The 72,089-nt window shown below is 40.1% G+C and overlaps 1 protein-coding gene across 1 annotated transcript; it reads left to right on the forward strand.

The window, feature by feature from the left end:
* Nucleotides 1-548: 548 nt before the first annotated feature.
* On the forward strand, nt 549-52,653 carry THBS2 (thrombospondin 2). The gene is made up of 22 exons (XM_078383171.1): nt 549-792; nt 3,503-3,574; nt 4,796-5,352; nt 9,666-9,750; nt 14,031-14,227; nt 15,559-15,702; nt 17,725-17,821; nt 18,506-18,676; nt 19,058-19,234; nt 20,955-21,128; nt 22,339-22,466; nt 22,583-22,735; nt 24,965-25,183; nt 25,842-25,949; nt 27,667-27,826; nt 30,034-30,152; nt 33,983-34,217; nt 38,637-38,864; nt 41,259-41,530; nt 44,021-44,118; nt 47,362-47,501; nt 52,448-52,653. The coding sequence occupies exons 2-22, from the start codon at nt 3,508-3,510 to the stop codon at nt 52,453-52,455; spliced, it is 3,537 nt and encodes a 1,178-aa protein (XP_078239297.1). The 5' UTR covers nt 549-792; nt 3,503-3,507; the 3' UTR covers nt 52,456-52,653.
* Nucleotides 52,654-72,089: the final 19,436 nt, after the last annotated feature.

Genomic DNA, 72,089 nt, shown 5'->3' on the forward strand with positions numbered 1-72,089 from the left:
ATGCAACTGCGTGGCAAGTACGCGGCAAAACCCTTTCTCTACCACCTTTGCTTCGTTCCTGACTTTTTTTTTTTAAAGTTATAGCCCCTCCGCCGCCCCACCCCAGCCGTGTGTCCCACGCGACACATGGCTTCCAGGAACCGAGGGGGCCAGGAGTTTTATACAAGCGGCGAGGGAGCGGCGAAAAGAGCGCGCGCGGCCCGCGGGGTGTGGGGGGAGCATGGCTGGGTTGCCACGGGCTCGCTTTCTCCTCAGCCCGGCTCCTCCTCTCCTCCCCTCAACCGGGAGCTGCCAAAACCCTGGGGTTGGGGGTGAGGGAAGGGGAGCGTGAGGCTGGTCGGAGGTGGCGGGCGCTGCGGGTGGGGGCCCGGCGGGAGGAGGGAGGGAGGGAGAAGGAGGCATTTTGCGGTCCAGGCTGTGGCCGGATTTGGGATGGCCTTCCAGGTAGCCGGGAGAGAGCGAGCAAATTGTCAGCTCGGCGCTGGGTATTATGTCATTGCCGCGGAGGAATGGATTCAAGAGCGTTTCCTCCGCTGGCTGATTGACAGCCCCGGCGTAGCCAAGGCGCCTATATAAAACAGGCGCGCGAACCGCTGGGAAGCCACTTGAAGGGGAACCCAGGCGGCAGCGAAGCGGAGGAAGGGCGTCCACACCCCGGGCGTGGAGGGAGCTCGGTCGGTCCCACGCTCGACTTCCGCGGAAGCTGGACGTTTTTTTGTTTCTTCATTGAAACTCGTCATCTTTTTTTAAATTATTTTTCCCCAGAGGATCGGCGGGCAACGTTGACGGCAGGTAAAGGGTGGCGTGAGGGCGGAGGAAGAAAAAGCCTGGAAGCTGAAGGCTTGACAGGCGAGCAGCTCTGGAAGGGAGACACCAAGACACGTGCAGCAGCACGCTGGGTCGTGCGGAAGGCAGAGACCCAGAGAGGTTCTCCACCGGGGAAAGCCTGAGCCGTTGAGATCAGTGGCAGAACTTGGCCAAGTTACTTTTTTGGACTACGGTTCCCAGAATCCGCAGTGTCCATCCTGTCTGAAGATGCAGTATCTGGGTGCTGAAAAGTAACTTGTCGGAGCTCTGAGTGGGGCTGATCACTTAAGCCCCTTTAATTTCCGTGGGCGACTGTGCAACTAACATATACAGTAGTTAGTTACCTGTCTACACCGACGTCAGTCAAGCTCCGTGCAGTTGGACGTGCTCCCAGACGTGTGTGTGTATATATAGAATTGCAAGCGTAATCAGAATCCATCCCCACATCTCTTTTCATTAATAAGTCGCTCCTCTGGGAGAGGTGTGCTTAACAGAAGATTTTCTTATTCTTCTCCACATTCGTTCTCATAGAAGACCTTTGCAAGGATGGCTTAAAAGAGAAGCAATCCCTGTCTGATCAGTTGAATTTACTTAATGGGTTGTAAGCAAGGAAGGGTGTTTGAGGAGCTGGTGTATGTCAGGCATTGGATTCCCCAGTGTGCTTCTTGGGAGAAGAGTCAAATTGTGTAGCCTTGGGAAAGCTGAACAGTCCCAGACCATCCTCAGAAGAAGGGTCTGGTAAACCTCTTCTCAGTACTTTATACTGTACCTAAAAAATCCTGGCAAGGGTCTTCTTAAGTCAGATGCAACTCTGCAGCACATAATTATTATTCCACAAAACTAGAAGAGTGCTCCATATGTATGTCTAGTTAGGAATTAGTTCTCATGTGTTCAGCAACTTGAAATGGGATTTCGGTCCGGAAGGAAACTGTAACTTTCTAGAGTACCCAGGGTGCAGGATGCAGCAGCATCACCTCAGGGCAATAGATAGGGATCTTTTCCTGCACCAGCTCCTGTGGAAAGAATGGGTTTGGTGCAGAAACTCCCATCGTTCATTGTAAGGAGAAGACTTTCCTTTTTTCTACATCATTCATACAGATTTTCAGGAGTTTATATTCACTAATCTTCTTGCACTGGCTACTTTCCTAATGATGAATCAGTGGCTTGCGGAGGTAAAACTTCTCATCACAGTGTGGTGGAACAATAAACCCTGTACAGTCCAGACATACTTAGATATGTTTAATTGTTTATTAATAGAGTACCTAAGCATGCATTTACAGCAAGTAGTGTAAGCACTGGGACTAAACAGTGCTTTGGGTTACTTGTAAGTTGTGGCCAAACTGATGTTAAAGTACTACTAAATGCCTAGTCCTCTTCATCTGGTTATTGTCACAATTTTATTTTTGGCAATACATTTTAAACGAGGAAGTCACATCATGTAAAATGACTAAATGATCACAGTGTCATTGGTGGAAATATCACATAGACAATTGATTGGTTTTGATCTGGTGTTTAGAAATATGCAGCAGATAATATACATGATACAATCAATGAAAGAGATTTTTGTCCAGTACTATAGATGCCAAAGTCAATTTAATTGAGTTTAGTGAGATTACATCAGCTAGCACATTCCGGATTGTGTAGGTAAATGTGAGATTTTGCCTGGATCTTGGATTTAGATTATTTTTAATCAATACAAACCTCTCAAATATGTACATTATCAAGACAATGATAGTGATACATTATCAATGTATAAAATTTATGTTAAAAATCAGCAAAAAAACCCATATAACTAGCTGTACTCTGTTGCAAATAACTAGCTGTACTCTGTTGCAAATTTGCAACCAGTTCCTATGCAAGGTTACTCAGAAGTAAGCCACACTGAGTTGAGTGAGGCTTGCTCTAACATATCAATAATTTTGCAGCTTTAGACTCAGAAGGAGATGATGGATCATCTCATCCTGTAGTAACAAGAAGTATAAAGAAGCAGGCTCCTCTCTGTCAGTGGGTATTTGTATCTCTCTGTGTGTCACACACACACACACACACACACACACACACACACACACACACACACACACACAGAGAGAGAGAGAGAGAGAGAGAGAGAGAGAGAGAGAGAGAGAGAGAGCAACTGAGACTGAGAAACTGGGATTTGCTGTTGTAGCACAGCATATAAGTTAAATTACATATGAATCCCTGCTGGAAATATCATTATCTTCCAAGAATGTAGCTCTATAGCTGGCCAAAAGTGGATTTAAGAGATGCAATAACCAGTACAGTGTCTGAGCAGCCAGACGTCTCATGGAAAACTTTTGAAGACAATTTTGGATATACCATATATATTTCCTTGAATTTATTAGGAAGGATATTAAACACTTGAGCAGCCTCTCTTCTACAACCTCCAGTATTACAAGTGAACACTCATTAATATCATGGCAATAGATCCAGAACCAAGAATAACACATGGATTATTGTCACACACAAATACAGAAACATGGTTAGAAGGAAGAATAAATGCTATAGTTGGGGCAAATAAATGGATTTCTAAAAAATGCCATATTTAAAGTAAACAATCAATAGAACGTGCCACAAAGGAGCATAATTAGCTTGGGATGTAACAGTTTGTTATGTAAGTTTATGGGGCATATGTTTAAAATAGGCAAATAATCCACACATCTTTGTTTGTTTGTAGACATTATGTTACACAAGTATTGGCTGTTGTGGTTCGTGAGCTTATCTATGTGGATTTCATCAGAGGCTCAAGGTAGGTCAATAAATATCTGTATCATTCAAGCCAAAGATTTTTTTTCCAAGTAGGCAGAAACTGTAACCTGATTTCTGAAAGACATTAGCCTGCAATCTTGCACAGGCCCACTTGGCTTGGTCTCAATAATAATTGTGTAAATACTTTGTTTCCTTGAATGTCTGAAATATGAAACTAGTTGGATAGACAACACAGCCTTTAAAAAGTGTATCAAGGAACAGAAAATGAATGGCAATGACCAAAATTTTTTTTATGTCCCTCAATTGGCCAAGTGCCAAGTTTCTATATAATACTAGGGTTTGCCAGATTCATTCCTGCTGCAGAGATCTCTTTCTTCTTAAACAGCACTTAACTGTTTCAAATATACCTACAATTTTGTCCTTTTTGCAGACAGTTAAGATTCTGTGAGATTATTTCTTGTTTATAATCCTGTCCTTCAAAGAAAAATACATACATGCAATTCTCCTTAGCTTAAGTAAATTCTGTATTGGTGAGTACTTCCATATGATTCACTGGTTCAGTGTTGTTTATTTCTTTATTTTAAATACTTACAGTATGGCTTTCTCCTTAAAAAGATCCTAAGGCAGCTTACCAAAACACCAAAACACATTCAAAGCAGTAAGGTACAATAATCCATTTAAGATGCTAGTTACATTGCAGTTTTCAAGAAAAATGATAATACAGTGGTGCCTCGCTTAACGAGCGCACCGTATAACGATTAAATCGCATAGCGATCCGTTTTTTCGGATCGCTAATGCGATCGCACAACATTGTTCCAATAGGGAAAAATTCGCTTTGCGAAGACCGATAAGCGACCCCCGCCGATCAGCTGTTCGGCAGCCAAAATGGCCGCCGGAAGCCGGGAAATGGCCTAAAATGGCCGCGCGCAGCGTTTTCGCGCCCTTGTTAAGCGAGGCAAGGGCGCGAAAATGGCTGCCGGCCATCCTGAAGCTTCGCTGAACGGTGAGTATTTGGCCTATTTGGAACGCATTAAACGATGTTTAATGCGTTCCAATGGAAATCGCTGCCCCGTTCAGCGATGCTTCAGCATAGCGAAGGTTAATCTGGAACGGATTAACCTCGCTATGCGAGGCACCACTGTACATATAAATTAATGCCAAAGCTATGCTTTGGCAAAAAAGACACTGGAGACTGAAGATGCAAAATCCATGCTGTATATTTCTTTGTTAATCATGTTACTATGTGCTGGTGGCTTTGCAGATGATGACAGAGGAGAAGAGACCGCTTTTGATTTACTGCAAATCAGCAACATAAACAGGAAGACCATTGGAGCAAAACTGTTTCGGGGTAACATCTCTGGTATCCCAGCATACCGCTTCATCCGGTTTGATCACATACCTCCGATTAACTCTGAGAAATTACAGCAGATCATTAAACTGATCCAACAAAATGAGGGTTTCATTCTTACAGCCACCTGGAGGCAGGACAGGGACTCCAGGGGCACCATCATTGCATTGGAAGGTCCTGGTGCCTCTCAGCGGCAGTTCGAGATCATTTCCAATGGCCGAGAAAATACACTTGAGCTTTCCTATTGGGTAGATGGCTCCCAGAAGGGATATCCTTTGGAGGACGTGGACCTAGCTGACCTACAATGGAAGAACATCACAATACAAGTAACAGGAGAAAACTACAGTCTCTATGTTGGCTGTGACCTCATAGACAGCTTAACCCTGGAGGATCCATTTTATGAAAACCTGAAAGCGGAGAAAAGTAGAATGTATGTGATAAAAGGATCTACAAGAGAGAACCATTTCCGGGTAGGTAACTGGCAAGAGGTATAGCCTATGAGGTGGCACAGAATACTATCCTGGTCCTCTCTACTTTCAAATGTGTTTTTAACTGAGCTAGTACTTCCAGGTAAGGATGAATAAGATTATGAAATCCCAATCATTCTGACTTGGTTCAAAGTCCCATTGAACACAGTTGGACTTATATTACAGTGAGTATTCTTAAAGTTATAAATTCTTAAGCCCAAATGAGATATGACCTTGAATTGCTGACAGTGAAAGTGGGGTTCTGATCTTACTGAATCCCAAATCAGGCTATTCTGAGTGATCTGGGAGGTGCCCAGCTCAAAGCTTAATTAGCCCTTCAGACTCAGAGGTCATAGAGATCCAGTCAGCATGCTTGTAAAACTTAATAAATGCTTCCCTAAATTTTCCACTTAAGGGAATCAACAGGGTAAGGAGAAGGCAGAGGAAAAACAGAGGGTTTGGTTTTGTGAATGGCTGCTGTAGCTTCTCGTTACAATATATGACTTTCTTAGGGTATTTCATAGCCAGTATTTTGGGTGCAAAAAGTAACATATTTGAGGAGTATTTCAGTGCTTCATACAGTTTTTGTTTAGTGTTCTTCTAACCAAAATGTTAACATAATTTTGGGAAATGGTGGGTGAGAAATGGCCGATCTTCTAACTCTCCTGTCTCTACAAGTCTGTGTTTCACTTTCATCGTCTGTCTCCTTGCTCTTTCTGCAACTTTGGTGCCAATCGAGCAAAGGTCAAACAAGTCTTAAACCATTCTTCATTCATACTAACTGAATTTTGTACACCTCCTATATCCATGAGATTTTGATACTGTTTCTACGGATCTTCTGTTTCTGTAAACTACCAAAAGCCCACAGAGAAAATATTCCCTTCTCGACATTAATTGTACTTCTGACAAACCATGTTTCACCAGTACTTCTAAAATTGCGCAGTTTTAACTAGAGATCCCACTTTGTGCCTTCAATTTGATCAGGCTAATCCCCTCATACGACTCTACTGTGCTTGAATATTCCATCCAGTTCTGACCAAGCAGAAATAAATGTACCACCATTTGTTGACTTCCAGTGGTAGTCAATGGTCGACATGAAGATTCTGAATTGAACTGAATCGAACAGCCTCCCAATTGGTCTGTCCAAATTAGGCTGTTTTTAAAAACTTTTGAATTGGGATCTGAACCACATCTTGTGGTTAGTAAATACACTACTAAAAGAATTAACCACAGAATGCAACATGCAGTGTTTCCAGTGTAAGTAAAATGTTTTTCACACAAGCAGTTGAGTCTACTGAGATAAGTAATGCTGTTGGTGAAGACTGTATGGCAGCTCAAAGTTCATTAATGGCTGCTGGCCATGCATTGGAATGCATCAGGGAAATTGCAGGAAGAGAAAAGGCACTCAAATAAGTCTGATTTAACATGTCCTTTAATACGGCAGTCCCAACCTTTTTGGGACTGCGAACCAGCTAAGCCTCCGAGGAGCTCCCCTGCAGGTGTGTGCGTGTGCACTCTCTGGCGCATGTGTGAAGTGGTGGGGGAGCACCTGCCCATCAGCCAGAACTGGCATAGGTGCTCCCCCATCCCTTTGCACATGCAAAGGGACACCTGCCTGCTTGCCCGCGCCCCTGCCCGCCCCTTTGCACGGGCACTCGGGCACATGCATGAAGGGATGGGGGAGTGCTCATGCCAGCGCTGGCACATGTGCGAATGTATGCAAAGCACCTTTGGGGAGGGGAGTGCGTGCAGGGGCCCCAGGAGGTCTGTCTTTGCGGCCTGGTCCAGCTCAGGCCACAGACCGGCACAGGCCACAGACCTCTGCTTTAATATAACCAGAATATCCTTTCACATAATCAGGTATGGTATGTTGGGATTACTACAGTACTTTGATTATTGTGTCAACATAGGTAAAAATTGTCTACATGCTACAGTGCTTTCCTATGATAGTTTTTTTTTAAAAAAAATGAAGTAATGGCCCAGCTCCTGTTGTGATTTTCTGTTGCTGTAACATGAATGGTGTAACTTTTAGAGGTGAACTGCATCTTGTCAAAAAAGTACTGTAGACATTATCTGTTGTGTGACAAACTGCACATTTCAGTAGACAATAGATAGTGTCTAAAGTGATTTATTAACATGAGGCAAGTCACCTCTAAAAGTAGCAATTTGCTTCCCACAGTGACACCAGCTGCCAGGACTTGGGCTAGTATGTTCTTCAGAAGCCTACTGATGCATTTATTATTAATTATTTATAGTAGAAAATAAATCTGACACCTTGAGAGGAATTACATGATTGAAGAGCTACTACAAAGAAAGTCCTGCATTGTGTACTAATCAGCCTAGCCCTTTGAAATGATGTGATATGCAACAGAACTGCTGTTAAAGGTCTCAAATTTCACACATTCTTGAATGGAAGAAGGTGGTTTTTCAGGTGTCCTGGCCCAAAGTGCATAATTTCATAAGTCAGAACTACCAACCAGAATTGAGCTTGTAAGTAAATTGAAAACAAAATGCAATTGGGTTGAGGCCACATTTTGCAACAGGACAGCTTCTTTCATATCAGCCCACGGTAGTATGTATACAACCTTCTAAATGAATGATGTGCTTAAGTTTAGAGAGGGAAGCACTATGTCGGAATCTGTGTGCTTCATCAGCCCTAATTTCAAATATTCCTCTTAATATTGAGGTAGATTTGTTTTAGTACAAAAGTATACACCCGCCCACCAAGGGAAGAATAACAATTTATTACCATTACAACTTAGTTCTGAAATTACACAACTGAAAAATAAACCCAGTTTTGTTCAATGGGGCATAAGGCCAAGGACGTTTGTACAGGAGGCTAGCAGTCTTGAATGTCTCTTTGGTTCCAGACATCTCTGAGGCTGTTGGATAGAGAAAAAAATTTGTAAGGTTTCAGATAAAGTTCTGAAAAAGAAGGAAGTATGTTCTTGGAGTCCGCCTCCTGGCTTCTCCCAGCCACTGAGAAGGCTTGTATTAGATATGGGAAAAAATAAGTTACTGTTTGTAATTCCTGATATATCTCAGGAATTGCATTGGCTTGGGAATTCTGAGAGTTTTCATCCTAAAATGGATTTTTTTTCAATCTGTGGTTTCCACAGTGGCTTCCTTTTCAGAATCAGAACTTTAGTCACAGGGAGAAACAAAGAGGTGTGTTGGGGGTGTGGCAGTAGGCAAAGCATGATGTAGCATGCTTTCAACATGTAAGAGTGCTTAAGCCAGCAACAGGAAAGATTTGAATGATTTTCTTCTCTATTCTTTTTGGAAGCCATAAAATATTCTACAGAGACAGAGTGGGGAAGAAAAATGGCTTCCTGAATACTTGAATCCCATTAGACAAGAGCCTGGCAAGGCTTTAAATAGATTGGAGGATGCAGTTTGGAAGCTCTCTGCCTTTTGTGGTACATCTATCTTGAGCATTCGTCATACTTGTAAACTGTGCGCATGTGCATCTGTGTGCTATAAATAGGGAGATGATACAATAACAAAGGAGAAATGATGGCTCAATTCTCTCCCAGTTGTAGCATGCCAATATTTTGAAGTAACATGCACAGGCCACATGTGTGTTTTGCTTTTGGGTAAGCACATCTCCTTTGTAGCACCCTAGCACAAGAGTAGGAATCTATGACACTCCAGGACAAAGTCCAGAAAAGTTATTTTTTGAGGAGCTTCCCATTCTTTGCTTCTATTATTGTTGGAGTGCAGCTTCCATCATTGCAGATTATTGACCACGATGTTTGGGGCTGGTGAGAGCTGGAGTCAGACAACACAAAGAAGTCCGGGAGTTACTCCAACCCTGTTGCAACATGATGAAAAAACAGAGGAAACTACCCTGAGGGTGAATTTATTTCTCACTGATAATTCTTGCGTAACTTTCCCAGCCAAGCTGTCCCATACTGGTGAAAAAGCAGCATAACATCGTCAGTCCACGTAGTCCTTGATTATTACCAGAAAAAAAGAAAGAATGAATGAAAGCTGGCAAATCTACATTTGGGGGATATAGGCTGGAATTCTTGACTGAGAACATTTGATGTGGCTCCATGTCTCACTGAAGTGAAAGTTGGAATATTTGACAGTGTTCTATTAAAAGACCTATCAATGATCTTCTGCCTTGTCTGTTCCTGAACCAAATGTATTAAATAGAAAACACTGGCTGTAGGAACAATTTATAATTCAGTAAATTCTCTGTGTTAGTTTCAGTCAGTGCAGGAAAATTACAGGGAAGAAAAGGCAGACCAGTGTCCTTCTAGTAGCATCACTGTAAAATCATATGATGGACTTTTCTGTATTGCTTGTAGGGTCTTATTCAAAATATTCAGCTGGTTCTTGGAACATCAATAGAAGATGTCTTACACAACAAAGGATGCCAGAGGAGTCAATCAGGTGAGGGGGGAAAAGTTATATTCAGCATGCTTCTTTGAGTATTTATGTATGCAGTCTTCTTTCTCCTTATATACTAATAGGTGCTGCTCGGAAAAGTGACTGAAAAGAGAAATTGGTGGGAATGTGAATGCTCCTAACCACCACTGACAATTATGAATAACTGGAATGTGAATTTTAGCAGGCAGTCTATAATATACACAATTGGCTACACTCGCCTGGATATTCTTTATTGAAACTAATAAAATTGAGCAGAAACAAAGGGGAGGCACTTCTGTTCCATTCAACATTGGTCTTTTTTCTCTCCATTATTTATCAGCTGAAGTTGCTCTCCATAATAAAAGGTAAAAGTTCCCCTTGACAATTTTTGTCCAGTCGTGTTCGACTCTAGGGGTGGTGCTCATCCCCGTTTCCAAGCCATAGAGCCAATGTTTTGTCCGAAGACAATCTTCTGTGGTCACATGGCCAGTGCAACTTAGACACGGAATGCTGTTACCTTCCCACTAAGGTGGTCCCTATTTATCTACTTGCATTTGCATGCTTTCGAACTGCTAGGTTGGCGGGAGCTGAGACAAAGTGACGGGAGCTCACTCCGTTGCGTGGATTTGATCTTACGACTGCTTGGTCTTCTGACCCTGCAGCACAGGCTTCTGCAGTTTAGCCCGCAGCACCACCACGCTCTCCATAATAAACCATAGTAAAAGAAAGTCAAAGGTGTGCCACATTGTGTGCATGTGTGTCATTGTTTTAGGTCAGTGGTTCTTAACGTGGGCGATAATGCCCCCCAGGGGGTGATTTCATTTTTCAGGGGGGCAGTAGAACAAAAAGGGGCGGTGTGGGGGCGCTGGAGCAGAAGGGGGGCAGTAGGGGGGGCGCTGGAGCAAGCTAAACCTGTGAAGATGGCTGCAGCCTTTTTACAGTGTGCATGAATATATATTTTCCTCCAATCTTAATTTAGTTTCAGAGTTTATGTCTTGAAAGTTTTAGTTCCTGCATTGCTGTTTGTTTTTATGCCCTTTTTTATATTTCTTTTTGCGTCTTAAAATTCGCTTGCAACTACGTAAATCATTAAATGTTACTTTTTGGGGGCATTTCATTTTCTTGGAATTGAATTTTGTTTTCAGGGGTCATTGGATTTAAGTGTCATAAATAAATAAATAAATAAATAAATAAATAAATAAATAAATAAATAAATAAATAAATAAATAAAAGATATCATCACCGTGGGGAGGGGGGCAATGATAACTTCCTCAATGGCTCAAGGGGGCGTTTCTTTCAAAAAGGTTAAGAACCACTGTTTTAGGTGATCTGTACCTTGGAAGAAGATAAGGTTAAATAATACTTATCCTGAGAAATATTGACAGGGATGTATTTCAAATGTAATATAGAAACTGTTAAATGTAGTAATAATAGTTATAATAATAATAATCCCTATAAAAAGACTTGGTCCACAGCATACCTGCTTTTCCCTACTTCCAGCACTAAAAGGTATACTAACAATAGGCATATGCATCTGTCTGTCATACAAGTCTGGTATATAAAATATAGATCTAAATGTAAATGTAAAGATAGCAGAACAAGGAATACTGATAAATGATATCCAAATAATTAAAGTGTACAGTGCAATTTTTCAGGGATGGTCACAAACACTGTCAATTATGATTAGCTCCTCCCAGTAGGAGCAGAGTGGAAAATCTGATCCACTCCTTGGAATATGTAAATCCAGGCTCTGTGATTCTTATTTAAAAGAGGAGGGCATGCATTTATAGATGAACTTTCCAAAGTTAGGAGCTTCATGAGGCAGTAACTTTGATTGATTGATTGATTGATTGATTGATTGATTGATTGATTGATTGATTGATTGATTGATTGATTTGATTTGATTTGATTTGATTTGATTTGTATCCCGCCCATCTGATCAAATAGACCACTCTGAGCTTTGCAGTTTTGTTGTTTGGATCAAGAGATAAACAGGTCTTACTCTGAAAATAAATCATATAGTTACATAAATGCTGAGTGAATACAGTGACTCCATTGTGCCAGTTAAATCTTATTTTTCATCTTTACTCCCCCATCAGGATGTATGCACACCTGTAGCTTAAAAAAAGAAAGAAAAGAAGAGCAGATTTTTCTTTACTTGTGTCTGGTAGTTCTGATCTGGATCAGACTCATACCTGCTACTACAAATTAGAAGAAGAAAGGCTCATATGCATATTTAACACAGCATGCACTTTAGCCCTCAATCAAAAGGGCTAGAATTTTTTTCTATGAAATATTCCTTCTCTCCACTTGTAGCAGAGTAATTCCTCCAGAAGTATTGATAACTACATCAGAAATGGTAGAACGTATTGAAAGATTATTGTCACCGACACCTGATTGTTAGTTGTTGTTGTTGATATTTAACAGAAGACAGGAGGGCCTGGCGTGCTCTGGTCCATGGGGTCACGAAGAGTCGGACACGACTAAACGACTAAACACACACATTTACAGATACAGATCCTCCCTTTGCTCTCATTTGATCATGTTTACTAGTTTGATGTACTGCTCTAGAATTGCTCCTAATTTATACAAATATATTTAAGAGCAAAGTTGTGGTGCTCTCCATAGTCTTCCTTTTGTCCCTGGAGAAATGTATTCATAAGATGTTTTAATGACAGCCTCTAGTGCATGAGTGGGGAATCTTCCAATTTTCGGTTGGATTCAACTTAACCCTAAGATTTATTTACAATTAAATGCATGCTGTTTCAATTTGCACTGCCTTCAATCATAGGGCTGATGCCTCAGAGAACAATACTATTTTGCAATCATTGGGAGGGAAATTCTAGCTGAATTTTCCCTGCCAGTTTTCTAGCTTATGTCAAGAAATACAACTAGAGTGTCTGGTTTTGTTGTCTGTAAAGACTTTTTTAGCATAAGAACAGGCAGCAGCACTCTGCTAGAAGCAAGTACATTTTGATACAAGCACAATGTTGTCTGCAAGTGCCATCCACTGGAGAAATGTCCCAGTTTAGATTGATCTCTGCTTTTTGTTTCTTTCAAAGAGCAGAAAAAGTACTTTAAAAATCATTATTAGCATCATATTTTTGGATCATCTCTTTAATTTCAGGAAGCAGAGTAGAGCTTGGACATATTCTCTGGAAAATCCCTCACAGTTCTATTCTGTGTCTGTTTACTCAGAATTGAATCCCACTCCCTCCCAGCCAAGCCTTAATTCTGTGACTTCTTATTACTATTAATTGATGTTGTTTTTGTGTCCCCACTTCCTTGAAAGATCCCAGCCAATCAGGGATCACTTAGGATGCAATTTATTGTGGCACAATCTGAGGTACACTTTTAGGATGAAGTTTTCTCCTCCCCTTACAGTCTCTGCCAAATCTACTCCAACTCTCTAGAGCAGGTATTGGCAAAGCCAAAATAAAAATAAAGACAAAAAAATGTTCTGACACCTTAAAGACCAACTGCTATATTTTAACATGAGCTTTCATGGACAATTCCACTTCCTCAAACGTGTCCAAAAAAGCTCACACTAAAATACAGCAGTTGGTTTTGTCTTCCTTACTTATTATTTTTGCCTGATATGCTAGCCCAGACTGACATGGCTACCTCTTCTAAAACTGATTCAAGAATATCTTCTGTGTAAGCAACTGGTGATCTATTATGTTTGGAGTGGTCTCATCAATGTCTTTGGATGACAACAGTTTCATAAAAGTGTGCATATAATTATTCTTCTTACAAATGTTGTAGCTTCCTAAAGAAGCTGATAGTCACAGTGTTTATCCTATCAGCATTGTATTTAAATATATATAAATGCAAATGTATTATATCTATATAATATGTATTATATAAATAAAAACAGATTTCCTGAAGTTTTGTAAACAGATTTATATAATTCTCAAGGGCTTGAATATTTATAAAACTTCAGGAGATCCATTTGCTTTAGAGATACGTGAAACATGCAATGATTTTTTGTGATTTATAAGAATGCATATGTTGTATAATGTGTTCTTAAAGGATTTTTCTTCTGTCATTGGCCCCAAAGTAGGAAATGAGGCTATTTTAGAACTGGGATTCAGACTGCAAAAGGGAATAGCTGTAATTTGAAGGATATGAAAATCTTGTCCTTCCATGTTTTTTCTTGGATATAATTTGACATGAGACTGTTCTTAAAGAGATAGGATTGCAATCCACCTACAGTAACAATATATAATTTGAACAAAAAACTATAATCAGTGAAAAGCTATTGGGTTTACATAATGGCTCTTGCTTCACTCTCTTCCTGCTAGCTGAAGTGAATACTATCAATGAGAGCACAGAGATCCTTCACCTAAACCCATCAGTTATGACAGAGTATGTTGGGGATAATGTTGAGAAAAAAGCAGAATTTTGTGATCGTTCTTGTGAAGAGCTGGGATCTATGTTTACTGAACTCACTGGACTACGCATTGTTGTCAATGGTTTAACTGAACAGTTAGAAAAAGTGGTGAGTATACCCAGTCTGTTTAACTGTAAATGTTTCATCATACATATAGTACTTTCCAGCCTTGGGTTCAGATTGTTGTACTAAGGCAGTGTAAATGAGATCATTTTATCATTTAGAAAGCATCCCAAATGCTTTCTTCAAATGTTCTAAGAAAAGCCAAGAATAATGGAATAGAAACCTTGTAAGTAATATATCTCATTCATGACTGAACTATTACCTGACATAGCAGAGGTGGAGTGTCATTAAAAGATTGTGATTTAATTTTTTGCAGTAGGTAATACTTCTGTGCAGGATGCTAGGTGGCCAGACACACCTTCTTCCCTTTCATTCCTTTTCATCTGTTTTTCTGACCCTCTGTCTGTTGAGTATGCTGCATTCTCGTTGGGCTGTACTTGGATTATTCCTGACTCCTCCTTCATTTTTCTTGTCAAGATTTTCTTATATTTCTCTGAACTTTAGGGTTCCCTCCAAGATTGTTCATTTTTTTTCTTATGCATGACGGTGTCATTGCAGCCAGACTCAAGAACTGAATTAGATTTTGTGTAGGATTACAATTTTTTAAGCTCAGGGTAGGTGCCATTTGGAGTTTATACCTTACCTGCCAAAGTGCCTTGAGGTGGCATTGTACCATCTTGGGCCTTTGAAGCCTGCCAAATGCTCCCTTATGCAATTGATTCTCAATAACCAATACAGGAAAATTCCAATCTAAAACAAAAGGAGCCAAGGAGATCTTCTGTTGAGGGAGTTGGGTGGAATGATCTTTCAAACTGGAATGTCATTGGAGGCTGGAGTAGATAAGTAGGCAGCTTTGAGAGAGAAAGAGTGAAGAGAGGGCACAATGGATGGGGGCTAGATTTATCCTTTGCGCAAATGATAGCATAATCAAAATGTTTCTTTGCCTGCTTCCTTCTGTGCCATACATGACATTCACACATTGGGAATGGATCTCAGATAATCTGTTGTGTCTGAGTAATGAAGTCATCTTTCAGTTTAAGGAAGCTTAATCTGACTGGAAGAAAACCTTTTTCAGTAGAATTTGTTGTGAGCTTTGGAAGTTTGGCAAGCACTAATTATAGCATCAGTTGAAAAGTTTGAGCCCAGGGAAGTAATAGAGTCACTGAATTGTTGTTTCTTCTTCTTCTTCTTCTTCTTCTTCTTCTTCTTCTTCTTCTTCTTCTTCTTCTTCTTCTTCTTCTTCTTCTTCTTCTTCTTCTTCTTCTTCTTCTTCTTCTTCTTCTTCTTCTTCAGGTTTTTATGCTGGGAAGTGACTGTTCATCAGTTAAAACAGTAAAATTGCTCAGTGGTTCTCTCTTGACCTTTTCATTGCACAGACTGAGGTGAATGAGAAAATTGTGTCAGAACTGCTTGGCCCCAACAAAACACTCAAGAACCAGTCGGCGTGCTGGCAGGATGGCCGTGAATTTGCAAATAATTCGCGTTGGGTTGTGGATAGCTGCACAAAATGTCACTGCCAGGTGAGGCATGAATAAAAGTATGTCTGCATTTTTATATCATACACTTTTCTCCCACCCCTATTCACATAATTCATTGTTTTCCTTCTCTGCTATTTGTAAGGCCTCGTTGGACAGCCACTTTGCTTTCTTGCATTTCCTTTTCTTTGGGATGGTTTTTGTTGCTGCCTCCTGTGCAATGTTACGAGCCTATATCCAAAGTTCTCCAGGCACTCTGTCCACCAAATCAGGTTCCTTAAATCTGTTCTTCACTTCCACTGTGTATTCATAAGGGATTTGGTTTAGGTTATACTGTATCTGACTATCCCAGTGGTTTTTCCTACTCTCTTCAGTTTAAGCTTGAATTTTGCTATGAGAAGCTGATGATCAGAGCCACAATCAGCTCCAGGTCTTGTTATTACTGTTTGTATAGAGCTTCTCCATCTTTGGCTTCAGAGAATATAATCAGTCTGATTTCGGTATTGCCCATCTGGTGATTTCCATGTGTAGAGTCGCCTCTTGTGTTGTTGGAAAAGAGTGCTTGTGATGACCAGCTTGTTCTCTTGACAAAACTCTATTAGCCTTTGCCCTGCTTTGTTTTGAACTCCAAGGCCAAATTTACCTGTTGTTTCTTTTATCTATTGACTCCCTACTTTAGCATTCCAATCCCCTAGAATGAGAAGAACATCTTTCTTTGGTGTCAGTTCTAGAAGGTGTTGTAAGTCTTCATAAAATTGGTCAATTTCAGTCTCCTCAGCATTGGTGGTTGGTGCATAAACTTGGATTATTGTGATGTTAAAAGGTCTGCCTTGGATTCGTATTGAAATCATTCTATCATTTTTGAGATTATATCCCATTACAGCTTTTCCCATTCTTTTGTTGACTATGAGGGCTACTCCATTCCTTCTACGGGATTCTTGGCCACTGGACTAGATATGATAATAGTCTGAATTGAATTCGCCCATTCCTGTCACTTTAGTTCACTGACACCCAGGATGTCGATGTTTATTCTTGCCATCTCCTGTTTGACCACCTCCAGCTTCCCAAGGTTCATAGATCTTACGTACATTCCAGATTCCTATGCAGTATTTTTCTTTGCAGCATTGGACTTTCCTTTCACTTCCAGGCATGTCCACAGCTGAGTGTCCTTTCAGCTTTGTCCCAACAACTTCATTAGATCTGGAGTTACTTGTACTTGTCCTCCACTCTTCCCCATTAACATGATGGATGCCTTCTGCCCTGAGGGGCCCATCTTTCAGCATCATATCTTTTAGCCTTTTTTCTGTTCATGGGGTATTCTTGGCAAAGATACTGGAGTGGCTTGCCAATTCCTACTCTAGGTGGATCGCATTTAGCTGGAACTGTCCACTATGACCTGTCCATCATAGCATAGCCCATAGCTTCTCTGAGTTACTCAAGCCCCTTCACCACGACAAGGCAGCAATCCATGAAGACGTGATCTTTTAGAGATGGCCATAAATATTTGCTGTGATCCAAAGCACACTTATCAGTTCCATTATAAGAGTGACAATAACTGCTGCCATCTCTGCTAATGGAATAGGCTTTAAGCCAACCTCTTTCCCTGGTTAAATGCTACAGATTGTATCATACACAGGCTGGGGCCACACCATTTCCCTCAGTCCCCAAATGACAATGTTGATGCCTTTAATCCTTTCCTTTCAAATTTTTCAAAGTGGACACATTGCAAAGTCACGTTCCAATCATGTCCACTTTCTTTACTGACCGAGAACACTTTTAGACCAGTGAAGGTAACAGATATAATTGGAACTTTGCTTTGGAGTCATCATGCTGACTAAGGAGTTCTGCAGGTTGTAATCCAAAAAAGTAACTTTTCTGAGCTGCAGTTAGCTCCACAGTGTGCCTCTTGTGATGTGTCTTTGTCCCTAAAAAACAGTTTACTTAATCCCAGCATAATTCCTGCAATGACCACCCCATTTCTTTTAGGAGAATGTTCTACTGAATGATGGGACGTCTAGCTTGTCCAAACTTTGAACATTGGGTGTGTTTTGTTTCATTTGCATATAGAACTCCAAAACAGTGTGCAATAAAATTACATGCCCACCTGTGCATTGTGTCAGCCCGTCTTTTATTGATGGCGAGTGCTGTCCTGTCTGCTCTCACTGTAAGTATGACCTACTTGGACAGTGTATTTTTAAAACTTGCATGCAAGGCCATAGAGAGATAACTTGAAGCTTGGGTCATATGACAACCTCTTCCTTTACTTCTCATGCTGTTGACAGATAACATAGCATATTTAAGTATGTAGTGTGTCAAAAATATCAAGTGTATTATATAGTTTAGTATGTTGAATTTAATGATGGATTAATGAATAACGTTAATTTTAGTTTTTTAAGTAGGCAGCCATAGTTTCTGTAACAGAACACCAAAAATATTTTACAATCTTAGGAAATTACAGATCTTTGGAGTAGCTTTAATCATCCATGATTACTGATATTTATAGAAGAAATGAGAAAGTATTCTCATTTTTCTAATTTAAATAAGTTACATGATCCATGGTGGATGGGGGAGTCTTGGGTTGCAATCCAGAAAAGTTATATTTTCTATGATCTCATGTTATGCAAGGTAATAGCAACAAACATGACTAGGCTGTGTCCAGTACTGTGTACTGCATATTGGCATAAGAACAACTGCCTCTTTTTCAGGGAGCTGATAACACAATAGATAGTTTTTGGATTGTCCATACTTTTGGCTTGCTAAATGAATTGCAAAATTTAAAAGACTTTCACTTACAAATACTTGACACAGCAGAGTCCTTAATCCCCTTTGTAATTCTTTTGCTTTGTAGCTGATGATAGTGAAGAAGGCTGGTCTCCCTGGTCAGAGTGGACAGAATGCTCTGTCACATGCGGATCTGGCACCCAGCAGCGTGGACGCTCATGTGATGTCACCAGTAACACTTGCCGAGGCCCTTCCATTCAAACCAGAACCTGCTCCCTTGGCAAATGTGACAACCGCAGTAAGTGCTGTGTCTTTGCTTTCTTTTGCAATGCCTCCTTTACTATGGATCCTACCTTACATGCAAAAGAACTGTTTCCAGATTTTGGAGAACTGGGAGATAACAATACTGCTCTGTGTGACTCACATGGGAATCCTTGTGATTGCATGTCAAAATTCTGTCTTGCTAATTGCCGTTCAAAGGAGTAGTGAGACATGATCGTGTCTCACTGCTCCTTTGTGTAGAAACGGCTGACTAGATGATTGCACAGACTGAGAGACAGATGTAGCATCTATGACAATTTGGAATAAATGATTTAGTTATACTCACATTACTAGATGTCAAAGGGGATCTTCTGTTAGAGCCTTTGAGCTGACTTGTATTTTTATTTCCCCTGGTCAGTACGTCAGGATGGTGGTTGGAGCCACTGGTCTCCTTGGTCTTCCTGTTCAGTGACCTGTGGAGTGGGCAACATAACTCGTATACGTCTCTGCAACTCCCCCATACCACAGATGGGTGGGAAAGGCTGCAAAGGAAGCGGGCGTGAAACCAAAGAATGTGAAGGATCTCCTTGTCCAAGTAAGTTTGCTTGTCTGAACCTCCATTGTAAAATTAACCAGTAGCTTGGATATCAACATTTGTCAGGCTGAAAAGACTTTTTAGCACATCACTTCTGGTGCTCTGCCCCAAATAGCTGCTAAACTATTCCTTACTGATTTGTTATTTATTTATTTAATCAGCTGATCTTTTTTTAACCACATCTGAAATGAAAGCAGAGGCCAAAATCCTATTGCATAACATACATTCATAAGTTTGTTCCGTACAAATAAATGAAGACCATGTGTAACTGCACCAAGGATTGCGAGCTACCTGGAGAACTGAGGTGGAGAACAAACTGAAACGTATAAATTTGCTTATGTTATGCAACAGGATTTTGGCCAATGTGCTTCAAACTGGGATGAGAGAATTGAGAGATCCTTTTATTGAAGGGAAATCTGCTTGTGCAGCTCAGGATTTTTACCTAGAAGAGTAACCATTACAGTATTGGTTTGGAAAAAAGAGCTCATCTATAAAGCTGGCTTGTGATGCTGATAATTTCCTCCTACAAAAAATGGAGGAACAGACTAAAAAGCAAAAAAGCAAAGTGTGCTGCTTATATACCACGCCATTGTGCTTCAAGCACTCTCTGGGTGGTTTACAAGTTAATTATGCAGGCTACACATTGCCCCCTCAGCAAACTGGGTACTCATTTTACCAACCTCAGAAGGATAGAAGACTGAGTCAACCTTGAACCGACTACCTGGGATTGAACCCCAGGTCGTGAGCGCAGTTTTTGACTGCAGTACAGCAGTTTAACCACTGTGCCACGAGGCTCAGAAATAAATAGCTATCCTTGACTTGATTTTAGCTAATATATTTGGTGGAAGAAGTAGCAGTAAGGGATGCTTTGGGTGAAAGTGACCATGTTCTACTTGAGTTTTTGGTTTCAAAGGAAACAAAAGCAGAGTGTAGCTGCATGTGTATGCTGGATTTAAGGAAAGCCAATTTTAAGGAACTTAGAACAATAATAAGGAAAACCCCCGTGGCAGGAGTTTCTTAAAAAGGAAATTCTAAAGGCAGAATTATGAACAATTCCAGCAAGAAAAAAAAGAGGAAACAGCAAAAAAGAGAGGTGAAAATGACTTTACAAAAAACTTAGAGTGGATCTCAAAATAAATACAGAAGTGGAAGGAAGGCCAGTCCACAAAGGAAGAATACAGACAAGTAGAAAATAATTCCAGGTATGTTGTTGGGAAGGCAAAAGCTGAGAATGAGCTGAAAGTAGCAAGAGACACTAAAAGGAGCAACAACAAAACTGTTCTTCAGGTGCATGTGTAGCAAAAGACATAGAAAAGAAATAGTGGCTTGGCTACTCAATAGGGATGGAGAAATGGTAACAGATGACAAAGAAAAGGAAGAAGTGCATAGAAACTAGCAGAGAGCCAATTAAGATGTTCCAAGACTGAGAATATGTTCATATCTGCTGGCACCTGTAGTAAGTGTGGCTGCTACATTTTGTACCTGCTGAATTTCCATTCTTATTTCAATTGCAACCCTACATAGAGAGTGTTCCAGTGGTCTATTTTAGAGATTAAAATGCATGAACCACTGCTGCTTTCATTTCTTTTCCAGCTGGGCAATCAACTGAAGTTGATAAAATTAGTGGAACAATTTCAGCACCATCCTCTGGTAGCTGATGTATTGACTTGATTGTTCCATTTTGTTTGAGCTAATTTTTCTTGTTTTCTGGCTTATCTAGTCAATGGTCGATGGAGCCCTTGGTCTCCATGGTCTGCTTGCACAGTTACATGTGGTGGAGGAATACGTGAAAGATCTCGTCTCTGTAACAGTCCAGAGCCTCAATATGGCGGAAAGCCGTGTGCAGGAGATGTTTTACAGCGGGATATGTGCAACAAGCAGGACTGTCCAATTGGTGAGTATGGGATATCAAATATTGCCAGTCTTCATGTGAGATGTAGTATACCTAGCCTTTCTTCAAGATCAGCCTAATATTTTTGGAGAAGCCATAGCTTTGTGATAGCTCACACAGAAGGGCCCTTTTCTGTTTCCTGCCACTAGAAGCAAGAAACTATGCAGAGACATGGAGGAGAACCTTCTCTGCCCTGGCACTCTGGTTGTGGAACACCGTGCCTTAGGAAGCCGGATTGGCACTGATTTCACATCAGTTTTTATACCAAGAAAAAATCGGGCTCCACACTGAAATCTTTGGACAGAAGGCTCTTGGCTTGAGCAGTTTGCGGAGTTCAAAATTATACAATTGTATGCAGTCTCAGAGGGCTGTAAATCAGTGGTTCTTAACCTTAGGTTACTCAGGTGTTTTTGAACTGCAACTCCCAGAAACCCCAGCCAGCACAGCTGGTGGTGAAGACTTCTGGGAGTTGCAGTCCAAAAACACCTGAGTAACCAAAGGTTAAGAACCACTGCTGTAAATAGTTTAAATTGCTGCATGTGGTTTTAAATGTTTTCAGATTGCTTCTTGTTTACTCCCTGCCCTGAGGTCTTTTGAGGTGGAGTATAAAAATCAAATCAAATTCAAATTGAAATAGAAATGACATGATTTGCCTGTGAAAGGTCCAAGACAGAGTGCTTGGCATTTTTAAGAAACTCCTGCCATGGAGAACTGCTGCTACCAGATTCAAGTGGTCACTTCTAAGCTAGGATTCATAGTATCTAACTTTCACTGCTGTGGCTTTATAGTGGAGCTGGCCTGTTGTCAAACAGGTATGAGGTATAAACCCCAAATCCTCTTTGTGTTTTTTTTCCACTTGTACAATGGCCTGTTGCATGCACGGTTGTTGTCTTTTTGGCCAGTTTCACAAGCAGGTAATCAGTACCTCCTTGCAGACCTATCACCACTGTTGATTTCAATGTGGTCATCTCCAGTATGTTTAACGGCAAGCCAGAATGCCACAAAGCTACAATTGCTGATAGGATTCTGCCTGTTGTCTTGTATTGGTTAATACAGCCAATTGTTTATGTCTCCAAAGAATATTGGAAAGAAAATGTCCACATGTAAATGCTACAGTCTATTGTTCCCCCTTCGCTTTTTCCTTTTGCATTATCCCGTTGAGGAGAATAGTTTAGTCCTGCCCCAAATTATGGCATCTTTTATCTTTTGGCAGATGGATGTTTGTCAAATCCTTGCTTTCCGGGAGCAGATTGCAACAGCTACCCTGATGGGTCTTGGTCTTGTGGTGCATGCCCTGCTGGTTATCTTGGAAATGGAACATTCTGTGAGGACCTTGATGAGGTAGACACAGCTTCCTTTTGCATGGAACTGGTTCTTCAGTCTCTCCCATGGAAATACTTGTCCCTCCCAATGAGATAACTCAGTAATTTGTTTGTCTTTGTCTTTTGCTTTGGCAGTGTACAGTTGTGCCAGATGTTTGCTTTAGGTTGAATCAGAACCACCGTTGTGTAAACACAAATCCAGGGTTCCATTGTTTGCCTTGCCCTCCACGCTACAAAGGAACTCAGCCTTATGGGGTGGGATTAGAAGCTGCCCAGACAGAAAAACAAGTAAGTGTATTGACACCTGTAGCCTATAGTGGACATCTGGAACAAAAATGAGGCACAGAAGGGAGTGGAGATATTGGTCCTGGAGATTATAGAACTATGAGACTGAAAAGTGTAAAATTACATATTTAGAGTATGTGACATTACAAATCAAACTGAACTGGTTTAGAATTTTATGTCAGTAATTTCTTTAAATAACAACAAAAATTACATGAAATATTAATACTCACAAATGAATTAGGACCAAATTAAAAGGGCCATGAACAGAGCCAGTCCTCCCATTAGGCAGAGTATGGCAGTGTCTTTAGGCAGCAGGTATTGGGAGGTGGCAATTGGTGATGCTGGACAGAAGGACAAAGCTGTATGTCAGCAGTTTGCCTTGCATCTGAGGGCCATTTGGCTTATCCTGCATGTCTTAACCTAGCTAGCTGCCCTCAGAGGCTGTAGAGGATGCTGCCCTTGAAACCACTGGTCCAGTTGGCATTCATATGTAGAAGGATGTGCATACTGTGTCCTTTGTTTGGCAAAATGACTTCATTGCCTGCCTACAAGCTACAAGGTGCCTAGTGGAAAAACATTAAGTTTAGCCTTAGAGACACAGATTCTTGTTTAATAGGATCTCCTCAGTGCACTCTTGGAAGAACCAGTGTAACAAATATAATGGATATATTTTGTGAAATTATTTGACACAGCCATGTGTCTGCCTGCGTTCTTTTTCCCATTTCTTACTGGAATAGCAAACACATTCATTAATATTAAAACTTCTTGCAAAGTTGTCAGTCTGAAAAAGGAAGCACCAGTTGACACTTGTTGAAAGGAAATCACAGACCATTAGGTTGCCTCTCTGTTTTTACAACAATGGCATCTCACTTCTTGGTTAGGTGCTACATCCTTCAGTTGCTGCAAAGGAAAAGGGTGGGATTAGATGTTTCTGCCTCATAGTAAGTTTATATTAGTTAATGATATCCAGAAGTCTGCAGATGTGAGAGAGAAATTTTGTGAAGCCAAGATTTTAAATCAAAGCTTATTAAATCTGGGACCAACTGGAAGATATGCAGTCCAGAGCTCAGCAATTTTACAGGAAGTTGACATTTCCATTTATCTACCCATTTGATTTGTCAGAGATTTTGGATAATCATGTGCCATTTCAATAAAAAACAGTATCATGTTGACCTACCCCTGTGCCAGCCCTTTGAAAAGTGGGATTCTGCAGCTGGAAAGACACATTGTCTTTTCTTCCTCTTTTTATTCACATGTCAACTAAATTAAATGAAAAGTTTATTTTGAATTATTTAGTACTGTGTGGAAATGATTCATTGGTTGCCTAAAATTTTCCCTGTTATTTTCACATCCACAGACAGAAATGTATAGAGGTAGGAGAAGTTAGTTTTTATGGCTACCATTTCCACAATACCCCAGTCAACGTGGCCATAAACTAGTTCTTGAGTGTTCTGGGAACTGCAGTTCAAAAAGTAGCTTTTTCTATCTTCGCAGCTGTAGTTTAACTATGTAGCTTTTCCTAGTCCCCAAAGTCTATTGCCCTGTTCTTTTTTGTTTTTATATTACAATGAGAGAAAATTCAAAAAATCACCAAAAATTAAGGACGACTCAGAACAACATCAAATTAAGTTTGCATAGGGTTCAGGAGGTGGGCTAACGATTGCAAGCATTTAAAACCTGTTCCAAACATTGTAAGGCACTTTTACAGGAGTGAAAAAGGACTTCGCAAAGCCATTGAAATGTATTGAGTTGGCTTCAATACATTCCAATGGAGGAAACATTGTTTCACTCAACGATGTTTCCTATGGGTTTTTTCACTTAAAGACGGCAATCTGTTCCAACTGGAACGGATTAACCGGTTTTCAATGCATTCCTATGGGAAATGGTGTTTCACAGAACGATGTTTCACACAACGTTGATTTTTTTGGAACCAATTAACATCGTTGTGTGAGGCACCACTGTATTTGTTTTCAAACATTGTAAATTGTTATGATACTGTATAGAAGAAATCTATGAAATCTAGACATACCAATCAACTAAATTTCCTTGCAACTCTTAATATAATTTTTAAAATTAGGGGAGATGGGATTTATTGAAAGCATTCTCCTTCCCAATTTAACTGTAGTCCTGTGTTATAGTTTAATTATTCTAATGATTAATCTTGTACCACACCTACAATCCTGTATGTTTCCAATTAAGCATGGTTTGAATGACTTATGATCTCCTTTTCAGGTATGTGAACCTGCCAACCCTTGCAAAGACAAAACACATAACTGCCACAGGTCAGCAGAGTGCATCTACTTGGGGCATTTCAGTGATCCCATGTACAAGTGTGAGTGTAGGACTGGCTATGCTGGTGATGGGTTCATTTGTGGTGAAGATTCTGATCTGGATGGATGGCCCAATAATAACCTGGTCTGTGCTTCCAATGCTACTTATCATTGCATAAAGGTAAGTAAGAGGGGTATAGAATTTATTTAGTTAGTTAGTTACTTATTTAAAATATTTTTATACCATGTTTCTCCTTAAAAAGAACCCAAGGTTGCTATTTACATTTTAATGGAGATTATTAGAAGACTGTATTAGTAGCAACTTGGTGGCACGTAGGAGTAGGAGTAATGATAAAAGTAGTAGTAGTTGTTCAGCAGCAGTAGTAGTTATTATAAATAACTATAATTAGTTATCATTTTAGTCTAAAAGTATAGTGTAATTTAACCAAAGCTTGCTTTCTGTTACCACCTTAACAGGCATGAGAATTTATTGAATACAAATATGTTGTAGCTGTTTATATATTCATGTATTTTATGATGTAACCCGCCTAGAGTGGTCATAATTGACTAGATAGGTGGGATATAAATACAATAAATAAATAAATAAATAAATAAATAAATAAATAAATAAATAAATAAATAAATAAATAAAAAAATAAAAAAATAAATAAATAAATAAATTTTAATTTCCCTAGGAATATTGTTAGAATTTCTATTTTGAATTGCTTGGTGGTTTATTTTGTAGTCTGCTGGGGAACAAACTTTAATTAATGTTCATATACTTAATATGCAAAATGGAGGCATGTATCAGTCATGACACTTTCTTTTTGTATTTACAGGACAACTGTCCTCTTCTGCCTAATTCTGGACAAGAAGACTTTGATAAGGATGGAAAAGGTGATGCCTGTGATGAAGATGATGACAATGATGGTGTGGAAGATGATAAAGTAAGCTCTATTTTATCTTCATTAAGCCACCATCTTTTTATTTTCAGAAAAAAATCAAAATGGCCATCACCTTGAAGTTGTTAATATCTTTCCAATGTCCTGATTAGTGCCTGACCACCTTATCTATCTCCTGAGAAATCTATGTGCGGCACAGGAAGCAATAGTTAGAACTGGCTATGGAACAACTGATTGGTTCAAAATTGGGAAAGGAGTACGACAAGGCTGTATATTGTCTCCCTGCTTATTCAACGTATATGCAGATTACATCATGCAAAAGGCTGATGGAGGAATACCAAGCCAAAATTAAGACTTCCGGAAGGAATACCAACTGCAGATATGCAGATGATACCACTCTGATGGCAGAAAGTGAGGAGAAATTAAATAACTTCTTAATGAGGGTGAAAGAGGAGAGCACAAAAAATGGTCTGAAGCTCAACATTAAAGAAAACGAAGATCATGGCTACTGGCTCCATCACCTCCTGGCAAATAGAAAGGGAAGATATGCAAGCAGTAACAGATTTTACTTTCTTGGGCTCCATGATCACTGCAGATGGGGACAGCAGCCACAAAATTAAAAGACGCCTCCTTCTTGGGAGGAAAGCAATGACAAACCTTGACAGCATCTTAAAAAGCAGAGATATCACCTTGTCAACAAAAGTATGCATAGTCAAAGCTATGGTTTTCCCAGTAGTCATCCAAAGAATTGATGCTTTTGAATTGTGGTGCTGGAGGAGACTCTTGAGAGTCCCCTGGACTGCAAGGAGAACAAACCTATTCATTTTGAAGGAAATCAACCCTGAGTGCTCACTGGAAGGACAGATCCTGAAGCTGAGGCTCCAATACTTTGGCCATCTCATGAGAAGAGAAGACTCCCTGGAAAAGACCCTGATGTTGGGAAAGAGTGAAGAGAAGAGGAGAAGGGGACGACGGAGGATGAGATGGTTGGACAGTGCCACTGAAGCTACCAACATGAATTTGACCCAACTCCTGGAGGCAGTGGAAGACAGGAAGGCCTGGCGTTCTCTGGTCCATGGACACGACTTAACGACTAAACAACAAATGTCCTGATTTGTCTGAGCTGCATAGAAGGACATCACTGCTGTAAACTGTATAGCTTCAACTGCTGCACTGTTATTTAGTAGAACTGAGCAACACTCTTTTAATTTTTTTACTACATTTCCCAAATTTTTCCAGCCAGCATGACTTTTGTCTCTGTTGATTGGGGAATCCGAGGAGCTGCAGTCTAAAGAGTAACTTCTCTGAGCTGTGCATATACAGATGTTCCTAACTTTATATGCTCTGCATTGCAAGCCAACAAAGTGTTCAGAGAACAAAGTCTCATCTAATTTTACAGCTGCTTTATTAACTTGCACTGTTTAGTATCCACCTGGGGAAATATTTGAAGCTGAAATAATTTACTCTCAGGTAGTCCCCATTATATTTAACTGTCCAGGATGTGTGGGTTTTATATTGTGTTGTTGGAATATAAAAATTATTATTTGTTCATATTTACTTCCTACCTGCAAAAATCACAGAGAAATGTTGTCGATAAATGATAAGTGACTTGAGCCATGAGCTGCAGGCTCTTCCTCATACCATTGGGAATATTTGTTCTTAATTATATTTAATGTATGCAAAGGGAAGATTTTTACTGGAAAGATAGTAGTCTCTGAGCTGTGCCAATGCATTTTCTCTTTAATATTCTTTATCTTTCTAGGACAACTGTCCCCTTCTTTTTAATCCCCGTCAATTTGATTATGACAAGGATGAGGTTGGTGATCGATGTGATAATTGTCCTTACGTGCATAATCCTGCTCAGATTGACACTGATAATAATGGAGAAGGTGACGCGTGTGCGGTGGATATTGACGGAGATGGTACACTTTCATTTATTCTCATTTTCTTCTGCTTTTATTCCTCTTTGTAAAACTGGTCCTGAATAAGCTACTGCTCCCTGTCAAGCTTTCTTCCTCATGAGCAATTCTGGCCCCACCCATGCTAGGTCCTGCTTTAAAACATCCATACATTGATGGCCTTTGTTCCCAATCCAGCAAGTGGTACAAACAACAAGTCTGTTCACACATGTCAATTGTTTGCAGAATTTAGTATTCTGGAAACAGATTGAAACTTGACCAGTCTAACATATTTTTTTCAGGCTCATTTCCATGAAGCACATTTTATGACCACTGCTCCCTCTTGCTATACATCGACATCTCAACAATCTGTATTAAATCCTTCTAAGGTGCTAAGTACTTAAATGTATGTATTTCTAAGGAAGGTAGAAGCACAGAGTTAAATAATTTCTATTAACATGAATGGGATATAAAAATAGGACTGTGCTTTTAATTTTGTATGCTTGCCTTGTATGCTTGCCTTAGGTGGCTAACAAATAGCAAAATAAAACTTCCAAATCATCGTAAAATAATATTGGCTTAGAAAATAATATGATCAATAATATGATAAATTCCATTCATTTTAACCATAAAACCAGTCAACCCATTGTACACCTCCCAATGGGCAAAAGCTCATAACTTGGAGAAGCACTTTTTAAGAATGCCCTGTTCATTTGATATGTTAGTTTAATGAAGAATATAAATATTATGGTCTAGCAATAGCCATGTATGTATATAATTTACTGCATTTATCTAGGCCACCCAAATATGTGTTCTCTGGGCAGCTCAGAAGAAGTAAAAGAGTATAATACCATGAAATATTCATGCATAATATCCCTACATGGAGAACTACACTTGATGTGCCAGCTAAATCAAATGTCTTCACCCAAAATGCTTGCCAAAATGCCTTGGGAGAAGAGGAAAAAAGTATTCTGGATGGTGGAATAACAAAGATCCCAAATTACATTTCTGGCTCTGGGAGAGAGGAAAGAACCCAATAGTGATATTTAAGGTTATTAAACTGGCAAAATAGACCTGAACAGTAGCCCAGTGCTCAAAAATCTACCAACCCAAACATCTTTGGTGTTTTTGCAGTGACTCTAGCATTGTGGGTTTTGGCAGGATTTAGAAGCAGAAGCCTCTATATCCCAAAAATGTTGCTGGAATATTTCCTGGCAGTTCAATCCTTAGTTTTCAGTACTAAGGGAAATATGATTCAATAAATACGTGAAATGTTAGATCTGTCTATCAGGAGAATCTTTAAACTTTTGAAGGTTTTCCATAGCATAACATTTATATCAACACTCAAGGTTATTTTTAAAGGCATTTACATTTAATATTTTCTAAATCAATAAGGCAGCTAGACAATTAAATTGTTATCATGTTTCATTCTAATTTAATAATAAAAATTAAATGCATATCTTTAAAAAAACTAATACACGCACACATTATTGATCCAAAGATAATTGAAATCAGAAACTGGACACCATATAACTCAGGTCAGTTCAGGAGATTTTGTAATGCATTTCAAAAAGAATGGCTTATATCTTGAATGTGCAGAAGGCAGAGGAAGTACTGGTAGGTCTGATTGTTATTTGCAGTATCACCATGTTTTTGGATTCTCAATAGTTTAGTAATATCAACAACCAACATGGGCGTAGATAGATAATAAATTTGCCACAAAATAACAGGCAAATGTTCTTGACCTGCAATTTTTGCTATATGTTCATGCAGCTGTTTTTGTGGTAAGGAATCCAGCAGAAAATAAGAGATAAACTGGGACAACTCACTTTGATGTGTCATCCTAAAGGCATTTAACCAATGTGAAGCTAGACAGACAGCCCGCCGACTATCTAGTATTTGTAACCTCTGAAATGTGGATTCAGTTATGGGAAGACTTGTCCTGCCAAGCCTTCCTAACTTAACAGGCACAGGAAAACACAACAGTACTGTATGTTCAAGACGTTCTGTGTGCTTCATGCCACTGCCTTGATGAGGCCCAGATTTCAGTCCCAAAATGGCCATGAGACTCAGTGGCTCTCCTTCCCTGATTTTCCTTATTGGAATTCCATGATAATAAAACTGAAATATGCCCTGCTTATAACTAGTTCTAGTTCTTGAAAACTGAATGTTGTTCCATGTAATATGAATGTATGATTTTATTTGCACTGTTTTCATTTTAATTCTGGCAGATGTTTTCAATGCACGAGATAACTGTCCATATGTCTACAACACTGAACAGACAGACACAGATGGGGATGGAGTTGGCGATCACTGTGATAACTGCCCATTAGTACACAATCCTGACCAGGTAAATGGCCTGGTGCTTCTTTATTGGGGTTGAATAAAACCACTTAGGAATGACTTTAAAAAATTCTGTCTTTATTCACTGTAGAGATGCCATAGATTACTATGCAGTTCAGGATTTGTGGAGAAACAGTACTTTTGCTCACTATCAAGGATGCTTCAACAGTGCATGATGCTCTTTGAAAGGCACAAATGCATAACTGTTTGTCAGGGGAAGACTATTCCATTGTTGGGAAGATAATATCTAACTCATTCCACTCACTGCATGCAAATGAAGGCTTCTTTTTTAGGAACTATTCCCACTTGAGAGTGTGTTCACTTGTACATGTTTGCCATTCAATAATTTCTGCCTGAAGTGATGACCAGTATGAATGAAAAAGCTATCATACATCTAGCACCACAGATGGAAATTACACATTGCTGTGCTTTCCACTTTTCATTTTGAGCTGAGATATGTCTCTTTTTTTTGGTGAGATACTTGCACGTGTGAATTATCTCTGAGTGGTTAAGACTAACAAGATTAGATAGCCATGTTTCTGATAAGAGTTCTACTTTGTACTTTCTTTGGTCACTAGTTTCAGTGATGTCGAAGGAGAAATGGCATTTGGTATTTTATAACTAGAGATTTGAAAATTGGTTTGTGCTTTCTGTTTGGTCAGCATCATGAAGAGGGGGTTAGGAATGGGTGACAAAAAGTCCAAATGGAATTTCCTGTGGCAGAAATGATATAATAATAATAAACCAAGCCATCAGAAATATTTATTTAATTTATTTATAGATGAGCTTTCTTCCATCGTGAAATTCAAAATGGGCTACATATGTTCCCATGCAATTTCCCATCTATCCATTGACTAGACCCAGATGTTCAGTCAAATGGTTGCTTCATTTGCCCTTGAGTCAGATCCTACCATCTTTGGTACTGTAAAATCTGTTGAGGCAAAATTCATGAGACAGAGTATCCTATCCTGCTTAATTGTAGGGACACCCTTTGGAGACAAACAAGGGAGGCTCATTTTATAGTTATTCAGGGAACTAAAATATTCATCGCAAAAAGTGAATGATGCAGTTTGCTTTCCATAGAGTTCATATAAACAGATTCTTAGCATTGGTGTGTGTGTGTGCGCGTAATGGGAGTTGGGTTAACATTCATGCTATATTTCTATGCATATAAGTGGCACAAAGTGTGGGAGAGCATATGTGTGTGCCTGCATGAATATGTGCTTTTTTATTTGGCCCACCAGGCATTTTAAAATTAGGAACATAAGTTCTAGAACACATGGGGCTTTCCAGCCTTCCATTATAACAGTACTGTGTTTTATGTATTCATAATTCAATCTGGCAAATATTATATATCACCTAGTTTACATAGAATTTTAGTAATATGATGCATGATTGCATTAAAAGCAAATATTAATGGCAAACTATATTGTTTCATGTTAATTAAATGCCCAAGTTGTTGTGTTTTTTAAGCCCAGTTCCCCCATTTTTGAAAGTTGCAGCATGAAATACTTGCCTTTGATTTGCGTGAATAGTTTGGAATTCAAAATTTGCACAAAATCATTGCTGTTTCCTTCTCTGTGGTTATGAAAATACTAGACACCATGGAAATCAATAGCAGTAGCTCATATTTTAAGAATGTTGCCTGGCCAAAGATGTTTTTCACAAGCTAGCTCCTGATTTTCTTATCTGCCAAATGTTATAAAGGGACTTAAGACTGGAAAGGACTTAAGACTGGAAAGGGGATCTGTTGGGACCAGGACATTTCTCTTCATTAAAATGGCAACATCATATTTTCACCTTCCCATTGTCTCAACTGCTTCTGTAGAGCAAATGCTGGATGTTTACATTATAACCAGGAGCTGCACTAAAGCTTCACTGCCTGAGTTAGGCTATATTTAGAAACTTTTTGTTGGAAATAATAGTAGAAATGAAAGATGTTTGAAAATGTCTAGCTATCTTTAGTTTGATTTTTTGGGGTTAGCCAGCCTTTGTTTTTTCCAGGAACTAGAACAATAATCAGTGTAAGCCAGTAGCCCACTTTGTACGTTCTCTCTTCACATGGTTGCCATTGTGTGAGAGGAATAGAAGAGGGTTGCATTCATTAGCTCCTCCCCTTCATTCAGATACCTATTTCCTGTGTTGAGGGTAGAGAGGAAGTGTAAGCCAAGTAGTGTGCACTATGCAAGGAGTCTCTCCATGTGCTTCAGAACCCTGTGAAACCAATCCAGGTGTTTCCTTGTCTAGATAAGGCTCCCCATTTCAGGCATGTGGAAAGTGCTGGAGGTGGGTGACAAGGACTTGACAATGGGGTTCAATGACATAAAAAGTCAATAAGAGTAGTATTTCCAAAACTTCCCTGAAGATGTAGAGGCACACTTCACAACTCTAGGTTTGCTTTTAGGCTAGAGATGGGTAAACAGTAGCCCATGAGCCACAAGTGCTCCCTCCTTTACCTACATGTGGGCTCCCAGCCCACAACATCCACCATATTAATATATGTTCATTTGTGCCCTTTAAGGGAACTAAGGGGCAATTTTGCCATGTTTGGGGCCTCTGGGAGCCCCTTTCTTTGGTATGTGCTATCAAGTTGCACCCTACTTATAGCAACTTTTATAGGGCTTTCAAGATGTGTGAGATATTTAAAGAGTGGTCTTACCAGTTCCACATCTCCAGTGTGTTTTCCATGTCCTTATGGGGATTTCAATGAACGTCTCTTGAGTACTAGTCTTCCATTTTACTACATATACTATGCAGGCAGTCCTCAGAACTCCCTGCCCAAAAAAAGAAAAGATTTTCGACCACTAGGGGAATTAGGGGAATTTGTCAGGATATAAGTGTCTATGTTTGTGGCAGTGAATTCTTGATATTTATTATTAGGGAGAGGATTTCTGTGACATGTCATATTTTTTTCTGCAACCTAACTTTGAGCTTATGGGTGGGTTTGAACATGTTTATGTTCAAACATAATGTTTAATCTAGTGAGGTGTTTATGAGTAATCATAAACAGGTTTGAACTTGCTTATAGGTTCAATTGTAGGTTGCAGAGAAAATGTGAAATGTCATAGAAATTTGTTGTATCTAAATAAATAAATATAATATTTTATTAAATTAATAAACTGTATTGTTAAATAAAAATAATTTTAAAAGTTAATTAGTTCCTTAGGCCACGTCCATTCTCATTTCAGCCTTGCCCCATGGCAGCTCCTGAGCTGCCAGCCAATCTGAAACATGGCTTTGAGCCCCAACAAAGTCACCCACCACCTGCTTTAGCCTATGTCAGGGTAATAATAGCTTTAACATGCTTCCCCATTTTGTATCTCTGATTCCAGTCTTCCTCCTGCTTGTAAGGAAGTTAGTTGAGAACAGCAATCCATCAGGAGAAGTACAGATCACTTCCTCTTAAATGCTTGATTCACTTGCTTTTTGGGCATGGAATGATATCTGATACAGAGCTAAGTAGGAACTAATAGAACAAAGGCATGATGGACAGCCTTCTCTGTGGCTGGCCACAGGAGTGCTTGTCATTTTCCCAATTGATATATTTCTTGCAGCATGCTAATCAGTTTCTCATAGCACTGTAGTTGCACCAGTTGTATTTATTTTAAAAGTAGATGTCGGACACTGAAACTTCATCTTTTCATGAATGAAACATAATTAAGCAATTGAAGTAAGCACCATGATTCAAAATCTAATTTTCACGGTCTTATTCTTCTTATACGTGTTTCAAATAACGTCCTGATTTCTAAAATATCTGAAATGCATTACTGTAATGTAAATTTTTTATCATTTGAAGGATTAACACTGGAAAATAATTCCACCTTTTTACGCTTTTAGCATGATGTGGATAATGACCTGGTTGGTGACCAGTGTGACAACAACGAGGACATAGATGATGATGGTCACCAGAATAACAAAGATAATTGTCCGTACGTTTCCAACGCCAATCAGGCTGACCATGACAAGGATGGTAAAGGGGATGCTTGTGATCCTGATGATGACAATGATGGTATTCCAGATGACAGGGACAATTGTCGCCTCACGTTCAATCCTGACCAGAAGGATTCTGATGGTAGGCTACTCCATAATCACAAAGTTTGCTGGAGAAAATGAACAGATGCCACCTCCTTATCTTGTTTTCCATATGTAAGCCATTAATATAATTATTTCTAGTGGCTTCTCGGGCAAGATACAAACAAAATATGAAGAATATTCCCTAAATTAGGATTAGAAAAAGTGTTCCAGCATTCCTTATAAATAGATATGCTGAGTTGATCTGATGGGAGTTATGGTACGGTGGCATCTGGGGGCCTCACTTTGCCCACTCTTTGTTAAATTTAAGCTGAGCATGTGTGTCAAAAAAACCAGCCAATCTTACCTGTTTATGTTACAGATCAATCTATTTTATGTGTCCATTGCTATTGACTCATTTTAGGTGCTATATGCAGTTTCTAGCATTGTAGGATTCATAAATGTGATTACTAGATAGACTAGATTTATAGCACACTCTTTTTTCATGAATTTGACTCATTTTGCATAGTCTCTTTCTCAAGGTGACCTGAAATCTTTTAACACTCATGTTGCAGCATCTCCTGTTGGCTGAATATTCTGGATATAATTAAGCATGACAGAAATGATTCAACAGATTGTCAAGTTATGCTCAGATTATACCAGTATCTTATAGACCAATGACAATTAATTTTTTAGAAAACCACACAGACTGTTTATGGGATAGCCTCATGGCATAAGGAGCATTTGCCTTGATATGTTTTTGGACTACATTTCCCATACTTCCTTGCAATTGGTCATGATGGGCGGGGTGGATGGGAATCATGGGCAGAACATCTCGCAGTCCAAAGGCTGTTCACTCTTGTTTTGTGGAGAAAAGGAAGGAAACTTAATGGTTAATGAGAAGAATTACAAAAGTGAGGGAGTATATTTGGGATCACTCAGACTTGCATCAAAGGGATACCCAAATGCAGCCTTTTACTGGAAATTTCATGTAGCTATCTTGACTGTAGCTATCTGAATAAATAATGTTAGATGGATTTAGAAGCTGAAGTTCAAAAAGCAAGAAGGCCAATCCCCAGATTAGTTGGTCCAGAACAGTAAAATTTTAGCCTACTGAGTAACATTTTATTTTACTCTATTTTTGTCCCACGGAACCAGGGATGGGCAACTTTCAAAGACCTGGGAGTGATTTCCCCTTTTCCCTGTACCTCTGGAGGCTACTCCAGTTTTTTTAAAAAAAGCTATTGTGAGCCTAAAACAGGTCTAGGAATCTGAAACAGCCTATAAATGATTACTTCTACCCCGCCTTTGAAGGGAGCATGCTTGACCATTTGAAAATCAAGAATGTTGTTTTCAGCATAAGGGGCCCTTGGAGCACTGTTTGGACAACATACATCCTCTGACCCACACTTTGCCACTCTTGTGCTAAATCAGTGTCATCTGTTGTCCATCATGGTTAAATGAGAAAGCTGAGTCTGAGTCTCCTTGATGTAGTCTGATGCTGAAGACATTGGCTCTCAATCTGGCACACTAGAATGGTATTCATGTGATTCTAGTTATATATCTATTCTGCCCATGTGATTCCAATCACATGGTGTAGCTGGAGTATTAGTTCTTCCCAGGTTTTTGAGTAGCTTGACAGATACCCACTGGATAATCTGTGTTGTTTATGCCTCCTTTGTTAAGGTTCAGATTGTTAGGATCCCATCAAAGAACAAAATTGAATGATAGTTCTCTTCTGCAGCCTGAAAAACTACCTTGTAGACAGATGCTTTTCTAAATTTCTTAAAAGTGAAGCAGTCATGACAGCAGCAATTAGCACTATAGGGAATTTGAAGAACATGTGCACTGAGTAATTAGAACCTCATTTGGGCAACAAAATTGCTTCTTTGAAGTTGGAAAAGGGAATAAAATAAGAACACACATTTCCCACTTACATGTTAAGACAAACACATCCAGGAGCATACAGCTGATCAGAATTTGGAGCTCATCTTGGCTACCAGCCAGGCAGCTAGTGAGAAGAATGTGGAACCATTTCCCCCCCCCCCCACTCCAAAAGATGAACTGTAGAAAGCATTGGGATGCCTTTCAAGGGTTTTCATGATCTCTGTGTGTGGTTATTGTGTATGTGTGTTTTAACTTGGCTGTTGCACAAAAAGTCAGTTATTGAAGTTTAAAGTGGTAGACACAGTTTTAAAAGGACATGCTTCTGAAACATGCGATATGGTTCTCTGTTGATTAGATACATTAATGTCAACTCATAATAGGAAGGGAGAAAATTATAGTTAGTGGTAAAAAACAGGCTGAGAATTCTACTTTAAGCTTTTCATTTTAAAATATTTCAAGCCCCCCTTTGGCTGAAATAATTAGTTGAGAAATACATTGGAAATACCTCGTGGAATATCAGAAACTGATGGGAGACAAGGAACCCATATATGGATGTTACTTCTCACACAAACTGAACAGTTTGGAAAAATGTGGTAGATGGTTTGTGGGTGAGTTTATTTAAATTGTGTACCACAGTAAATCGTACTAGAGTAGACCCAATGAATAAATGTTTTACCAAATCAACACCTCCATATGTTTTATTGATTCAAATGGACCTACCAACTTCAATTTACTTTAGAATAGGAAGTTGTAGTTAAAGTACTGTAGATCTATTTGGATCAATGGAACTTAGACAGGATATGGCTCACTACATCTCAGTTTATTCATTAGACCTACTCTTGTGCTATTTCCTATGCGAAGCAACAAGATTTTGGCCATTGTGAACTAATGGGGAGTAATTTGCAAATTTTCAGTCCCTGAATTCAAGAGACATTGATGGCATTTTAGTGACCTTTGACATCTACTGTAATATCTACTGTTCTTCTGTTTATATACCTTTTATCCCAAAATATTATAGCTATTATAGTGAGAAGCAGCTGTCAATGAGTTTACTCTAATTCCACTAGTAAGGCTTCTCTATACTAGGACTGTTCATTCAAATAGATAAATAATGTATTAATCAACTGAGACTTGGCTGTTGCGAGTTTTTTGGGCTCTTTGGCCATGTTCTGAAGGTTGTTCTTCCTAACGTTTAGTCAGTCTCTGTGGCCGGCATCTTCAGAGGACAAGAGTAGCACTGAGACTTCATTGTAGCCATATTCCAAGGTTTAGGAAAAAATATTTAGTTCATCACTGCTATTTTTGCAAGGTAAACTATTTTCTCCATAAATAAAGCCTGCAATGCCTTCTTCACTCATTTGATACAGATGTGACAAAATATGCAGGTCATAATCCTAAATATTCATGACAGAATATTGCTGAAGGCATCTGATCATACAGAGATAAAATGGAATCAACATTCTGAAACGCCTTATTAATATCAAGTTCTGTTGCACTTAGGGTTTGTTGGGATATGAAGAAACCTTCCTTCCATAGTAATTGATCCCAATCTGCATGCAATTGAGATACTGCAGTAATAAACTCTCAGGTATCTGACCTAACATTCTGCTCAGTTAATTAATGAGTTAGGCAATCATCTCATTGGGAAGCCGTTGGGAATGCCATTGGGAAATTGAAACCCTTTTGGGCCACTCCCCAGGTCCAGCCTATAAGGGCTTGTCCTATATTTTCAAAATTTGCACAGAGATCTTAAAACTCTCAAGGTACAACATTTCTTGTCACAGCACCATCCAGTGGTGTTGTAAGTCACAACCCAGTGTGACTCGCAAAGGTATGAAAGTTCTTATGACATTCGGATCTGATCATTTTCGCTCAGTACATTATTGGCATTTGTACCTGCAACAATGTACCATGCAAAAGTGATATTATCAGTGAACAACATGCACTTAATTGCCTTCTTAAAAATAATGATTTGAATCAAGACGCGTGACTGAAACAGGTTCATTATTTAATTGCATTCTTCTGCAAAACGTTAACCAAACACTTTCAGAAGACTGCAGCTAGTATTTGGAGCTGCATCACAACATGCAAAAAGGAATGTACCACTCTATTGGAAAACAGTAAGAACTTTCCATTGCTATAGTATTTAAGCAGAGGGCAGATAGGCATCAGTCAAGTATGCTGAAGTAACATTCTGCACTATAGATTGTACACTGAGCAGAGGATTGACAAGATGACTTCCAAAATCTTTTCCAATTGTAATATTGGGTGATAGTTGAGACTATGAAGGGCCTCTTAATTGATCAGCCTTATTTGTGTCTCTAGGATTACACTCTAATGCCCTGTAGCTTCAGCCACTAACGCTTAGTAAAGTGCTCCAAGATTGCACAACAGTTTCATTGGAATACAGTACAATAGTTATTGTTTAATGGATAGTCATTTCTTGAAATGGTACTATAGCTGCTTAATTTTCAGTGTTTATATTGTGTATATACTGAGCATTTTTATAATTCTTTGTCCTTCTGAGAAAAGAAGCTGAATGAACATAAACAGTATTGTGTTCTGTATTTTTTCTCTAATTGTCACATAATAGGTGATGGTCGTGGTGACATCTGCAAAGATGATTTTGATAATGACAAAGTTCCAGATATTTATGATGTGTGTCCTGAAAATGATGCCATTAGTGAAACTGATTTTAGAAAGTTCCAGATGGTCCCCCTGGATCCTAAAGGAACAGCTCAGATTGACCCAAATTGGGTTATTCGCCATCAGGGCAAAGAACTGGTACAAACAGCTAACTCTGATCCTGGCATTGCTGTGGGTAAGTATTGGAACAATCTGAATTCTTCAGCAGACGCCTCCTGAGTCCTATACATGTAGAATCCTAGGCTATATCCCTAGTTAAGAGACGTACTCACAAGGTCTTCTGTTGCATTCTAACCAGAGATGGGGAAAGTTACCTTTTTTAAATACTAAAACTCACAGAATCTCACAACCAGAATAGCCATGCTGGCTGTATTTCTGGATGTTGTCATCCAAAAAGTTAACTTTTCCCACATCTGTCCTAGCCTTGCAAGTTTTCATTTTTGCTTTGAATAGCAATTTCTTTTGCTGTTTTGTAAACTGGTTTTGAATGTCCTGTAGGACATTTTTATTATTATTGGGTAGTGTTCTTACAGAACTATTTGATTTCTTAATGAAGAATTTAAAATTTACAAGTGGATAAGACTAAAATCCTATAACACATCCTGAAGATTCCTGTGTAATATGAAGCAACTAATCAATATAATAAACATAGTTAATAATTACAAATAATAATGCACTTTGCTAATCTTAGATGCTGAGAAGGCATTTGACTTGATAGAATGGATTGCTCTTTCTGTGGGCTTACATTTTTTTAGTCCGGGTGACTATTTTAACAACTGGATTCAAGTGATGTATTATCACTCTAAGGCATAGGTTCTTGTAAATGGTCATTTCTCAGAAGAATAATTTTTTTTTGCAGGTACAAAAGAGCGATACCTGCTGTCCACCTTTTCTCACATGTGGAATAGCTATCAATCATAGCTAGGCGGAACACTTCCCTGACATGCTGTTTTCTATGTCAGTGGTTCCCAACCTTAAGTCCCCAGGTGTTCTTGGACTACAAATCTGAGAAATCTTCAACAGCACAGCTAGAAATGAAGGCTTCTGGAAGTTTTAGTCCAAGAACATCTGGGGATGCAAGATTGGGAATCACTGTTCTATGTGCAAGGATTTTTTTTTCTTTACCGAGGGCAGAAGGCCTTCAGACATGTGCCTCATTTGTGGTATGTTCTGAAAGACATTAAATTATGTTGGCTGTTGCATGTGGTAAAAAAAAATGCACAGCCCAACTGTGACTTACAAATTTAAAAACAAAAGAGCATTCTAGGATTTCTTGAAGGCTTTCACAGCTGGGATCTGATGGCTTTTGTGGGCTTTTAGGGCTCTTTGGCTGTGTTCTGAAAGTTGTTCTTCCAGATGTTTCTCCAGTCTCTGTGGCCGGCATCTTCAGAGGACAGGAGTAGGAACTCTGTTTGTGCTTTGTTCCTTCAGAACAAGGCCAAAGAGCCTGAAAAACTCACAACAACCATCATTCTAGGATTCTTTCTTTTGGATTGTTCTGAAATACCATGGGTTGGATCCAATCTGAGGTTACAACTCATAGTGTAGTGGATAAAGTATCAGACTGGGACTCAGCCACTGAAAGTCATGGGGGGTTTGCACTAGTTAAAGCCATTTGTTGAATATGCAAGTCTGATATATATGCACAAACGAACATGGCTACCTCTTCTAAAACTCAAATATCTTGGAAACCCTAGTAGGGTCGCCATAAGTTGTAATAACGCGTAACACACAAAAGTCCCTTTGGAGTTTAAGTAAACATAAAGGATTGCAATATATATCAGGTTTAGAATGCACCCATTAAAATTCATCTAATATGTGCAATTGATTTCCTCAAAGGATAACTAACCTGAAACCAGCCTGTTATTATAACTCGTGGCCATAGAACTGAATTTAAATATATGATGGGCCTTGCCCTTTAGCCTCTGCATGCAGTGATGTTTCCTAAATAAATTTATTTAAAAAAAAACATAATGTATAAAAGCCAGGGAAAGTACAAATAAAATGGAAAAAATGAGAAAGACTTTTAAAAAATAAAAAGCAGATAATATTAATTTGCTCATCCTGAGAAATAAGGGATGCTTCAAATCAAAAAGTGTCATGAAAGTATCTGAAACTAAATGTTAGACATCAATCTTGGAAGTGAGTATAAACATTTACATTCAACTTATTTATCATAAAATCAGAGAATAATAGAAAAGTGAAGTTGGAATAGGGCCTACAAGGCCATCAAGTCGAACCCCCTGCTCAGTGCAGGAATACAATCAAAGCACATCAGCCAAGTGTTTATCTAAGTTTTTCTAGAATGCCTCAAGTGTTGGAGCACTCACCAACTCCTGAGGTAACTGGTTCCACTGTTGTACTGCTCTAACAGTTAGGAGGTTTTTCATGATATTCAGCCGAAATCTGGCTTCCTTTAACTTGAGCCCATTGTTGTGTGTCCTGTACTCTGCACATTTATATATTTTTGTTGATGAATGAAATTACTGTAACATTTTAACATTAAAATTCTTGATGTATTGCAGCATGTGTGAGAAATGACCATCTGCTATTTTCTGTCCCACTCCAGGTTATGATGAATTCAGTTCTGTTGACTTCAGTGGCACATTCTATGTGAATACAGAGCGGGATGATGATTATGCTGGATTTGTCTTTGGTTACCAATCCAGCAGTCGCTTCTATGTCCTGATGTGGAAACAAGTTACTCAGACATATTGGGAAGATAAACCCACCAGAGCTTATGGTTACTCAGGAGTATCACTTAAAGTGGTGAACTCTACCACTGGCACAGGCGAACATTTGAGAAATGCTCTTTGGCATACTGGAAACACACCTGGACAGGTAAGAGATTGATACATCCTGTTTCATGATTTAATAGTTCTAGTAAATTATTTGGTAGATATTGGAATTCCTTACCACAGACCTATGCCAGGCCTCATCCCTCCTTACTTTCAGAAAACTCAAAAAAGGCCTTCAAAACCATTTTGCCTCTGAGATAGGAAATTACTGTATTACTTTTCTTTAGGAACTCAGTTTCTGATTTTGTTGTCTTTGTTATAATTTGTTTCTCTTTAAATAATGTTTATATTATATTTGTCATTTTATGTTGTTGTTGTTGGTGATAGTGTTGATGTGGGCTTAATTTTCTTTATATGCACTGCCTAGAGTAATGAGTTCTCATTAAGGTGGCCAATATGAGAGAGAGAGAGAGAGAGACAGACAGACAGACAGACAGAGAGACATATATCTATCTCTGTCTCTGTCTCTGTCTCTAACTATATATAATGTGTGTGTGTAAATATGTCTCATATGTGTGTGTGTTGTTATTGTCTCCTCATTCTGAAGTCTTCTTGGGTTGTTGATATTTGATATCATGGATCTTTGAATACCAGTTACAGAAAAACACAAGTGGGAGAATGAGGTTGCACTTGTGTTCTGTCTGTGGGCTTCCCAAAGGCAAATGGTTGAGCACTAGGTTGCACTTGTGTTCTGTCTGTGGGCTTCCCAAAGGCAAATGGTTGAGCACTACATAAACAAAACGAAGTAAAACCTTTGGTCAGACCCAAATCTCTAAACAACAGAATCTCTGTTTCTGAAACTTGAATCCATTACTTCTGGCCAATACAGACTAAGCCAAACAATTAGGTCAACTGTATGTCAACTTGAATCTTGATGGGGTTGTAGCTTAGCTTGAGATCTACTTTCCCCCCTTCATCTTCAACTGACTACCATTGAGAAATTATAGTTCTGTGATGAATAAAGCCCTTATAGCTTTGGTCCTGGACATATGGAAGATTACATGTTCCAAAGTATAGAACTTAGAAAAGTAACTTTTTGGTCCTGAAACTCCCAGAATCCTCCAGCCAGTGTAGCAGCATGATAAAATTTACTAATTCTGGCTAAATAAATGTGTCAATCTGTTACATTTTCAGATGCCCCATTCTAGGCAGGGAAAGGGCTACTGGAATTGGAGTATTCTGTTTATGGCTGGGGTGAGCAACTTTGATGAACCTGGGGGCTGAAAAAGCAATTGCCACCGGACACATTAGCGCCCCCCCCATGAGAGGAAAATATCTGAAGTGCCCACACAGATAATCTGGTTTTGAATTCTGGTTTTGATGGTGTGACTGGCTAAATCTGGCTGATCACCTTTAAACTGCACTTTCCATTCCTTAGGTTTGCCTTAAGCACAAATCATAAGAGCCAAGCGGTTTTTGAATTGAAACATAAAAATAAGTTCTTTATTTAAATAGCACAATGGTTAAAAGGCACATTCTTAAGCTTGAAGTTACAGATATTATTAATGTCTACTTTCTCATGCCAGAACTAGCTCTCCCTGATACAAAATAATTATATTCTACAACTCACTGGAAAACCCAAACTTCTAACCTTAGATACAGTCTAACTTCTCTTCCCTGTCCTTTTCAGCTCTTCTTCTTATAGCACCTCCTGGCTCCTCTGGATTGGTTCTCCTTTCTGACTTCTTCCAGCCAATTTCTTTATTCTTGTTGTTACTGGGTAGAATAGGTGAGGGTTCCAACACACAGGGATGTGAATTCCACAATTCATGGAAGACATCAGGAGCAGGAACATTTTTATGTGCACACACGTACACACACAGAGAGAGTCCAAAACTGTACTTTGTTGTAGGTTGTAGAATGCAGTTCATTGAAAGGTTTATTTACCTGTATGGAATTTAATTACTTAAAATTCATTTACATGTCAATTGAAGACAATTTAAAACAGTACTACTGCTGATTGATTGATTGATTGATTGATTGATTGATTGATTGATTGATTGATTGATTGATTGATTGATTGATTGATTCATTCATTCATTCATTCATTCATTCATTCATTCATTCATTCATTCATTCCCCATACCACTCATCTGACCAATGGTCACTCTGGGCAGTTCACAGCAATAAGTGACCTTTTTTTAAAAAAAATGTAGCTTCATGGCATTTGGTTCATGGCAAAAATTCAATTCCAAGCAGTTCATGCTTGGCATCTATTACTTTGGATATTTTATGAGTCAAAAAAGTGACCTTTCCCATTTCTGCCTGATTCGTTGCCAACTGCAACAGCCTTTGCAAAGTAATATACAGAATGCAATAAATAAAGAATTGGTAAGTAACAGACAGAAGAGTGACCATTTTGTATTTACCTGATTTAATTATGGAGACATAGAGGTACATTTTGAATTGCTTGTTGTTTCTTAATGCCAACAATATAAACTTTCCTGCTTTCAGTCTCCTGGTTGTCGCAAATCATTTGTGAGGATTGTTTCCCAACATTTGGATGTTGAGTTTGCTTATGCTTCCTCCACAGGTACGCACCTTATGGCATGATCCCAAGAACATTGGGTGGAAAGATTACACTGCCTACAGGTGGCATTTGATCCACAGGCCTAAGACAGGATTAATAAAGTAAGAAGTTTTTTATACATATAGTTTGCTTTTCCATTTAATAATAAATAAGGTTTTATTTAAGGATTTGTAAGCAAATTCCACTCCTGTCACTTCATGGCAGACTTTATTGCCCTTATTGTTGGATGAGTTGAAAGAATTCTGAATAGTTTGCCTTTTCATTGGGGTCTGTCCCATCAAATGTGTTTAATTTCCTTCAATACCTCATTTCAACAATTCCATTGTTAGACTTTTTTAAAAAAATTGCCACTGAAATTTATGCTGTTGGAGTTATATCAGCTGGCATAAGTAACAGGACTCTGGCCAATATGTAAAATCATTCTTTACTCCACAATCACTGAAACATACAGATTTATTGCGTACACCAAGAGTAGGCCAATATAGTGCATTTCCTAGAGAAGAACTAGTGGAGGCCACATGCCAGTGCCGGATGGAAACAGAGTACCCCATATTCATTCTTTCTCACTTGTTTTCACACTCCTATATATATATATCCCCCCCCACACACACACAACCATGTACCAAATCTTAAATACTATCCAGATCAAAGATCAGCACAAGTCATTTGTTCCCTCTCTGAAAGTCATTACCCACCCTGATCCTCCGATAGTTAATTTATCCTCTCCTGGAATGCATTTTTTTCCTTAGCAGTAAATCAGGAATCCCTTCATTGTGGATTTCCTCTTTTGGCTGGGGGATGTGGGAGTGAATTGGGGGTCCCTTCCAGCTCCAAAGTTCTATAATTTCTTGATTCTAAATTCCACATCCATCCTCTTTCAGCAATTGACATGTACAGTGGTGCCTCGCTTAATGGGTGCTCCATTTAGCGACGAAACCACATAGCGATTAACTTTTTGTGATTGCAAAAGCGATTGCATTGCGATGTTTTAAATGGGTTTTTTTCACTTTGCGATGATCGGTTCCCTGTTTCGCTTACCGATCATCACAATGCGATGATTTTTTAACAGCTGATCGGTGGTTCCAAAATGGCTGCCGGGTAAAGAAAATGGCCGCCCGCTGTGTTTTCACATGGATTCCTCACTTAAGAGGCTGCAAAAATGGCCGCCGTATGGAGGACCTTCGCTTTTAGGTTAGTTTTTTGCCCATATGAACACATTAAACAGGTTTTGATGCGTTTCTATGGGCTTTTTAAAATCGCATAGCGATAAAATCGCTTAGCAGCGATTTTTGCTGCATGGATTAACGTCGCTATGCGAGGCACTACTGAATTCAGCTTCACCTTATCAGTGTTGTAGCTGGGATAAGCCTCTGGTGAAATGGCCAACTTTCAGTACAACTTTAACTTGACAAATGTTCTCTGGTCTGTTGTGCTAAACCACAAATGGGCACTAGATGGGTGGGACTGAAATGTAACAAATATTTATAAATAAACCATTTTGCACTCACTCTAGCAGGAATGATTTATGCTATTAATGAACCCCTGTCCCCCAGATCAGATCAGCTTTGATGGTCACACTTCCCCAAGCTTCTGTTTAGCCACTTAATATTAGAAAGGAGTAGGGGAAGACAAATCCTAATTAAAATGTATGAAGAATTTTTAAAATTGCAAAAGCAAGTGTTTAACTGTCTGAGGTTGGGGGGAAAACCTATTTAAAACAAGCTAATACATAATGATATACTTAACACTTTCAGCGGAAGTATCTTGTAATATCTGTCAGAAGTCACACAGTATGTAATGTAATCTAAAGCTAATTGCTTCTCTAACTTATGTGTTACTTTCCCTCAGTCTGCTGTACATTCTAGTGAAAAATACAAGATAAGCTATATTTAAATACATTATTTGTTGGGACTAAATGGGACAAGTTGGAATTAAATGATATGTTAAAAACTCAGGAGCCTTGTGTTGCAGTGTTTAAACTGCTGTACTGCAGCCAAAACTGTGCTCACGCCCTGGGGTTCAATCCCAGATAGCCAGCTTAAGGTTGAGTCAGCCTTCTATCCTTTTGAGGTCGATAAAATGAGTACACAGCTCGTGGGGGGGGGCAATGTATAGCCTGCATAATGAACTTGTAAACTTCCCAGATAGTGCTTTAAGCACTATGGGGTGGTATATAAGCATCACAATTTGCTTTTAAGTCAGCATTTGCTTGACTATAAAAGAAAGATGATATATAGCATTAGGTATGTTACTTCAAGATAGGTTACTCTGCCAGACTTGGCTGGTCTAAATCAGAGGAAAGACCCTTTTTTTGCCAGTAGAAATCAAAAGCAGAGCAAAGGTAACCATGCTTGTGTGTGAGTGGAAACAATTCACAGCAATAGTTTTATTAGGGCTAACTAAAATGCAACAGAAGCATGAAAGTGTTTCAGTTTCCTAGACTCTTCATCAGACCAGGTGCTATCAAAAATCAGGAGGGAGAAACAGAAGACTCTGACAACTGAAGAAGATTTTAAGGCCTTGAGGTCTGTTGCTACAGTTAGTATCTAAATGGAGATGGCAGACGCCATCCTCTCCAACTACTAGAAAATGCTCACAATTTGGCTTTAACTGACATTTTTTTACCTATTTTTAGTTCACCGTCTAATTTAACCTCCAGCTTTGTTGACATAAAGACTGCTGTGCTACTCTGTACTTCTGCTTTGTGCCAACTCGGAAAATTGTGTTCCACCTAAATCAACTGCCAGATCACCAACTTCCAGCCAGCCTTTGTCTTCTGAAATGGAGGCCAGCCGTTGCTTTTTCATCCCAATATGTAGGACTAGGTGTAACCTGAAACTTGAACATCTACCAGTAATTCATTCAGTCTGCCATTTCCATCTGGAAACAGAGTTTAGCTGCAGACCTCACAGCCACAACATCTGATCTAATTATTTTGACTTTTCTGTTAATTTCTTTTATTGCCTAACCTGATGAAGAGTTATGGAGAACTTGAGAGCTTGCATCTATTTGTCAATAGTGTCTAAATATACTGATTGGTCAACAGCATATATTGGTGTGGGTACTGATCACAGTGTCATGCCACATGTTAAAATAATCTTGTGGAAGCTGCTACTCTCCAGATGTTGCTATACTCCATTACCCAGCTAACTAGGGCCAGCAATGAGGGATGACAGAAGTAGCAGTCCATTAACACCTGTAAGGTCACATGTTTCCATCCTTGTGCTTTAGAAGCTCGTGTGGGAATTTGACATTCTCTTGTCCAACTTAAAGGGACATTTCTTAAGACAGAAAGTAAATAAATTGTCACTGCATCTAATGTACATGACATTTTTTCTTCACAGGGTTTTAGTCTATGAAGGGAAGCAGGTCATGGCTGATTCTGGACCAATCTATGATAAGACCTATGCTGGTGGGCGATTAGGTCTTTTTGTCTTTTCACAAGAGATGGTATACTTCTCTGACCTCAAATATGAATGCAGAGGTAAGTCAAGGTCAAAATCAGCAGTAAGAACAAATTTTTTTTTTTGCTCCAAATCATTTTAGTTCTGCATACAAATGCAGAGAATTCAAGTACATATAATGTGTTTAGATTGCACTGGGCTGGTTCATACATATGTGTTCATTAGTTATTACTGTGTTACCCCAAAAACAAGACAGGATTTTCTATAAATTTCTGCTAAAAAATGCATTAGGCTTATTTTCAGGGCGTGTTTTATTTTTTTCATGAAAAAAATTTTCATGTTCGTGACCCCATGGACCAGAGCACGCCAGGCCCTCCTGTCTTCCACTGCCTCCTGGAGTCGGGTCAAATTCCTGTTGGTAGTTTCAGTGGCACTGTCCAACCATCTCATCCTCTGTCGTCTCCTTCTCCTCTTTCCTTCACACTTTCCTAACATCAAGGACTTTTCCAGGGAGTCTTCTCTTTTCATGAGATGGCCAAAGTATTGGAGCCTCATCTTCAAGATCCGTCCTTCCAGTGAGCACTCAGGGTTGATTTCCTTCAAAATGAATAGGTTTGTTCTTCTTGCAGTCCAGGGGACTCTCAAGAGTCTCCTCCAGCACCACAATTCAAAAGCATCAGTTCTTCGGATGACTACTGGGAAAACCATAGCTTTGACTATGCGTACTTTTGTTGACAAGGTGATGTCTCTGCTTTTTAAGATGCTGTCTAGGTTTGTCATCACTTTCCTCCCAAGAAGCAGACGTCTTTTAATTTTGTGGTTGCTGTCTCCATCTGCAGTGATCATGGAGCCCAAGAAAGTAAAATCTTTCACTGCCTCCATATCTTCTCCTTCTATTTGCCAGGAGATGATGGCAATGATCTTAGTTTTTTTGATGTTGAGCTTCAGACCATTTTTGGCACACTTCTCTTTTATCCTCATTAGAAGGTTCCTCATTTTCTGCCATCAGAGTGGTATCATTTGCATATCGGAGGTTGTTGATATTTCTTCCGGCAATCTTAATTCCAGTTTGGGATTCATCCAGGCTGGCTCTTCAGATGATGTTTTCTACATATAAGTTAAATAAGTAGGGAGACAATATACAGCCTTGTCGTACTCCTTTCCCAATTTTGAACGAATCACTTGTTCCATATCAGAACTGTTGCTTCCTGTCCCACATATAGGTTTCTCAGGAGATAGATAAGGTGGTCAGGCACTCCCATTTCTTTAAGGACTTGCCATAGTTTGCTGTGGTCCACACAGTCAAGGGCTTTTGCATAGTCAATGAAACAGAAGTAGATGTTTTTCTGGAATTCTCTGGCTTTCTCCATATTCCAGTGCATGTTAGCAATTTGGTCACGAGTTCCTTTGCCCCTTCGAAATCCAGCTTGTACTTCTGGGAGTTCTTGGTCCACATATTGCTGAAGCCTACCTTGGAGGATTTTCGTGTCATCTTCTTCTGGTTGCTGCACAATGGTGGAGGACGGGGTTTCACTTAATTTGGGCTTATCTTTGGGGTAGGGCTTATATTACGAGCATCCTGAAAAAATCATACTAGGGCTTATTTTCAGGTTAGGTCTTATTTTTGGGGAAACAGGGTCTCAGGTGACTGTATGAACATATGAAGTATGTCCTCTATGAAGCAAAGGGTTTGATGGGGTGTTAAGTGCTATGAAATTCTACTTTTGTTGTTAGACCTGAGAGATGGCTCATCTGTTCTTGCAAAAGTCACTGCCTGATTATGCACTTATCACCATACAAGTGTTCTTCTGAGTTAATTTCTAATTTTGCTGTTAATTCCTAATAGGTTAATAATGCAGGGAATGAATTCTTGATTTGAGCTACTTCAAATATTTTAACACCAGAAATGAAATGAACATAAGTTCATGCAAGTAGGTCCTCTTCAAATAAGTTGAACATATTTATAAATAAAGCTCCATAAGGATGGTATATCCAATGTGCATGCCAGGCAAATAACCTTGCTTAGGCAAAATAACAAGGCATTTATTGCCATCACCAGCAGAGGCAAAGCTGTGCAATAGTAAACCCAACTTGCAGACTGGCATCATATATATTGAAATATACATGTACTGATAATAGCTTTAGGTTGTTTACCAAAACAGATCTAAATTTGGGTTGCCATGGTTTAAGAAACAACGATTACTTAAAGTATAAGGCTAAGTATTTCCCAGATTAAAGGAGGCACTAGTAGGACCATTGTAAAAGAAGCCCTCCTTGGATCTCACAATACTGAATAATTACTGACCCGTATCTAATATTCCATTCTCAGGCAAGGTGGTAGAGCAGGTTTTGGCCTCACCTCTCAGCTCCAGAGGTTCCTGGATAAGACAGACTATCTAGATCCATTTCAATCCGGGCTTCAGGCCTGGTTTTGGGATGTAGATTGCTTTGGTCACCTTGGTGGATGACCAACGCTGGGAACTGGGTGAGGAGTGTGGTTCCCTACTGGCTCTGTGGGACCTCTCATCAGCTTTTGATACAGTTGACCATAATTTCCTCCTGACTCGTCTCTCTGGCATAGGACTTGGCAGCACTGTTTTATGGTGGCTCCATTCCTTCCTGGAGAGGAGAACACAGAAGGTGGCCCTAGAGCAGGGGTTTTAAACTCAATTTACCTGGGGACCGCTAGAGGCTGAGGCTGGGTGAGGCTGGGCCGCATCAGATTTTCCGCCAAGCGGAGCAAGAGCCCAAGGAAGCCGCACAGGAGTTTCCTCAGCCGACAGACAGGTGGGCTGGCTGGCAGGCTGCAGTTCTGGATGGAGGATGCAAGGGGTGCTGTCTTGGGAGAGAGCCGGCGAGTGAGGCAAGGCTTTTTTTTTACTCTTGACAGCAGAGGATGTGTGGGCGCTTTGGGGGGGCAGGTAAGGCGAGGGCCACAAACTATCATCTGGGGGGCCGCAAATGGCCCCCGGGCCGCATGTTTGAGACCCCTGCCCTAGAGGATTCCTGTTCAACATTCTGGCTGCTGGCCTGCAGGGTCCCCCAGGGCCATGTTTTGTCTCCTATGTTATTGAACATCTAAATGAACATCTAAATGACAGAGATTGTTCAGAGTTTTGGGGTTTGATGTCACCAGTATGCGGATGGCACCCAACTCGATTTTCTTTGCCATCTAAATCTGAGGAAGCTGTTTCAAGTCTAGATCAATGTTTAGCATCAGTACTGGACTGGATGAGGACAAATAAACTGAAACTTAACTCAGACAAGACAGAGGTACTTCTGGTCAGTTGAAATGCAGATCAGTGAATAGGGGTGCAACGTCTGCAGGTTACAGCAGTGGACAGTAATGCAGTTGCACAATTAAACTAGTGTGCCAGCTGCAACAGGTTCTTGAGAGTTCTGATCTGGCTACGGTGATACATGCCTTCATTACATCCCAGCTGGATTACTGTAATGCGCTCTATGTGGGGCTACCTGTTGAAAGTGTCAGGAAGCTTCAGCACATAACACACACTGTTACAACTGTTCCACTGACTGCCAATCCATTTCTGGGAACAATTCAAAGTTCTGGTTTTAACCTATAAAGCCCTAAACAGCTTGGGCCAAACTACCTCAAAGACCATGTCTCCCATTATGAACTTGCTTGGGTATTAAGGTCATCAGTGGAGGCCTTTCTCTTGGTCCCACCACCTTCACAGATGCATTTGATGGGGGCACAAGAGAGGGCCTTCTCTGTTGCTGCTCCAAGACTTTGGAACTCCCTCCCACAGGATGCCAGGCTGGCCCCGTCTTTGTTATCCTTCTGCAAGCAAGTAAAGACCTTTCTCTTCAGGCAAGCTTTTTCTCAAGGACTGGCTGCCTGAGTGTGATCTTTTTTAGATGGATTGTCATGCATCACTGCTTTATTTATTTATTTATTTATTTATTTATTTATTTATTTATTTATTTATTTATTTATTTATTTATTTATTGTTTGTTTGTTTGATTGTTTGTTTGTTTGTTTATTTATTTATTTATTTATTTATTTATTTATTTATTTATTTATTTATTTATTTATTTATTTATTTATTTAATATCCCGCCTATCTAGTCACTTAAGATCACCCTAGCCGCCTGTGTTTTTAGTATTGCTTGCGTTTCCCATTTCTAAGAGGGGGTATTTTGTTTGTTCCTTTTTAATATTTCTACACTTAGTGTTTTTAGCTTTAAATGTTGCCTTTTAATTATGTATACCACCTTTGTATACTCATTGTTTTGTTCTTATATATTGTCTTTAAATGCTGTAAGCATTTCTAAGGAGAGAGGCAGGGTAAAATATTTTAAATAAATAATAATAAATTATTCTTTAAGTTAATCTGCTCTGCCGTTAGCCTTAGGGAGCTTCCTCAGATGGTGATGTATAGGGTGCCATCACCCTTCCTGGCAGAGCTAGATTTGTGCAGCTTTCCTAGAGCCAGCCTTCACTGGTGGTGGTGGTGGAGCCCCTAGCTGCCTCCAGTTCCACCTCCTTCCTTACAGGAGACTCTGCACTTCCAGCAGCAACACTGCTTTCTCCTTCCTTCCTTCTATCAGACTGGGGGAGCCACCTCAATCTTCTTTATGTATGAAAAAAGTTGATGATAGTATGGGCGGTGCCATGTTCTCTTCCTCCTCCTCCTGTGTGTGCACGTAGGCAGGGAGCAGGAGCATAGTGATTTAAGTTATTATCATTTGGGTTAATCTACATAACTGAATTGTCATAGGGATAACAAAGTAACAATATTTATATACTGTGAGTTCCTTGACAGATGGGCAGCATGTAAATTTGGTAATAAACAGTCTGTTGATACATGGTGATTGAACCTGATTTTTATTGTGCATATTTATTGTACTTTGGCTCTCTTTTTTGGGAAAAGGAAAGAGTAGTATAAAAGTATTCTAAAAATAGTATGCCAAAATGCAAGTAACCTTTTAAAAAATTCCTGTTAAATGTGCTTCGGTCCCCCCATGTGGCAGTCGTTCTAACCAGCTGCTTTTCTCTGTTGCAGATGTCTGAGCTAAAGCTGCTTCATAATCGACAAAGTACTGTAGATGCCATTCAACCTAGACACCTCTATACATCCTGGTACTCCATATCCCTCACTTTCTCTTCAGCTTTCCCTCTGGCATGTTCCCCCGGCCTTATGCACTTCCCTGTTGCCAGCAGGGATCCCTCCAACCCTGCACCCAAGTGCCTTCTAAGAGTTTGGACCCAAAGGGCCTAAATGGGACCATCAGACCCACCAATGAAGCAACAGCAGATTGATGTTTAGAGTGAAAATTTGGCAAACACGTTTGTTCATTTGTTTAGACTTTTAAAAAATGACGTTTACATATAAATTGTAAAAGTGTAATTACATAATGTATTTATGTAGATAGATATAGACATGGTGGAGTGAGAGATGAGGGAGACCTACATGAAAGAAAGGGAGGAGGGTGGGCCTAGAAGTGGTTAAAAGGAAAGCAACTTCTTAGGCCCACTCTATCTGCTGAGATCAGGGCTGGGCCTTGGTTACACAAACTTTGGGTAAGATCCATGTCAACAAAATTCAAGAGGACCAAATGCTATCCTCTTAATTAAAAAGCCATGGAAGATGAAGTCACTGGTCAGATCGGAAGCTCATTCAAAGGGCCTCAACACACTCATTATTATCTGGAACCACTTTTAGGTAAACAACTTGCTTTAAGTTTAAAATAGTTATAGAATCATGTAATGACACACATTACAAGATTCTGTAATGTATAGAATCTTGTAAAATAGTTATAGAGTCTTATAGTGACAAATAATAGCACTTTGAGAATTACAGCTTGAATCACAATTCTTACATCCTATGTGACAATCCCAGAATAGATCTTCAGATGTTATATCAGTTCTGAGGAATTAAATTTGGATTTATCCTCATGAAAGCATACATGTGAGAAAATGCAGGTTACTTCAGAACTGTTCGCTCACTGTGTATAGAGAGCAGTGAATCTATTTTTATGTGGGCTATTTTGAGGCTATCTCATCATCAGGAGTTAACAGGAATCCAGTATCTTACCAAGATGTAACTCTAGGGCAGGGGACCCATGTCAGTTAACTCACTCCTTGATATATTTTTTTGAGTTATATCTGTCCATAGGAATTGTTCTAATAAAAGCACCTAGTAAGAGTGCTGTAGCTCAGTAGTAGGGCACATGCTTTGCATGCAGAAGAAGTTCTTGGTTCATTTTCCTCCAGATGAGGCTGGAAAAGACTCTTTAGAAAGCCACTGCTGGTCAGTACACACACGCACGCACGCACGCACGCACGCACACACACACACACACACACACACACACACACAGAGAGAGACACACACAGAGACACACACAGACAGACAGAGTTGGTATAGAGTAATTGTGGAGAACATGTGGCCCTTTGGATGCCATTGTATGGTAACTACTCTTAGCCTCATACTACAGTACTTTGCCAGTAGTAGGGATATGGGAATTGCAGGCCAGTCTGGAATTGCTTATCCTTAATGTGTCAAATACTGACCTATATGAATGAATGGCCCAATTTCCAATGATTTGCCCTGGAGAAAACTAATATTACACGTAGCATGACTGGAATATTCAGCACTTTCCTCTTTGGCTGTTCTTTTGACTTGAAATAAGATCATCCTGCAGTAAATTTAGAACAATTTTTTACATGTCAGGCCATGCTTATGATTGCTTATTTTATAAAATGGGCCTAAGTCCCCTTTTAGTATGAATCCCACCCGCCTTAGGTAGACACCTAGGATTTCATTTGATGCCACATGGCAAGCAATGTTTGGTGACTCTCTGGCAAAATGGCTGTTGCTTGGCCACTGTGCCACATGGCCCAGGTGTGAACTGGGGTAGACAAGGCAAAAAGGGAACAAATGTGACAAGGCAAAAAGGGAACAAATGTGGTTGTAACATGAAATGTAAAGTCAGTCTTTGAGTTTACTCTAGGAAGATACACCATCATGGAGAAAGCTTCGTTTGTGTTAACCATAGAAGCAATTGCATGATAAACAGTAGACTTTGAAGAGCTCTCTGACTGTAAACTTGAGGCTTCCCTGGAAATAATTCCCAACCAGGTGGGCAGTTCTATTCACATTGCTGTAGAAAGCACTTTAATCACCCTCTGGTAACAAACTGGGTTCCATTTCTAAGGATTTTGATGCTATTTATTATTGTAATACATAGCTATGTTCTCCAGTAATTTATCTAATAGCAGAGGACAGAGCACATTATTAATGAAAGACTTCAAAGAACCTGGCTATAGAATGCTCTTACTGCTTCAATCAGTAAATAAATATGCACTTGGCTATACATATGATTTATATATATATGATTTATATATGTTATGATAACTTTGAAATAACACACCAAGTGACCAGTTTGACCTTTTAAGTGGAACCCTGATAGTTACCATTGCCCCAAAGTTTATATGTTGATGGATGTCTGCTTTATATATAACTTTTGCAGAAAACTGTGCTGAAGGTATGTCTTATCTTTTATCCTAATCAGATACAACAGTTATTCAATTATCCAATAATCATATTTAATTTTTTTTAAATGTACTGAATCAGCTTTGTCCATAAAGTTGGTGATCCAGTTGATGTAGTTTTATTCATGAGTGAGGTTCACCATGAGAAGAATACAGTTACCCTGATCTGAAGTTCTTCAGTAGGCACTCGGCTGTGCACATGGTCTTGATTGAACAGAGTGTGAGTATAGTGGTGAGGAAGTGTATGGATAACTGTGTGAAACCTGGAAATCTGCCAAACATTGCTTGATTGCAGACAGGGGGATAAGTGCATCCCCAATAAGTACACAGCTATACCAGGTTTTAATATTTGTTTTTTCTTGAACACAAGAACACACACAAGTTTTTGCCATTAAGCTAATGGTACACATGTGGAAGTAGAGCTGACTCATAGTTCCATTGGGGGAGTACTTCTCCCACCAGATTTTGCAGAGGTGAGCTGCCCTTCAGCTTGGACTATACGCTGCCTGCATGTAGTAGGAGCTAGCCCTAGCACAGTGTAGGCTATATAATTCATCCACAGACGATAATAAAAAATGATGAATAAGTGGAATGGTTTTGTCTATGCCAATGGATAGAGCTTGGAAAGGTTACTTTTGGGGGGGGACTACAGCTCCCAGAGTCCCCTAGATAGCATGGACTGGCCATGCTTCTGGTGGGATTATGGGATTTGCAGTCCCCTCCCAGTAGCTTTTCTAAGCTCTGCCAAAGGGTCATGTAAATTCAGAGCTGCTCTTATCCTTCCACCAAAATGAATGAGGCAGCTAACCTGGTTGATTTCTCTTTATGCAGTATTTTTTTTTTTTTTTTTTTTTGCTGGTGGACACAGAGCCAGTGGCTCGATTAGAGTAATCTCTCTTGCCTTATTTGAGGATATACTGCGTCAAATATCACTTCTGTTGCTCTGAACCAAAGTTTTCTAAGGATTTTGGTGCTGTATACCTTACAAAGAATCCAGTGTTCCTGGCTTGATTGCACATTTTTAGTTTTGTCATATTAACAAAAAAATGCATGTTAATGCAGTCGTCTTTATAAGGTTTGTTTTGTATTTGTTGGAGGTGTTTTTGCATTGCATCCTTTTTAATGTTTTGAAAGTGTAGCGCTAAGTCCCAGAGGAAAGAAAGGAGGGGAATTTCATTCATGTAATAATGTTTATGTATCCTTCAAATAAAAAAGAAGACATCAGTGCTGGGACTAAGATGTTAATATTTAGATTGTACTATAATTGCCTATGCTTTGTAAATTATTTATGATTTCCCTTTTCTTGCGTGTGTGTATGTGTGAGAGAGGAAAAAGTGAGGGAGAGAAAAATGTGAGTATGTGCTTTATGAACAAGAGACCAACAAGACTTACATTTTGTTTTGCCAAAGACTGTAAATAACTATTTATTTGTTTGCACGTACAGAAACTCACCATTAATGTCCCCCATTTATTCAAATTATCATTTTGATACATTTAACAATAGACAATAAACTGTAAAAAGGTTTTATTGAAAGTGTTCTCTTTGCTTTTGCATAGTTTAATTTATTTTTTAATGCCCATCTCCTGGAATTTCTCCATTGCAGAACCCAAAATCTCCCTTAAGCAGCCGATAGTGGTGGGAATGGAAATTATTTTAAGTCTTTTATAAGATCACCAAGTTAAGGCCAAGACCACAACCACCCTGTTGTGAAACTCTTGACTCTTGTTGGAGCTTGTGCTGTTTGTGGTATAATGTGTTTTATATATATATATATATTCCTGTGCTCAAGAGGTAGACTCATTTGACTGCCCCTCCCCTCAGCATCATTAGTTTCATGCATGGTTTTCATCACCAAGTGCTGGGGCAGCATTTTTCAACAGATGCATGAAGAAACTCATCTCTGTCTCTTCAGATAATTTCTCTGGCCTATTATTCACAATATGAAAGATATGCAGAAATGAGAGCTGTTATAAGAATCCGTTTAGACAACATCTATTACAAGGTAATCATATATCAAAAGAAAAATAGCTCACAATGCATCTAAAAAAACACAAACCAAAACAAAAGTCTTGAGGCTTCTGAGGGTTAACTGGCTAATATTCTCTGGCTAATATACACATACATCAGAGATGAAATACACTGCAGATGAAATAAACTCATTTCTTTATAACCACGTAACTCCTGAGGTGTAATCAGATGGCTGGAAAGGTATGTGTCTGATCACACAGAAAAGTGTTGCTTTGCAGGGGGCAATCTCCCTTAAAGTGCCCCTTCTGCCTGTTCGGGAAATTGCTTCAGCCTGGACCCAAAAGGCAATATCCTTACAGCTGGACCAAAATGGTCCAGCTTGGGCATGGATCAGAGTCAAGCTGGAGTGCATTTCACTGTATGTCATTTGATCAACGGGAAATAGATCGTACCAGATTACTCCACAAGTGGTCCAGTATATGATCTCCCCCCCCCGTGTTATCACACTCGTCATCCACCGTTATCACACTCGTCATCCACCAATTAGAGATGAGTCAGAATGGTGATTAATTTTGGATGCCTAACCCTCATTGACAATGGCCTCACTGATCAGCAATCTCTACTAATGGATGAGAGAGGAGACAGAGGACAAAAGGCCAATGGAAATTTGTTGTGATTCAGAGTGAACTATATTCACGAAGGCTTTCATGGCTGGGATCTAATGGTTGTTGTGGGTTTTTCGGGCTCTTTGGCTGTGTTCTGAAGATTGTTCTTCCTAATGTTTCACCAGTCTCTATGGCCGGCATTTTCAGAGGTCCTCAAAGTGGACTTCAGATTCAGTCAGGAGACCCACTCACAGCTCTACCCCCCTCCAAGCTTCTTTAGCTGTTAAAGAAGATCCCCTGGCACCAAGAATTTCTTGTGACATCCTTGTTGAACCACTCCTTTGGAGACCTCATGTCCTGGAACTGCCATACTTGGAATTTTGCTCTTCCATTTTATATCTTTTCTCATTTCTTTCAGGGCATAGGCTTATAACAGTGGAACCCTGGCAGCTGCTGCAGCCCATTTTCTTTCAGGTTCCTTTTGGTGTCTCTGCTTTTTTACTTCTTTCCCTCTGTCCCCTGTGTTGGAAAGTACTTCCTCTGTGTGGGGCAGGGTGGAAACTAGCTGACGCTGGCCTCCAAAGGACTTACCAGGATTTATCTCTGAGAAAATGACCATAGCATTGCACTGTTAGCCTTTGTTAGCCCAGATAAATAGAGCCATGCCATGACTACCAAAGTCACCAACGGACAGGAGAAAAGGAGGTAATGTAATAAATAATCAAATACCATACATTTATTTTCTTTTACTTCTTTCTTGCTACCATCCATAAGCTTAGGATACAGTCCTAAGCAAAGTATGTTCCACTGAACACAGTTGGTCATACTTCTCACTGAGAAAATTGTTCAGTTTTCTTGGATGCTATGGTACATTCTGAACCTGGGGGTGCATGAGGGCTTTGAGTGGGTGTTGGGGTCTCTAAATAATGCTGATAACTGAAACAGTCATAGTAAGCATGAATCCCTGTTGGCCATCATGCATATTTTGAACAGCATCCAAGGATGTTGGTAACCATGGCACTAAATTTGGCACTAAATTTCTAGTGATTCCCAATGGTTGTGTGCATTGTCATACATATATGTAAAAATATCCACAGCTTCAAGTCTTTCCCATTAGGGGCATTCCTTACAGCCTGGCTCTGCTGTTCCTTCTGCTCTGCTCTATTGCACATTAGGTTTTGATAGTTAGAAGAAGCAAGGAGGGGCTCTATTATTGAAGATGTGATGGAGCCTAAAGGATCCCTCAATTTAAAATGAGGCCTGTTTAAATATAAAGTAACTTCAGGTGTCCCAACAGATGTCCATTAATTTGACTTAATGGGGTCTGCTCCAAATTGGACTGTGTGCCACATAATTGGCTAATCCAATACATTGGAAATGTTTGTGACATTTTAACGCAATGTTATATTTCCTGGAAAGTTTCCCCCTCTTTTAATCAGTATAAGTTCCTAGTATTTCCTGCTGTTTTTACTGGAATCTTCTTCAGAAATCTTTTAACAGTGAAAATACAGTGGTGCCTTGATTTACGACCATAAGCCGTCCCAGAAGATGGACGTAACTTGAAATGGTCGTAACTCGACGCACCATTTCCCATAGGAATGCATGGGAACGTGATTAACCCATTCCGCCCCCCCAAAAAACCCCAAATAAAATAAAAATAAAACACGGCAAGCCCCATAGGAATGCACTGGGGCTGCAAACAAACAAACAAAAAAAACAACCAAACCAAAAGAAAAATTAAAAAAATAAACAGAGCAAGCCCCAAAGGTGCTGAGGCTGCAAAAAACAAAACAAACCCCAAAACTAAACATTGGAGCAAGCCCCATGCTGGGACTGCAAAAAAATCACCAAAAAACAACAACATACCACAGAAACATAATCTCCCCAGCCGAAACTCACCCAGAACAGTTTTTTAAAAGCAAAAAGCAGCACCTTACCTTACCAGGCAGTCCCAAGCCTCCTTTGATCACACTCACTGTAACCCAGTGGGTGGGGAACCGAGCTGCAACCGAGCCATGGTGGATGGTGGCCAATGATGGGCCCGGCTGTTGAGCTAGGGCAGCCAGGGTGGTGGCAGCAGGGCTGGCCATGGTGGAAGGTGAGGCTGGGGCGAGTGGCTGGAGCACCCCAGCCAGGATGAGCCTCTCCTTCCAGCACCTAGAGATGTGGATTGTGGAGAAGGGGGGAGGGTGCAGCCATGACAGCAGCCTGGGCCAGGCTCAGCCTCCCAGTGCCGGGACACCGCCATCACTACTGCCACCACCACCCCATGCCCTGTTCCCATCCCTGTAGGAGCCCGTCGGGTGGCAGCAGTGCTTGCCCGGCCACTTGGCTTCATTTGATGCTGCCTCCACGCTGGCTGGCCGGGCCTGGTGGAGCCTCTCACCCTCTCTTGGGAGAAAGGCCCTAACTGGAAGATTTTGAGGCCTAGCTGTGCCTATCTTCAAAAAGAAAGATCCCAGCTTGTACCAGAACAGGAACAGTAAAGGACACAAGCTGGATTAGTAAGGAACATGTGGGATGCTCATATACAGAATTGCATGGATATTGGTTTAAATTATTCTCATTGTGCTGTTGGGACTTGCCTTTGGGTCTGCTATTGGAGAAAGGTGGAATAAAATAAAATAAAATAAACAGCAGCTGCAACAGTTGGGTGCATTTTACCCTCATTAGCGATATTACTTGGTTAGCTTAGTTTTACCCTTTTTTCCAGATTCCCCTTGTGTCTATTTCCACAATCTGTTGGCCCAGAAGTAATTCTGTGTCTATCCTGCTCTTGTGATATTACAGGATCTACCCAATGGCATCATTTTTGCTTTGAATCTCAGGAAATAGGACAAATTCATCTATCTAGTGATCATTCATTTTTTCTCTAGTGAGAGTTTAGACTTGACTTGATTGATCACCCACTTATCTGCCTTTCTGGGTGACAGTGATAATAAACCAAGACTATTCTACTCTGTACACGTAATAGAAATACAGAATTGATCAGAAAAGACAATATTTCTGGGGAAAAGTTTTGGGAGACATTCAGAAGTGAGGAAGACCTAACGTGATATAGATTGCCTCAATAAAGGAAGCCACAGCTGTTAGTTTGCAAGACCTGAGCAGAACTTATTGGAAAATACAATTTTGCTAGGAGGGTGCAGTAGAAGAGAGAACTATCTAACATGAGATGCTATTGGTCTGAGCAGAGCTGTCAATGATATGACATTATGGAGATCATTAACTCTTATTGTCAGCATGAATCAGAAGTGACTTGATGGCACATAACATCTTTGGAGGGTTTTTTTCCTCAGCTGTAAGGCAGTTGTACAGCGACAAGATAGATGGAATGGTCGAGACTATGACAGAATATAGGCACCAAAGCGTTGCCAACACTGAGTACAATTATCTCCAGCCGCAAAGCAAAAACCAGTAATTTCTCAGCCTAAAGGAGCATTTGAATATTTGATCTTATTCTTTAAAAAATCTTTTAAAATATTTTTACAACCAGAGAATTCCTTTCCCAGGACAAATGCCTGTTGGTCCAGGAAGGAGTTAAAAAGTTTTTCTCCTGAGAGTCAGCTAACTGGGGCCTGACTGACAGTCAAAATTTTGAGTTTTACTTTTAAATAATCATAACTCAAAAACCCTTTGCCCACACTTCCCCAAACTGTCTGCTACATCTGTTCCCAATTTGTTACTGATCTGGAGTCCAGTTTCAAAGTTATTTATTCATTTTTGTTTAGGCTGCCCCATCTTTAGGATTGACTTGCAGAACGGTGATTTGCTCTGTTGCACAATAGCATAGCTGCACTACCACGGACATAGAGTCTCGTAAACTAAGGCTATTATGTTACCATCTTGGCAACAAGTCCAGCAGCCTGAAAAAAATTGAATATTTTGTTCATGTATAATTACTGGAAGTCACCAGTCTGTTTTTCTGCTCTGCAGTCTGTATTGTTTGTATTGAAATTAGCTACACAATTGGATAACTGTAACAGGAATTTACAATGTAAGCAGCACTTGAGAAAATGAGATTGCTGAAGTACAGTACAGTCATGTATAAAGTCTTGGCATACAGATCTTATTACAACTGGAAGTGCTTGCCAGATTGGTTAACGTGCAAATGTTTGGCTCATATAACTCTGTACATGAAGCAAATATTAGTCATGACTGCATACTCTGAGATTGTAGAAGACTAACCTACATAATTATAAATTGTTTTAAAGATCATTTGGCACACCAAACCCAGTTTCAGATAAGTCCTTTCACTGAAGCTCATGCAACTTTGGGAAACATCAAGACATCATTAAAGAAGAAAAAGTCCTTTTAGAGCACCTTCCTTTGCTCTTTCTTTGGCTGGTGCACAATGCATCTTGGTTATACATTCCTCTAGGACACTCTATAGAGAGCTGAACAATGAATTCCCTACCCTGGCTGCATCATCTCTCATTTTGGTTTGTGAAAATAAAACAAATGTCCAGTGAAGCAGGCCAAATCATTTTATGGAGCCAAAAGAGTCAATCTGTAATTTCAGATCAGTGGTCTATTAGAAATTTGTTGGACTACAACACCCAGGATCGATTTGGCATGAGCATGGGAACTGTTGTCCCAAAATAATTTTTCTAAGTTCTCACTTTTGTCTTGTATGTCATATAAAACAGAGAAGGATTTAATAACCACTGATAATGTTTATTCTTTGTACTTCAATGCAAAAAGACTTCCAGGTTTGTTACCATAAAAAGGGACTACACTGATGATTATTCTCATTTTATAAATGTGTGCAAAGCTTGTGCTCCAGTCCTATCCTGTACATGCAAGATTTTGGGGGGACTCATCTCACCTCTGTTTTAGTCCATCCTTGGGTATTTCTTCTTCTGGATTAGTGATTAGTGTACATGTGAACTCCACAATTTTGTATAGTGGATTCTTGGTACTGTTGCACATTTAAGATTTATTGAATTACAGCTTCTTCTAGGTAATTTTTAAGGCTGATACATAGCAAGCATATCAAGGTAAAGGAGCTTTTGCTGAAGATATTTTCCCACTGTGTCTGGATTGCACAAACATTGGATTCCCATTTTCAAATCCCATTTCTTCCCTCTTAACACTTGCAAGACTTGGTCACCATTTTTGATATTTTTATTCATTGGCGTTTTAAAGGTGGACAAGCACAAAGTCTGCTGGGATAAGGAGGTGCCTAGGGGAAAAGAGTACCTGTGTGTTGTTCTTAAAACTGGGGCTCCTATGCAGAAAGTTTTCATTAGCAATGGGAACAAGAAAACTAGTAGATTCAATTTGATTGTGGTTGTTTAGGATTACCTTCCAGTCTCTTGAGACACACCTGTTCAGTTTCCTCGCTGCTAAGATATCATCAATTATCATCTTATAAGCGTGAGAACTGAACAGGTCATTTTAAACTGAAAATGTACGGACACAAAACCTGACTGGCAAGGATGTGAAAAACAAGGCACATCATGCTTGTGAGGAGAAAAAAGAGGGAAGAAGGAGGGACCCTGCATTGTGGAGTGCTTTCCCCATGATGTGGTGCTTATCCATTCTTGGTAGCTTTTGACTGCACTATCAATGCATTTCCAGGGACAGCTAGGCCACCAGGCAGCTGGTTATGCACCCTGTACTATCCTGCTGACCCTGTCAAGATCCTAATGATCAGATGTGAGTAAGCAGGTCCTTTGAGGCCTAGAAGACTGAAAGGGTCCTCATTCTAGGCAATGATGACTTTCTGGATCCATACACTCCGTGTTTTAATGTTAGTGGTATCTATGTCCATGTGTATGTAAAGGTAAAGGTAAAAGTTCCCCTTGACAATTTTTTTGTCCAGTCATGTTTGACTCTAGGGGGTGGTGCTCATCCCCGTTTCCAAGCCATAGAGCCACGTTTGTCCGAAGACAATCTTCCGTGATCACATGGCCAGTGCGACTTAGACACGGAACGCTGTTACCTTCCCCCCGAGGTGGTCCCTATTTATCTACTCACATTTGCATGCTTTCGAACCTCTAGGTTGGCAGGAGCTGGGACAAGCGAAGGGTGCTCACTCCGTCACATGGATTTGATGTTACAGCTAAGGATCTACAGACCTTACAGTACAGAGGCTTTTGCGGTTTAACCCGCAGCGCCACCACATCCCTTGTATGTAAACGAACAGCAAAAATGGTTGCTGCTTGTTGATAAAGAGGGTAGCACTCTATTGGTGGAGTGCTCTTATATTTATTTACGTATGATCACCATATAAAATGCACATGTATAACAGTATAAGAAGTATGGCAATAATGCTGGAGGATTGATAGAAGGAAGAGAAGCTGCAGGTCCATGACCAATGAACTGCACCCAGTGACAGGATAGATAGGTATGTTGTAGGTATGTTGTGACTGAAACCCTTTGGATGTCTTCTGCTGAGGACTCACACAACTGGCAAGAATTCTCCGCACAGAGTAAAGCCAAACTTCATTTGTTCTGGCTTCTTCTACTCCTTATTCAACAGTCCAAGTGAAAGCAATCTCCGTTCTCAAAATCTGTGGATGCTTGCTTTGGATTCTCTCAGTTATCTCTTTCAACCCTTTGCTCATAAATGAGCCCTGTTATTTCAGTCTGGAGAAAAACTGGCCTCTGAAAGAAAAACCTTCCCATGTGCCAAAAAATTGGCACACTGTAATATTAATATGCATGCACGCATTTACAACCTAGTTACGAAGAATCATTGAATTCACTTTAGTTTCTGCATATCCTGATTAATTAGATGACTCAAGAGCTTGGAACGAAGAAGGACTAGCTTGGGGAGAAGGTGCATAAATTGGCTTTCCCTCCTCCCCCTTCTGTTGCTTTAGAAATTTTTTTAATCTATTCACTTTTATGGGGTCATTTATCTCAGGCATTCAAAGTCTAAATTACATTACTTTGGAATTAGTTGTAATAAACTATCTAGTAGTAGGCATCCTTCAATCTCGGAACTGAAGAGACCTTGGAACAGTGTCTAGTGTGGCTGAGAAGGCCAATTCAAGAGTGACAATCCCTTCCACACTCAAGACAAATACAATCTGTCCCCTGTCCAGCTCCCTGGTTTTGCTGCTTTTGTGACTTCCTCTTTGCCTCGGCCTGCTGGACAAGGATCTCTTCAAATTGGGAGAAGCCGTGATGCGCCACCTGCCTCCAGGCTGAACGCTCAGATGTCAAGGTTTCCCATCTGTCGAGGTCCATTCCTAAGGCCTTCAGATCCCGCTTGCAGATATCCTTGTATCACAGCTATGGTCTCCCTCTGGGGTGCTTTCCCTGCACTAATTCTCTATACAGGAGATCTTTTGAAATCCGACCATCAGCCATTCTCACAACATGTCCAAGCCAATGTAGACATTGCTTTTTCAGTAATGTATACATGCTAAAAATTCCAGCTCATTCTAGGAGTACTCTATTTGGAACTTCATCCTGCCATGTGATACCAAAAATGTGTCGGAGACAACATATATGGAACGTGTTCAGCTTCCTCTCCTACCGTGCATGAAGGGTCCAGGACTCACTGCAGTACAGGAGTGTACTCAGGACACAGGCTCTATAGACCTGGATTTGGTGTATGCCCTCAGCTTCTTATTAAGCCATACTCTCTTTCTGATTCTAGAGAACATGGTAGCTGCTTTACCAATGCATTTATCCAGCTCGACATCTAGGGAGAGAGTGTCAGAGATTGTTGAGCCAAGGTACACAAAGTCATGAACAACCTCCAATTCTTGCATGGAGAAAGTAATAGAGGGAGGTGAATCAACACCCTGGCCCATGACTTGTGTTTTCTTCAGGCTGATTGTTAGTCCAAAGTCTTGGCAGGCCTTGCTAAAATGATTCATGTGTTGTTGGAGGTCTTCAGCAGAGTGGGCAACAATGGCTGCATCATCAGCGAAGAGGAAGTCCCGCATGCATTTCAGTTGGACTTTGGTCTTTGCTCTCAATCTAGAGAGATTAAAGAGCATTCTATCTGATCTAGTCCGGAGATAGACATCTTCTGTTGCAGTTCCAAAGGCCTGCTTCAGCATGACATCAAAAAAGATCCTAAACAGGATCTGCGCGAAGATTTGTTTTACTCCGCTTCAGATGTCAAAGGAATCTGATGTTGAGCCATCAAAAACTACAGTGCCCTTCATTCCCTCATGAAAGATGATGTTAAGGAGTCGAGGTGGACATCCAGTCTTGGGAAGTATTTTAAAAAGGCCGTCCCTGCTAACCAAATCAAAGGCCTTTGTGAGATCTATGAAGACCACAAAGAGTGACTGTTGTTGTTCCCTACATTTCTCCTGCAACTGTCTGAGGGAAAATACCATGTCTGTGGTGGATCTATTAGCTCGAAATCCACACTGTGATTCTGGATAGACTCTGTCTGCAAGCACCTGGAGTCTCTTCAGCACAATACGAGCCAGCAGCTTCTCTACAACTCTGAGAAGAGAGGTACCACAGTAGTTATTGCAGTCGCCCCTGTCTCCTTTGTTCTTATACAATGTGACGATGTTTGCATCCTTCATGTCCTGTGGTACTCCACCTTCCCTCCAGCAAAGACAAAAGATTTCATACAGCTCAGTGGTGATGATCTCTTTACAGCACTTCAGCACTTGAACAGAGATGTTATCCTTCCCAGGTGCCTTGCCGGAGGCGAGGGAATCCAAGGCCGCTTTTATTTCTGGTTCACTGTCCAGCTCTTCCAAGACAGGCAGGCACTCAATTTTATTTAATGCCTCTTTGATTACTACATTCTGTCTAGAATATAGCTCAGTGTAGTGCTGCACCCAGCATTCCATCTGCTGTGCTCGGTCCTGGATGATCATGCCTGTAGCAGACTTCAAGGGAGCAGATTTCTTCTGTATTGGACCTAAAGCCTGCTTGATACCGTCATACATTGCCTTGATGTTACCTGTGTCCACTGCTAACTGTATCTGAGAGCAGAGCTGAAGCCAATAATCATTGGAACATCTCCTGGCAACCTGTTGGACTTGGCTACGAGCAGCACAAAGAGGCTGCAAATTGTACTCACTAGGACAAAGTGAAACAAACTTGTACTAGAATATACAGTCTTTTACTCTTCAAAGTTGCTCTACTTTTAGTATTAGATTTAGATACTTGTCTAATAAATCTAAGTCTGTTATGGATATGTCTTCTTAGGCATCTTTCAGTCTCGAGAGACTATGGTAACGTGCTCTGAGCTGGAGTGTCCTCTCCAGACCATGAAGCCTGGGTAAAATAATATGGAGGATAGGCTGTTACCCAAATAGCAAATCCACCCTCTCCACATCAGTAAAATAGTCCAATGGAAAGGCACGAGCCAATACAACTGGTTCCAGCAACATCGCAGGAGTTGCCAGAATGACACGAACTGCCTCCGGGACTCCGGCTCCGGATTCTGCCTTGAGGTTATCTCCTGAAGCCTTTTCCATCAGTGGATATAGCCACAAGGCAGTGGAGGTTTGAAATTGGAGCTTTTGTTTTCCTAGGAAGAAGGCATGTCTTACAAGGACATGAATTTGATTTTCATATGTGTACATACCACCAAGTTCTCTATGGGGAAGGGGACACCAAAGGTCCAGGCACAAGGAACAATGTCAAAGCTTTTACAATTCAACATTAATGAATGAGCCAACAAGATAACAACAAATTACTCTACCTATACACATCTTCCTGTAGTCCACCCTTGCCAGTCTACTCCTGTGCAGTCCTTAAGTTGAAAGACGTGGAGCAGTTACTTTACCCTCCCCCATGCAAGCCTCTGGAAGCTTAAAATTGTTCCCACTTCTGCTACAGGAGAAGGGGGGGGGGGTCATGAGTTGGATAGCCCATACATCAGCTTCCAGCTGTCTGAGGTAGCTGAATTGTCTCTGCCTCCTTCAGTGTTGCAGCTGGGTGGAAGTGAGGGTCATCAGTGCAGGTTCTGGGGGTCTCTGCCAGTATCTCCTTTGAACAATAGTGTCTTGTGGACAGTTAAAGCTTAAAGCTTGCAGCACTTCCTTGGGCAGCTCAGGTTGGTGCCACTCTTCTTCTTCTTCTTCTTCTTCTTCTTCTTCTTCTTCTTCTTCTTCCTCTTCTTCTTCTTCTTCTTCTTCTTCTTCTTCTTCTTCTTCTTCTTCTTCTTCTCCTCCTCCTCCTCCTCCTCCTCCTCCTCCTCCTCCTCCAGATGCAGCACTTGGTGCCTTCTCTCCTTTTTTTTTTAAATCATAAGATAATCAGCTGGTTGGTTGGTTGGTTGGTTTGGTCATGAACATGTCAGCTGTGAACTCATTTCCTCCCTTCTAGATTCTTCAGACCCTTTCCTGGATCTTGTCCTTTCCAGAAACCTCACCACTCTCTGGATCTTCTGGGCAAGCACCTTCTGCCATCTTCTCCTTTTACATTCCCATTGGTGATTTTGGTGGGGCTGGTCCCTTAGCAGGGGGCAGTGCGGCCATTTCCCAAGCATAGGCTGCCTGGGGAAAATCACCCAGAGCACTACTGTGATGGAAGGCACAGGAGAAAGTCCGACGCTGGGACTCCTAGGATCCTCTTACAATGTGACAAACGCTGAGATAGAATTTTACAAAATAATTTCTCTGAAGGGAAGAAGATGAGTTCACAGCCAACAGGTTCATGGCCAAACCGACAATTCCATTATTTTTAAATAAGAAATTCCTATTACTGACCTAGACATTTCTCATTCAAAGGGCCTTTATGGAAGGTTAACATCCATGTTTGGCTATTTTGCGAGGATTAGCATGCAGATGGTCCCTTTCCAGCATAAAATAATTACAAAAATGCTAAAACTACTGGTGAATGGAGGACAGGCAGGAAAACAGGTTCTGTATCATGAGAAGCCCACTCTGCTTTTGTTTCTAGCACTGTCTATCTTTTCTTAAGATTACAGGCCAGTAAACTACCATATGGGCCTCACGCACTGTAACCTTATTTTGAAAGTAGCTTCAAACCAGAACTTATTTCAAAAGCATACTATAACTCAAAAGCAAACCCACAGGAACAGAATGACTGGAGCATATAACCAAATGTAGCAAACATTCCATATTAAATTTAATGCAACCACAAAGGAACATTCCTGAGAAATTCTAGGAAAGCAGGAAGGCCTTCAGCAGGAAAGCTAAGGGCTTTATAACATGTGAAACAGTGGAAGAGTGTACTCATGCATATATTCCACACAGTGAGTTGTATATGGACACATAGTTACCATACCATGTAGCCCTGTCCTGCCCCCTAATAAACACTATTCCCAGTGTCCTCAATGGACCTTTAAAACCATCAACAGAAGGCTGCATACTATATTGCGTGTTTGCTGTATTTCCCTCAGAGAAGGACTCCAAGTTAGGACTATAGTAAAGCTGGGCACCTTTAGTAAGATACATTCTGAAGAAGAAAACAAAAGATTAGCACATCTCTAATAAAACAGTTGTGGGTTTCAGAAAATATCTGAAGTAGTATGTTACTCTGGAAAGGCAAGTGATCTGAACATCTGGAAGTAGATGTACACATGCAGGTTTAGTTCCCACTACGGTATAAACATATGTTTGTAGTGCATTGCTGTGGGATGACATAATTAGAAGCTTTTCAGTGTCAACATAAATGTAGACTACAGACACAGACCCCTTCACGGATTGCTGCCTTGTAGTGGCAAAGGGGCTTGAGTAATTCAGAGAAGCTATGGGCCATGCTGTGCAGGGACATCCAAGACGAACAAGTCATAGTGGAGAGTTCTGACTAAACGTGATCCACCTGGGAGAAGAACTGGCAAGCCACTCCAGTATCTTTGCCAAGAAAACCCCATGAACAGAAACAAAAGGCTAAAAGATACGATGCTGGAAGATGAGCCCCTCAGGTTGGAAGGCATCCAACATGCTAATGAGGAAGAGCAGAGGACAAGTACAAGGAGCTCCAGAGCTAATGAAGTGGTTGGGACAAAACCAAAAGGACACTCAGCTCTGGACGCGCCTGGAAGTAGAAGTGAAAGGAAAGTCCTATGCTACAAAGAAAAATACTGCATAGGAACCTGGAATGTAAGATCTATGAACCTTGGTAAGCTGGAGGTGGTTAAACAGGAAATGGCAAGAATAAACATTGACATCCTGGGCGTCAGTGAACTAAAATGGACGGGAATGGGCAAATTCAATTCAGACTATTATCATATCTACTATTGTGTGCAAGAATCCTGTAGAAGAAATGGAGTAGCCCTCATAGTCAACAAAAGAGTGGGAAAAGCTGTAATGGGATATAATCTCAAAAATGATAGAATGATTTCAATAGGAATCCAAGGCAGACCTTTCAACATCACAATAATTCAGTACAAACCACCAATTCTGAGGAGACTGAAATTGAACAAATCTATGAAGACTTACAACACCTTCTAGAACTGACACCAAAGAAAGATGTTTTTCTCATTATAGGGGACTGGAATGCCAAAGTAGGGAGTCAAGAGATAAAGGAACAACAGGGAAGTTTGGCCTTGGAGTTCAGAACGAAGCAGGGCAAAGGCTAATAGAGTTTTGTCAAGAGAACAAGCTGGTCATCACAAACACTCTTTTCCAATGACACAAGAGGCGACTCTACACATGGACATCACCAGATGGGCAATACTGAAATCAGATTGAATATATTCTCTGCAGCCAAAGATGGAAAAGCTCTATACAGTCAGCAAAAACAAGACCTGGAGCTGATTGTGGCTCTTATCATCAGCTTCTTATAACAAAACTCAAGAAACTGAAGAAAGTAGGAAAACCACTGGACTCGTCAGGTATAATCTAAACCAAATCCCTTATGAATACACAGTGGAAGTGAAGAACAGATTTAAGGAACTAGATTTGGTAGACAGAATTCCTGAAGAACTTTGGATAGAGGCTCGTAACATTGTACAGGAGGCAGCAACAAAAACCATCCCAAAGAAAAGGAAATGCAAGAAAGCAAAGTGGCTGTCCAACGAGGCCTTAGAAATAGCAGAGAGAAGAAGGGAAACAAAATGCAAGGGCGATAGGAAAAGTTATGGAAAATTGAATGCAGACTTCCAAAGAATAGCAAGGAGGGACAAGAGGGCCTTCTTAAATGAACAATGCAAAGAAATAGAGGAAAATAATAGAAAGGGAAAAAACAGAGATCTGTTCAGGAAAATTGGAGATGTTAAAGAAACATTTTGTGCAAAGATGGACATGATAAAGGACAAAAATAGTGGGGACCTTACAGAAGCAGAAGACATCAAGAAGAGATGGCAGGAATACACAGAGGAATTATACCAGAAAGATCTGGATGTCCCAGACAACCCAGATAATGTGGTTGTTGATCTGGAACCAGACATCCTGAAGAGTGAAGTTAAGTGGGCCTTAGAAAGCTTGTCTAACAACAAGGCCAGTGGAGGTGATGGCATTCCAGTGGAACTATTTAAAATCTTAAAAGAGGACGTTGTTAAGTTGCTACACTCAATATGCCATCAAGTTTGGAAAATTGAGCAGTGGCCAGAGAATTGCAAAAGATCAGTCTACATCCCAATCTCAAAGAAGGGCAGTGCCAAAAAATTGCACTCATTTCACATGCAAGCAAGGTTATGCTCAAAATCCTACAAGGTAGACTTCAGCAGTATGTGGACCGAGACCTCCCAGAAGTACAAGCTGGATTTTGAAGGGGCAGAGGAACTAGAGACAAAACTGCTAACATGCGCTGGATTATGGAGAAAGCCAGAGAGTTCCAGAAAAACATCTACTTCTGCTTCATTGACTATGCAAAAGCCTTTGGCTGTGTGGACCACAGTAAGTTATGGCAAGTCTTTAAAGATATGGGAGTGCCTGAACACTTTATCTATTTCCTGAGAAATCTGTATGTGGGACAGGAAGCAACAGTTAGAACTGGATATGGAACAAGTGATTGGTTCAAAACTGGGAAAGGAGTATGACAAGGTTGTATATTGTCTCCCTGCTTATTTAACTTATATGCAGAATACATCATACAAAAGGCTGGACTGGAGGAATCCCAAGCCAGAATTAAGATTGTTGGAAGAAATATCAACAACCTCCGATATGCAGATGACACCACTCTGATGGCAGAAAGTGAGGAGGAATTAAGGAACCTTGTAATGAGAGTGAAAGAGGAGAGCGCAAAAAACGTTCTGAAGCTCAACATCAAAAAAACTAAGATCATGGCCACTGGTCCCATCACCTCGTGGCAAATAGAAGGGGAAAATATGGAGGTAGTGACAGATTTTATTTTCTTGGGCTCCATGATCACTGCAGATGGGGACAGCAGCCATGAAATTAAAAGACGCCTTCTTCTTGGGAGGAAAGTGATGACAAACCTCGACAGCATCTTAAAAAGCAGAGACATCACCTTGCCAACAAAAGTCCAAATAGTCAAAGCTATGGTTTTTCCTGTAGTGATACAGTATATGGAAGTGAGAGCTGGACCATAAAGAAAGCTGACCACCGAAGAATTGATGCTTTTGAATTGTGGTGCTGGAGGAGACTGTTGAGAGTCCCCTGGACTGCAAAGAGAACAAACCTATCCATTCTAAAGGAAATCAAGCCTGAGTGCTCACTGGAAGGACAGATCCTGAAGCTGGGGCTCCAATACTTTGGCGATCACAT

The sequence above is a fragment of the Pogona vitticeps genome, chromosome 1 (genome assembly GCF_051106095.1).
Source record: "Pogona vitticeps strain Pit_001003342236 chromosome 1, PviZW2.1, whole genome shotgun sequence".
NCBI lineage: Eukaryota > Metazoa > Chordata > Lepidosauria > Squamata > Agamidae > Pogona > Pogona vitticeps.

Excerpts from the sequence above, each read along its gene's own strand:
- THBS2 (XM_078383171.1), top strand. The coding sequence starts at position 3,508 with ATGTTACACAAGTATTGGCTGTTGTGGTTCGTGAGCTTATCTATGTGG. Across the intron at positions 5,353-9,665 it reads CAAGAGAGAACCATTTCCGG|GGTCTTATTCAAAATATTCA; the intron begins GTAGGTAACTGG and ends TATTGCTTGTAG. Across the intron at positions 27,827-30,033 it reads GGTGGATATTGACGGAGATG|ATGTTTTCAATGCACGAGAT; the intron begins GTACACTTTCAT and ends TAATTCTGGCAG.